Genomic DNA, 72089 nt, shown 5'->3' with positions numbered 1-72089 from the left:
TATCAGCTATAGTCTCTATGTTGCACATTGCATGCACATTATTTGTTTTATAACTGAAAGTTTGTAACTCTTAATCACCTTCACCTATTTAGCCCACTCCTCAACTTTTGGTCAGAATGTATGTTGACACAGTTACTACATAAAACAGTATGGAGGTCTCTCAAATTTTAAAAATAGAATTACCATATAATCCAGCAATTGACTTCGGGCATTGATTTGAAAATAAAAACTATCCTGGAAAATTGTATGAACTTCTATGTTCACTGCAATCTTATTTACAATAAATAACCAAAGTATGGAGGCAACCAAAGCATCCACTGATCAATGAAGGGATAAAGAACATATGGCATGTAAACACACTGAAATATTATTCAACCATAAAAAAATTACAAAATCTTGCTATTTGTGACAACCTGAATTAACCTAGAGGGTAATGTGCTAAATAAAATAAATCAGACAAAAACTATTACTATATGCTTTCACTAGTATATGGAGCCTAAAAACTAAACCAAATGACCAAACAAAACAGAAGCAGAATCACAGAAAACAAACCAATAGTTGCCAGAATATTTCTTTAAGAGTAGAATCACTTTTGAATTTGCAGTCACTTGAGAATGTTATGTACTGATAGCCACTGGTTTGGATAATACCAGCAGGGTAAATTCCAGACCTGGGTAAACACTATTTAGTCTTTTTTTGAATATTATTTCTGACCTAGTTCATTTGTAAGATGTGTTTTTAAAAACAATTAATTATTTTTAAATTATCTCTTTCTGGTTACAGCATTGTTTCTCTTATACCATTACCTTGATAGCCTATCATTATGATCTTTCAAGTTACAGACCTTCTTGGATAACATTTTATAAAATCACTCCTCTTTTCTTCAATTATATATAATTTTAATTGCATACACAATTTCTTTCAATTATATATACATATATGATAATATCATGAGAATATACATTATTTTAGGGATTATATATATATATATAAAAGAAGGAAATGGCAGCCCACTCCAGAACCATTGTCTGGAAAATTCCATGGACAGAGGAGCCTGGTGGACTCAGTCCATGGGGCCACAAAGAGTCAGACACAACTGAGTGTGCACACATGCACATACATTTACATGTTGGTAACATAAATATTTGTTAAGCAGATAAATAGAAAGATCTATTTTAAAGAGACCTTCCTCGCATTTTGTATTTCTATTGTATTTTTTCTTTATTTCTCTCATTTATTCAGAAAAAATTTATTAAGCACCTATTATATTTTAAGCTTCATGCTAGATGCTATTCTTGCTCTTACATTGTTATTAACAATGTGTTAAGAGAGGTATTGTGGTGAGATTGAAAAAAACTGAGATAAAGTTATTAGGAGTTCTGAATTCTCATTTTGTTTCTCTTATTAACTTGTTGATAATCATATCACTTGATCCATTGAGGTTTCCTCACTTTTCTTGTCTCTGAAATGAGGGCATTTAAACTAGACAATGTTTGAGTTTCCATAAAGTCATCAGTTCCATATTTATATATGAGTTTCCCTTGTGGTTCAGCTGGTAAAGAATTTGTCTGCAATGTCGGAGACCTGGGTTCAATCCCTAGGTTGGAAAGATCACCTGGACTAACCCTAACCCACTCCAGTATTCTGTCCTGGAGAATTCCATGGACTATGTATCCATAGGGTTGCAAAGAGTCAGACACGACTGAGGAACTTTCACTTTAACATATATATATATATATATACATATATATGTATAGGTAGATCTATATTGATAGATTTATACAGATATATAAACATATACATACATTGTATTTTAGAGAGACAGAGTTCTTGTAAAATAATATGCATATGGAAAGAGAGGAAAAATAGAGATTCTGACTGAAAATTTGAACTTGACCAAAAATTAAAATTTTAAAAATTAAATCTTTATAAAATTAAATAATTATAAAAATTTAATATCATAGTTTGTAGTATTTACACACTTGTCACACTTCATATATCTGAAATTATTAAAGCTTGAAATTACACTGAGAACTTGGGATGCCTTGTGTGTGTGTGTGTGTATAGGCATGTGTGTACATGGATACATGCTTGTGTTTATGTGTGTGAATCACTTTTACATGATAGACAGTGGAAGTGAGAAATAGATTTAAGGGACTAGATATGATACAGTGCCTGATGAACTATGTACACAGGTTTGTGACACTGTACAGGAGATAGGGATCAAGAACATCCCCAAGGAAAAAAAAATGCAAAAAAGAAAAATGGTTGTCTGAGGAGGCCTTACAAATAGTTGTAAAAAGAAAAGCAAAAAGCAAAGGAGAAAAGAAAAGATATACCCATTTGAATGCAGAGTTCCAAAGAATAGCAAAGAGAGATAAGAAAGCCTTCCTCAGCAATCAATGCAAAGAAATAGAGGAAAACAATAGAATAGGAAAGATTAGAGATCTTTTCAAGAAATAGAGATACCAAGGGGATATTTCATGCAGAGATGGGCTCAATAAAAGACAGAAATGGTGTGGACCTAAAAGAAGCAGAAGATATTAAGAAGAGGTGGCAAGAATACACAGAAGAACTATACATAAAAGATCTTCAAAATGCAGATAATCATGATGGTGTGGTCACTCACTTAGAGCCAGACATCCTGGAATATGAAGTCAAGTGGGCCTTAGGAAGTATCACTATGAACAAAGCTAGTGGAGGTGATGGAATTCCAGTCGAGGTATTTCAAATCCTAAAAGATGATGCTGTGGAAGTGCTACACTCAATATGTCAGCAAATTTGGAAAACTCAGCAGTGGCCACAGGACTGGGAAAACTCAGTGTTCATTCCCATCCCAAAGAAAGGCAATATCAAAGAATGATCAAACTACAGCACAGTTGCACTCTTCTCACATGCTAGTAAAGTAATGCTCAAAATTCTCCAAGCCAGGCTTCAGCAATACGTGAACCGTGAACTTCCAGATGTTCAACCTGGTAAGGCAGAGGAACCAGAGATGAAATTGCCAACATTTGCAGGATCATCGAAAAAGAGAGTTCCAGAAAAACATCTATTTCTGCTTTATTGACTATGCCAAAGCCTTTGACTGTGTGGACCACAATAAACTGTGGAAAATTCTGAAAGATATGGGCATATCAGACCAGCTGACCTGCCTCTTGAGAAGTCTGTATGCAGGTCAGGAAGCAATAGTTAGAACTGGACATGGAACGACAGACTGGTCCCAAATAGGAAAAGGAGTACAACAAGGCTGTATATTGTCACCCTGCTTATTTAACTTATATGCAGAGTACATCATGAGAAATGCTGGGCTGGGGGAAGCACAAGCTGGAATCAAGATTTGCAGGAAAAATATCAATAACCTCAGATGTGCAGACGATACCACCTTATGGCAGAAAGTGAAGAAGAACTAAAGAGCCTCTTGAAGAAAGTAAAAGAAGAGAGTGAAAAAGTTGGCTTAAAGCTCAAGATTCAGAAAACTAAGTCATGGTATCTGGTCCTATCACTTCATGGCAAATAGATGGGGAAACAGTAGAAACAGTGGCTGACTTTATTTTTGGGGACTCCAAAATCCATGCAAATGGCGACTGCAGCCATGAAATTAAAAGATGTTTACTTCTTGGAAGAAAAGTTACGACCAACCTAGACAGCATATTAAAAAGCAGAGACATTACTTTGTCAACGAAAGTCTGTCTAGTTAAGGCTATGGTTTTTCCAGTAGTCATGTATGGATGTGAGAGTTGGACTATACAGAAAGCTGAGCACAGAAAAATTGATGTTTTTGGACTGTGGTGTTTGAAAAGACTCTTGAGAGTCCTTTGGACTGCAAGAAGATCCAACCAGTCCATCCATCCTAAAGGAAATCAGTCCTGGGTGTTCATTGGAAGGACTGATGTTGAAGCTGAAACTCCAATATTTTGACCACCTGATGCAAAGAGCTGACACACTGGAAAAGATCCTGATGCTGGAAAAGATTGAAGGCAGGAGGAGAAAGGGTCAACAGGATGAGATGGTTGGATGGCATCACTGACTCAATGGACATGAGATTGGGTAAATTCCAGGAGTTGGTGATGGACAGGGAGGCCTGGTGTGCTGTGGTTCATGGGGTCACAAAGAGTCGGAGATGACTGAGTGACTGAATTGAACTGAAGTGATAGAAAAACAGATTCATACGTTTAGCAGATGGAATTTAAAGTTCCCTCATGTTTTGTGCCTCTAGATATTCACATCCTTTTACAGTTTAATTCTGCAGGGGTTGTGTGGGCCCTGTAACTTTCTGCTGCTGCTGCTGCTGCTAAGTCGCGTCAGTCCTGTCCAACTCTGCGCGACTCCATAGATGGCAGCCCGCCAGGCTCCCCCATCCCTGGGATTCTCCAGGCAAGAACAGTGGAGCCGGTTGTCATTTCCTTCTTCAATGTATGAAACTGAAAGTAAAAGTGAAGTCACTTAGTCATGTCTGACTCTTAGTGACCCCATGGACTGCAGCCTACCAGGCTCCTCCATCCATGGGGTTTCCCAGGCGAGAGTACTGGAGTGGGGTGCCATTGCCTTCTCCCTGTTACTTGCTTCTGACCTATAAACTATGGCAAAGGGCTGTCATTTTCCGATTGTGTTACATTATAAAAGACCCCATCTTACTAGCGTATGACTCTGGAGTCTCTCTCTCTCTCCCTTGCTCCTTGTGAGGAAGTAAGCTACCATGATTCGACAATTGCAAAGAAATTAGTTCTGTCAATAATATGAGCAAAGCTGGAAATAGACCCTTCCCCAATCAAGTCTCCAAATGACAGTCTACCTTTGGCCAATACTTTAATTGCAGCCTTATAGAGGAGTGAACTTCACCATGCCCCTACCCACACCCCACAGAATCTGTGAATTAAGTGTGTATTGCTTAAGCCATTTAATTTGTCACAATTTGTCAGAAAATACTAGAAATCCAGTACAGTGTATACACGATATAGTGTGCTTAGTCACTCAGTCATTTCTGACTCTTTGCAAGACCATGGACTACAGCCTGACAGGATGCTCTGTCCATGGGATTCTCCAGGCAAGAATACTGGAGTGGGTAGCCATTCCCTTCTCCAGGAAATCTTCCCGACTCAGGGATAGAACCTGGGTCTCCTGCATTGCAGGAGGATTCTTTACCAGCTGAGCCACTAGGGAAGTCCCCGTTTTTCAATAAGAGACAAATGATTTGCGAATAATGTCAAATGTCAGAAATGATGGATGGAGTACATGGACAAAGTGAAGTATTCAGAACAAAGTTCAGAATTTTAAGGCTTCCCTCATAACTCAGTTGGTAAAGAATCCACCTGCAATGCAGGGGGCCCCGGTTCAATTCCTGGGTCAGGAAGATCAGCTGGAGAAGGGATAGGCTACCCACTTCAGTGTTCTTGGGTTTCCCTTGTGTCTCAGGTGGTAAAGAATCCGCCAGCAATGCAGGAGACCTGGGTTCAATCCCTGGTTGGGAAAAGACCCTAGAGAAGGGAAAGGCTACCTACTCCAGTATTCTGGTCTGGAGAATTCCATGGAGCGTAAAGGGTTGCAAAGAGTCAGACATGACTGAGAAAATTTCACTTCTCTTCAGAATTTTAAACAGGTGATGATATCTACAAGTAATTCCAAAGATCTGACGACAAAACTGTGGCCTAGAAAAAGTTAAGAACTCTGAATATAGCAAGGGGTTGGAGGGTAATTTAGAAGTCCAGGTTACTGTTATCTAAATTCCTAGCAATTTTTTTAGTATGGGGGGAGACCAGAAAGGTCAATTAAGTCTTGTCTGTAAAGGATTCAGGAGATAATGTAAAAGAAGGAGTTGAGCTCTTTTTTCTTTAGGCAGTGAAGATGCATCAAAGATACAAATGCAGAGAAATAAAACAGCCAGATCAATGGTTTTTAAAAAAATGCAGTTTTCAAAATAAGAGTATGAATTGTGGGCAGAGTCATGGAATGTAGCAATGTAAAGGACTGGTCAGAAATACTAACCTTGTGAAATGCTTGTACTCAGGTATATTTTTCACACTTCTTAAAAATAATTATTGTGTTCTCATCTCTCTATGCCTTTTATTACCTCTTTTTAGAGTGTCTTTCCTTCTTCTTCCCTGGCAAAATACTATTAACTTCTCAACCTCAAGATAAATAATGTTTTTTAAAATATTTTCCATAGATCTTCACACTCAAAAATAGGAAATTTTTCTATATCATGTATCTATCACTCCAATCATATGATCAGATAAATCTTCCATCTCACTTCTCAAAATGACACTACATAGGTGCTTTTAATTTTAGACTGAGCAACACAACTCACACATTTGTTTAACACTAGCTGAATAATGTTATCAAGTTTTAAAACTGTTTTACAGAACATAAGGTATCTAAACAGAAAAAAGAAAAATTTGAAGCCGCGATATTTTAATTGCACTGTGGCACGGTCTCACACACACACACACACACACACACACACACACACACACGCACACACATACTACAAAGATCATTGCAATATGGTGAGTAGACTTTTTTTGTATTCATTGCAGTTTGATATTTAAAAATTTCACATAAACATATTAGAATTAAATATACCTAAAATTTAGGGCTTCCCTGGTGGCTAAGCAGTAAAGATTCTGCCTACAACGCAAGGGCTGCAGGAGTCATGCATTCAGTCCCTGAGTTGGGAAGATTCCCTGGATAACCCCAGAAACTTCTAGGCTTCCTTGAATAAGCATGACATATTTGAACAGTTTCTGTATCATTGATGATATTATACCTCGTATCATGGTACTTATAGTTATGTGTTATAATCTACTAAGTTTTTTGCTTGTTCAATCTACTATCTAGCTATCTATCAATATGTAGTTTTATATTTATATCTAACCCAAATCTCTGTCACCTAGAATAATACTTGTGATATTATTTGTCTCTTTAATGTGATTTTAAAATAAATATTGTGAAAACATGTGAAGAAAAAAGCAAATTAAAATCATTGCCATTTATTAATGGCCTAAAAATGGACACAATTCCCATTTAATTAGGAAAAAAAAACAAAAACAAACAAACAAAAAACATTATTCTAACCAACTTCTTGAGGCAAGAAAGCTCTCTTAAGCACTGCCCATGCAATCAGTCAGAACAAATGAGACCAATCTGTAGTGAAACACAACCCCATAAAGTCAGAGACTTAATGCATAAAATTCATTTCTTATTTACACAAAATCCTCTGTATCATGAGTAACTCTCCAGAGAAGTTATCACTATTGCTGTGAATCAGTCATTCAGGTTGCTTTTATTCTCATCACCAAAGGAACAAAAAATAAGGAATTGGAAAAACATGAAAAAACATGCTGAAGCTTTTCATTACCTTACTCACAATTCATTGGCCAGAATTAGACAAGTAACCTCACCAATGTTCTAAGAGGTTGGAATGCATTTTCCCATATTTTCAGGATGGAAAAAAAAAAAAAAGTATACATCATAAATAGCACCTCAATGAAAGACAAAATCACCCATTGTGTAGAACAAATCAGGTATCATGATATTTTCATCTGCTTTATCATGCATCATTCTTTAAACCATCACTAAGTTCTTTTTATATTTTTAATTTGTAACTATTTCTAAGGCACCTCTGCTTCCCTTCATTTCCACTAATGTTAATTGGGTAGAAGATAAAATACATTTTAAACTGGGCTAGTGAAACAATCTCATAACTAACCATTTCAGTTTCTATGACTGCATAACCAAACACTCTGAAACTTATAGAATAACAACAATTTTGTGATGCTTAGAAAATGTATGGGTCAGATATTCAGTTAGGGGCACAATGAAAATGGCTTCCCTCTGTTCCAAGATGTCTGAAGCCATGGCTTTCAGTCTGAAATGGTGGGGAAGAAGTGATTCAGATGACTAGGACTGACTTAAATGGCTGGAGGCCAAAACAACTAGCGCTGTGTGATCCATGTCCAAAATGGTTTCTTCATTCAGCTGTCCTGGGGTAATGTAAGGTGTATGCTTAGTTGATAGGGCATCTGTTTGTCAACTGACTCAGAAATAGTTCTAAAAAAAATAGAGAAGAGGCAGTATAGAGCAAAGAGGGTAGCATCTTAACATTTGTGGAATATTAACAGAAGGTGCATAAAAGTATTTTCTATAGTTATTGAAACTTTCGTCTCATTTTTAAAATTATTTAAAATAAAAAGTTAAAAATAAAACAATCAGGGGTGTTCATGAGTAATATTTCTTTATTTTTCCTCCACAAAGTTTATCATTACAATTATGTGCTGTAATTGAAATACAGGATAAGATATTACTATGATATCTCTGCAAGTATAGAATAAACTCCAAATGTCTAAAGGATTAACCCTCCGATGATTATCCTCACTGAAAATAGAAGGTATGGATGCACTGTCTTGTTATCTTACACCATCCAGGATTGCTCTGACATGAACTATACCTTCCTATCTCCCAAGTCCATCATTCTCTGATATCCTCGATCTGTTATTTTCATCCATGAGGTGATTTTTCTGACATGCCTAGTGTGATGAGTATGATTGAATGTCTTTATCACAGAATGAATCCTCTATCTTTTCTTACCTTTAGCAGTAAAAGAGGGCTTCATAGCCAAGGTGAGTTAGTTTTCTATGTCAGATAATTCAGATAATTTTCCATTGACTAAGAAAAGTAAAAAACAAAAATATGGAATTAAATTAGAATTCATTATTTCTCTGTCACTGGTATACATTTGGTTAGATATTTTATCATGTATGTTTGGTTGCAGTGGAGCAGAGGCCTATTGCACTGACAGAATTATTTTAAGAATTCAGATAGTTCAATACTTTTAAATTATGTTTTGAAATTAAAAAATAGTAATATAAGCACACACAGAGATTTGTAGGAGATGAGGACATTACATAGGGTAATTCTGTCTGTGTTTTATATGTTACCTGTTGAGAACGGCCAGTGACAAATTTGCTTTCAGAAAATACCTTCTTTGAGTTCTGCACAGTCTTGACATAACTTCTTGTCTATAAGACAAGAAATTTTTACATCTGCACCAAAAATAATAAACGCTGTTTTTGGCTGCCATACATCAGCATGCTCTCTCTGGATTCTATTTATTCTTTCTCCAACTCTACATACAGCAAACATTTATTTTATCAGAAAGGGGACTAGGCTCTGAGCATAACAAAATGAGCAAAATCTTGACAAGGCTCTCTAATAACAAATGATTTCTACAGGAGACACCTCTCAGCGTGTATGTACACAAACAATTACTTCCTTTCATTGTCGAAAGGGAATGTCCCATCACTGGCTTCATGATTAGATTAGGATTGAAGAAAAACTCAGGCACTGAGATTCTCTTTTCATTAAGTTAGAATTAAGAATTAAAGGATCTAGTTGCATCTGACATTTTGCTTAAAATTTAAGTGATATATTCTGGAAAGGTGGAAGGCTGTCTCTTCCCCTGTGTGTGAAGAAGGCCAAGGCCTTTAACTACCAGACCAAAGAAGGAAGTAGATTTTCAGAGATAGCGAAGTAAGACACACAGGGTAAATGATTAAGCCTCAAAGAAGAATTATTTGGCTTTCTGGTAGCTATACAATTTCTGTTACTAGACATCCATGAAACCCAGATAGACTTCCCTGGAGTTCTGTGAAATACCACTTTATTCTTAAAATTAATCCTCCTTCTTTTTTTCACCTGAGTAACCAAAATACTCTTAACAAAGGCAGTCTATGGCAACTAGTAATAGCATAACATCATTGGGGCTATATAAGGAGTAAGAGAGTATTGCGTTTATTAGGACATTAGTCTAGCTGCTTTATAAAGACCAGCTACCACTAAACTATACAAGATAGGTTTATTTTTCCCTGATATAAAAAGCTCTTAACTAATAGACAATTATGACAATTAACTATAGGGATGCTACACTCCACCAAGTGAACCACCAATTTAAATTTTATTTATCTTTTTGCCCTGTCATTCTCTAACGTACTGCTTTCAGATTTCAATGTGCAGGAAGGAAAAAGACAAAGTAGACATCAAGTAGTTCCCCTCTAAGGATGTGACCCAGAAATTGCTTGCAGATCTTCCATTCACATTCCATGGGCAGAAGCCAGTCCCAGTACCATGTGATAAACATTTAAGAGTTTTATTGTCAAAGGAATGAAGGACAAGATGCCTTTGGGGGCCTTTAATGATTTCTGCTGCAATGTCACCATTGGAGCCTAACGGTAGAACTATGTTCACTCAGTAGAGGTTATATGAAAAGACCTCCTGGAGGGAGAGTGAATCTTGGCCGAATCTTGAGTGATAAATTGGATGTAACAAGGACAAGAAGGAAAGGGATCCTTGCAGGAAGTGGAGACATAGTGTACAAAGACAAGGATTTATTATTAGAATTTCCTGTGGCTGGAACATAGTCTGTGTAATGAAAGACTGACCATGACATCAGAAGAGTTTGAAAATGAAAATCAAATTGCACATATTTTATAGTTCCTTGTAAAGAACTTGGATTTAGTGTTATGAGAACAAGAAGCATCAAATTTTTGTTAGCAAGGCAAATAAGATTTGTTATTATAAATATTTCTGGCAACCTGTGAAGAACAGATAGAAGTATGTATAATACCTGTTGTACATGGGATCAGGTCATATGATTATATAATTAATAACTGTTGTATGATTAATTGTATGATTAATATTTCTTTAGGCATTCAGTAAACCTAAAATTTAATCTTAAAGTTTCCAACTTTTCTTTTGTCAGTGCATTTCTCAAAAGAATAACTTTCTTGATTAGAGATTTCCCCCTGTTTTCCCTACTCTTCAGATTGCCTTCTCTACTGAGCAGGATTGGTTTTTCTCTCATCAGAAAATGCCTGTATTCACTCAAAGTATTACTAAGAATAATCTAGAGAAATGAATGAAGTAATCTGTAAGACATTAGCAAATCCTACATTTTAAGTGTAATAAACCCATTCTTTTACTGAACTAGCACAGCTGATTTCCTTACCTAGGTTTAAAACAAGCATTAAAAATCAACTGACCAGACAATCTACTTTCTACCAATATAACTAAAAATATAACTTCCTAACGGATAATGAGTGGAAACTAGAATTCAGTTTTTCTGATTATTTTTCCTTGATATTTTCATTCATTTATTGAGTAGTCAGTATTCCAGGCACTGGGGTTAAACCGGTGATTAAAAATGACAGAAACTCTCCAATTACAGAGCTTGCTTTTTCTTCTGTTTCTAGTATACATGGTACATATTACCTATGTGTAAGTCCAGCCTTGTGAACGTAATTGTCCCCCAGTAGTAACTGGGGATACTATACAAACAAGTGACTTCATCCCTGAATTTATTCTATTTTCTTTAACTTTTATGGGAGTATAGTTGATTTATAATGCTGTGTTACTTATGGCTGTACAGTAAAGTGAATCAGTTATGAATATATATTACATATATATGTATATATATGTGTATATACATATACATATATCCACTCTTTGTTAGATTCCTTTACCACATAGGACATTGCAGATTATTGATTGGTATTCCCTGTGCTATCAAGTAAGTCCTTATCAGTTATCTATTTTATACATTGTAGTGTTATATGTCAATCCCATTCTCCCAATTTATTCATCTCCCTCCTTACCCTCTTGCTTCCATGCCTGGCTATTGTAACTAGTGCTGCAGTGAATATTGGGGTGCATATATCTTTTGGAATTTTGGTTTTCTCTGGCATATTTTCAAGTATGATATTGCTGGGTCAAACGATGGTTCTATTTTTAGTTTTTGTCTTTTTTTTTTTGAGGAACTTCATACTGTTCTCTATAGTGGTTGTGCCAATTTACATTACCACCAACAGTGTAGGAGGGTTCCCTTTTTACCATACCCTCTCCAGCATTTAGTATGTATAGAGTTTTTGATGATGGCCATTCTGACCGGTGTGAAGTGATGTTTCATTGTAGCTTTGATTTGCATTTCTATAATAATTAGTGATGTTGAGCATCTATTCATGTGGCTTTTTGGTTATCTGTAGGTCTTTGGAGAAATGTCTACTTGGGTCAAATACCATTTTTTGATTCATTTTTTGCTTTTTTGATATTGAACAGCATGAGCTGTTTGCATATTTGCAAATACTATGCAAATGAAATATCTGCTTCATATTTGCATCTGAAACAACTCCTTGTCAGTTGTTTCATTTGCAAATATTTTCTCCCACTTTGAGGGTTGTCTTTTTGTTTTGTATATGGTTTCCTTTGCTGTGCAAAATCTTTTAAGTTTAATTAGATTCCATTTATTTATTTTTGTTTTCATTTTCCTTACTCTAGGAGGTCAATCAAAAATATCTTGCTGTGATTTATGTCAAAGAATGTTCCATCTATGTTTTCCTCTAAGAGTTTTATAGTATCCAGCCTTACATTTAGGTTCTTAATCCATTTTGAATTTATTTTTGTGTATCCTGTTAGGGAGTATTCTAATTTCACCTGTTTACATGCAGCTGTTCCATTTCCCCAGTACCACTTATTGAAGAGACTGTCTTTTCTCCATTGTAAATTTTTGCCTCCTTTAGCATAGATAAAGTGCCCATAGATGCATAGATGTATCTCTGGGCTTTCTTTCTTGTTCCATTGGTCTATATTTCTGTGTTTATGTCAGCACTATACTGTTTTAATGAATGTAGCTTTGTAGTATAGTCTAAAATCAGGGAGCCTGATTCCTCTAGCTTTGTTTCTCTTAAGATCTCTTTTGATACTCAGGATCTTTGGTGTTTCTGTACAAACTGAAAAAAAATTTTGTTCTAATTAAAATTACCAGTGGAAAATGCCACTGGTAATTTAATAGGAATAACATTGAATTTTTAGATTGGTTTGGATAGTATAGTAATTTTTACAATATTTAATCTTCTGATCTAAGAACATGGTATATCTTTCCATCTGTTTGTGTCATCTTTGATTTCTTTCATCAGTATCTAATAGTTTTTTAAGTAAAGGTCTTTTGCCTCCTTAGGTGGGGTTTGGTAGGCTTATTCCTAGTTGTTTAAAATTTTTTTGCAGTGGTGAATGAAACTGTTTTTTAAATTTCTCTTTCTATCCTTTCATTGTTAGTCTATAGGAATGCAAGAGATTTCTGAGCATCAATTTTGTATCCTGCAACTTTATTAAATCCTTTTATGATTGCTAGTGGTTTTTTGGTAGCATCATTAGGGTTTTCTATGTATGGTATTATGTCTTATGCAAACAGTGAGATGTTTACTTCTTTTTCCAATTTGAATTCCTTTTATGTTTTTTTTTTAATTCTCTGATTCTATGGCTAGAATTTCCAAAACTATGTTGAATCATAGTTGTGAGAGTGGACATCCTTGTCTTGTTCCTGAATTTAGTCTAAAGCTCTCTCTGCATTTATTGAGCTGTTCATATGGTTTTCACTTTTCATTTTGGTAATATATTGTATAACATTGATTGCTTTCTATATATTGAAGAATCCTTGCATCCCTAGGATAAATCTCACCGAACCCATTCTTTATTCATAGATTAAATGTGTGTATATATACATATATATACACACAAATGCATATATGTTTATATGTGTGTGGCAATGGGTTGAGCATGGTTCTGATGCACCAATTAAAGTATATATTTTGATTCTTTATTCACTTTTAAAGATATAATTTTCCCATTATATTGAGAACCAATAGACTCAAAATCTCTTGCGGAAAAGGATAATGTTTTGTTTATGATTATAACCCCGGAAATCAGCAGACTCTTTCATATACTATAGGCACTGAAAAGGATATATATATGTATATGCACATGCTATGTACGTATAAGTGTGTGTACATATGTGTATACACATACATAGCATGTACACACACACATATATCCGTTTTAGTGCCTATATGTACATGCTATGTGTTAGTCACTCAGTCATGTTCAACTCTTTGTGACCTCATGGACTATAGCTTGTCAGCCTCATCTATCTATGGAATTCTCTAGGTAAGAATACTGGAATAGGTTGCCATTCCCTTCTCCAGGGGATCTTCCTGACACAGGGATTGAACCCAGGTCTCCCACATTGCAGACAGATTCTTTACTGTCTGAGCCACCAGGGAAGCCCATATGTACGTGTTCTGTATGTATGCATGTGTATGTACGTGTATATATATATGTATGTATATATATATGTATATCCTCTTCAGTGTCTATAACATATGAAAGAGTCTGTTCATTTCTGGGGTTATAATCATAAACAAAACATTCTCCTTTCCCTCAAGAGACTTTGAGTTTATTGGTTCTCAATAATAATGGGAAAATAATATCTTTAAAAGTGAATCAAAATATATACTTATATCAATGCATCACAAACAGGCTCAACCCACTGCCACATCCCCTAACTTCTCCCAGTTTGAAAAGCAAAATAGATAAATGAGGGATTTTTGGTGATCACTGTTTCACTCATATATGTCTTTATTTATTTGACAACTAACTATGATGTAGAACTCTATTGTATGCCCCAAGAAATATCCTAATTAAGAATGTAAGCCAAAGACAAAGACAAATAATAATCTTTGCCTCATAGAGCTTACATGCCAGGGGATATCTGTCCTCAAAGACAGTTTTTGAAATCTTCACAGTGTTATCTTGTCCTTTGCTACAAGAATATATAGGTTTCATGTGAGTTTTGCTTTGTTTCTATACCATTAGATCTAAAAGTTTTTTTTTTCCATGTTTTTATCATACTCATTCTGTTGCTCCTTTTGTGGCTAGAGTGACTAAATAAAAAATCAGATCATCTCACTCCTCTGACCAAAATTCTAGTTGGATTCTAGTTTCATTCAGAGGAAAAACCAGTATTGAGACAATGGTCTCTAAATTTCTACGTGATCTAATTCTCTATTACTCCTTTGATTTTATTTCCAAATTTCCTCTTTGTCCACTTTACTTTGGCCACATTGTCCTTCTTGTTATTATTCAAAAATGTTGCATTTAGGGCTGAATTTACCCTTTCCATTCCCAGACTCGCTTGCCCGACATATCTGCATGACTAACTTTCTCCCCTCCTGAAATTTTTAACTTAAATATTATCTCAGCTTGGTGCTTTTCAGTCACTTTTCTAAAACTGCAACATCTCCCCACTTCCAGTTCTCCTTAACATAATTCTCATTTTGCATTTTTTGATGTCACAGAAAAAAACTTCTTTTTTTTAATTATCTGTTTCTTCCCACTAGACCTTAGGTTCCATGTGGTAGAGCTTTTTGTCTCTTATTCATATGTGTATTTGTTTTCTATTGCTATGTAACAATTTACACAATTACTGCAACTTTAGTGACTTATAACAATACCTTTCATTATCTCATAGTTCTATAGTTCAAAAGTCTAGAGGGACTTGGCAGGATTCTCTGCTTAGGGTTTTACAAAACCCAAACCAAGGTGTCAGTCAGCCAGGCTGGGCTCTTATGCAGAGGATAGGGTACGAAATGTGTTTCCAAGCTTGTTCAGATTGTTGGCAAAAATCAGTTCCTTTCAGTCATAGGAACAAAGCCCCCAATTCCTTGCTGACTGTCAGCAGAGGCCACTCTTAGCTTTTAGAAGTTGCCCTCACTCCTTGCCCTATAACTCTTTCCATTGTCAGGTCAGCAAAATTTGTCAAACTCTTCTCATGCTTAGGTTCTCTATATTTTTTGCTTCTGCTACCAGCTATATAAAACTTTGTTTTCAAGCTCTTGCGTAATTTAGGTTAAGCCCATCCATACTTTGCCTTTGCTTACGTAACATAGTCACATGAATGATATCTCATTATAGTCACAGCTTTCCCTTTCACTCAAAGGGGAGGGAATCATATAAGGTCAAATGTCATTGGGGGCCATCTTAGAATTCTGCCTATTGAAATCTACATATCCCAAGTGTCAGGAAGAGTTTCTGGAACATTTATTGAATAAATATAAAAATGAATGAATGAGTAAATAAAAAAATAAATGAGTGAATGATTATTGCTACAGTATCATATGTGTATCTAGGGGAACTCCATAAGAGTCTGCCTGCCTTGTCTGCTTAGCATAACACACAATCATTGTTTATCTGGGACCAGCACAAATGCCTAATATTATACCCGGGCAAGGTGTGCAGCAGTACAGTCTCCTTTTACTCTCAGATCTCATTAATATATCTACAGAATCTACTTGCTTATCTCTGACTCTGGTAGATCAGCTCTCCTACAGACTCAGAAGAGTACCCATTCACAATGACCAGTAACCACCTAATCTTATCATATTCTTTCCAGCTCCTTCCTTCCTCCAATACAGAAAATCCTTTCCTGGCTAGGACCTGCTCTTCTACACTGGGTGTCTACCAGTCTTTGGAAAGCCCTTGGAAAGTCCTTTTCCTTTTCTTCAGAAACTATATTTTTAAAATCAGGAAGAAGCCAATTTATAGCATGAGGGGAAGGAAATGGAGGGACCGCTGGAAGGTACCAAGAAGTTGTAAATAAGGAGAGGGAGTAACATTAGATGATATTTCCCTATTATATTTCAATTTTTATTTCATTTGTTGTGATATATTTATGTGTGTCTCTACCCTCTTACACTATGAGACTGTAAGGGCTGAAGTAAAGACCACTGATTTAGCTATTTATTTCCATTTCCTGGTATAATTCATAGCAGTTGTCCAAGTACTACTTACTAAATAATAGAAACATGAATGCATGAATTACAAAAAGATAAAATAGAATGCACATATGTTTACTATTTAATTTAATGTAAAAGTATGCAGCTCCACAAAAGATACCCAGATTTCAAATATCTAGGCAAATAGAGATATTCAGAATGGAATTTCAGATAATTTTTGCCACACAACAAAATAGAAAGCTTAAAGAAATATTGATGATAAATGTTATCATTCCTACTAATGCAGCTTTGAATATAATCAAAATATTTAAACACTGTTCTAATATACATTTTCATGTAGCATTTACCAATATGAATCAGATTATTAAATCAAACATGCTTTGTTGGATTTCAAGAGCATGTATAATACACTACAAAAGTTATGAATCTGCCTTGCTTGTTTTTTTTTAATATCTGCTAGAGGATGTTCACATTAAGATAAATGGATTGTCATGTTTTGAGAATTGTTTAGTTTCACTTTTAGGGGACCATCTGTTCTCTGATGAATGGTTCTATATATAAGAGTGGGCATGTTGATTTAGCTATTTTTTAAATAAATGCCATAGCTAATTATCTTAAGAATGCAATTCTTAACCCCTCTAAATTTCATAACCTCTTTTGAAGATAAAAGCAATAAGGGTTCATGCCCATATAAAACTTTCTCTTAGGAGGCAAATGCACTCATCATAAAATGTACAAAAAATAATTTGATAGGTTGCGCTTAATATACTCTTGACTAAATAAAGTTCTTCCCCATCTGAAAAACTCACTGTTAATGAGCACATATTTTGAAGCACAGACAATAAATAGTCAGGGAGAAGGAGAGCCAGCCCATCTTGTCTTGAGTCAACCTTACTCATCATTGAGATAATGATATACCAGTATTATCACCCACACATTTGTTTGGACACTGCTATTCTGCATCAACACAAAAAGAAAAATAATACAAGTAATAAAGTTAAAATGCACATAATTAGCATGTAATGATCCATATGATTTGTTGAATTGGTGGATACTACTTAATTTAAGGCTTTGAGCATGTATTCAAACCATCCAAATTATAGTTTATAGTTGTATAATCAGAAGCAAATTCACTAAGCACTTTCAGTTCTGATTTGCATTTTGATCAAGGAACCTACTCATACTGTAACACATTCAAAATATCACTTGTGATTTTTTTTAACATTTGGAAAGTAGATAGATGGATGATAGATAGATAAATAGATAAATTCCTTCTACTATATAGATCTGTAGTTTTCCAAATCATGTTCTCCGATATAGCACCAAGTTTATGCAGTCTATGGGTAGGATTGAGAGAGAAAGTAACCACAGTTGGATTTGTGGATACCCATTCTTAATTTGAGCAAATCTGTTCAATTTTTAACTTTACAGAATCTGTTTTTGCATGTTTGCATTCACTGAATCAGTTCCATAGCTAAATAATGGGAAAAAAGCAGTGCCCTAGAGAAATTCAATTCTTCTGACTTTTTTTACATTAAAATATCAACCTTGATCACAGAAAAATATTTTATATGCAAAATAACTTTCATTATTGTCATAAAAGAGGCTGGGAACTATTTCTTACCTATTGAAATGGAGAGAGGGAAAAGGTAATCATTCCATTGCTTAACATCTACTCACCTTACCCTGACTATCTTTACAGTTCACATCAATGATGAGCCTTCTGTAATCATGCAGTCTTTGAGACCCTGATGAATATCCTTTAGTTCTGGAATCTGTGAATCTGTTTGAGGAAGCTTGAGAAGATATTTTAGCACAAAAAATTCTACCTAATGCTTCTCAAATTTTCATGAAGACTGGTGTCTTCACATAGCACTGACATTTTATCTGTTGGAGTTTTCTTTCCAAAACAAAAGAGTTAGTTAACTAAAGAAAACTAAAATGTATTGGCAGGATATGGGGTAATACAGAGATTTAAAGTAAGAACTGAAGACCCAGGTTTCATAAAGGAAATATTAGAGCAGCTTTCTGAATCTTAGTAGCAACTATAGAAATATCTCTCTAGATCATCATTATATGGTCAAATTATTGGCAAACTAGTTCTTTCCTCTTGTTACACTGAAGTAAATGTCCTGTTTGCACCAAAGTCTATTCCCCATTTGCACTGTAGAAGTCATCTGCTATGATTGAATTCTACACTCTCCAGGATATTTCTCCCCTAACTTTTACTTTTGTTCATATTCTCTTCAACATACAAGCATTCCTTAAGACACTGATAAATTTTCTTTGCTATCATTCTGCCACCATCTACCACTTTTTCATTATCCTGCACATCATTGCTCCTTAAAAGGAGTAGTAACTTGCTATTTACACTTCTTCACATGGCATTGTCTTCCTAACCCACACCATTGTTTCATGACCAAACACTAAAAAAACTACCTATGAAAGATACCATGAGTGTCTATCCTTATGAAATTTGATGGTCACTTCTCTGATTTTACTTTACTTGGCTCCCGAATAGCTTTTAGCCTTCATAACCATTCTAGAAAAACATCTCTATCTGCCATAGGAAATGTCCTTTCTAACTCACTGGCTACTCGTTTCACGCTCATTTGCCAGCTTGTCATTTTCTGCTTGACTTCCGAGTGTTGAAGTGTCTCCTGGGTTTTTTCCCTGTCACCTTTTCACTATCTGCACACTCTCAACCTGTGACCTCATTCAACTTTCTCATCAGTTACTACACTTGTCAATGAATCCCAAATATCTCTTTCCAAATCTGTCTTCTCTTCAGCTCAAGATGTTTATACAGTGTCCAGCTGTCCACTTAGCATCTTCAGATGCATGATCAATAAGCACCTAAATCTTACCATGTGAAAAGCAGAACGCTTAAACAATTCCCACTCCCAATCTGATCTTTCTGCATTTTTTCCACCCTGGTAAACCACACCATTATGTAATTAGTTGGCCAAGCCCAAAATCTATGACGGGTTCGGTTCACTAGCAGAACCTATTTTTTTTTTTAATATTTATTTGTTTAATTAGCTGTGCCATGTCTCAGTTGCAGCATGAGGGATCTTTAGTTGAAGCATGTATATACTTAGTTGTGGCACATGGTATCTAGTTCCCTGACCAGCAATCCAACCCAAGCCTCCTGCATTAGGAGTACAGAGTAGCCCCTGAACCACCAAGGAAGTCCCAGTTAATTCTGTTGATTATACTTCTAAAGTGTATATAAAATCCATCCACTGGTTTCAGTCTCTACTAAGACCATCTAGACCAAACCATCCTTATTTCTCATTTGCACTACTACCATAGCACCCTGTATAGTTTTTCATTTTGTATCTCAACAGTTCTGTTTTCTCCACAATAGGATAAAAATGTTAGTTTAGAAATGTTGCTTGGAGTATTACCCTCTTGTTTATAATTTTTCAATGAGATTTCCTCACATTTACAATAAAATCATACTGATGCCCTGCTTCGGTCTGTAATATAATTCCACCGATTCTCCGGCCTCTTTGCATGCTAGCTTACCCTTTGCTCACCCCACCAGTCAGCCTTCCTTACATTGATTGTACATAGATTGTTCTTCTCCACCTCTGAGAAATCCCTTACCCGTGATTTGTATATGGATGGTTCCTTTATTTGACCATGAATTTAAATTCATGTCATTATATAATCATTTGCCATACCAAAACAGTCCAAAGTCTCAAGCTTACAATCCCCCGTACACACACAAACACACACATGAGGTTTATTTCTCACTTATATATTCTGTTTAATTCACCAAATCTATATGTGTGTTTATGTGTATATGTGCACATGCTAAGAATTTGATCAGTCCCATGAATTTTCCAGGTGCTTCTTCAATGTAGTGGCTCCAATATCTTATAGGGCCTACAGAAGCTTCTGCATTCCCTCCACCTTGACTCTTCTGTATCTGGCCTATATTACCATAGGGAAGAGAGTTTGTGGAGAATCGTACAGGTCCTTTTATAAACCAGATAGAGTTCATCAATTTTCTCTGATTCCATTGGCCAGAATTCAGTTATAAACCACACTAAATAAAAGAGTTTGGAAAATATAGCTTAGTGGTTTTCCCAGACTGAAGAGAAAAACAAGAATGTTGCTGATTACCAACAGTCTTTGGTAAGCCACTTAAACAAGCAGTTACCTAGTAATATTTCTTTTCCCACATTATCTAATTTTAACTATGTGCAAAGCAATTTGTATTACATTATATTTAGTGATTTACTAATTATTCCTTTAGTCATGTACTAATTAATTAATATTCTTGTTTTTTTTTTTTTTTTTTTCCTTCAGGAGAATGAAAGCTACCTAATGACAGGGACATTCCTTGGTTTGCGCCAGAATCAGAAAAATACAACTCGTTTGATAAATCATCAATACTGTGATTTTAGAAAGACAAATGCAATAGGACTTGCTTCTTTCATCCTTTCTAGTAACTTAAAAAAACATAGGCTGAAAGCTAACAAAGTACTTCTAACTGAGTCAATTGAAAGAATAGGTCAATACCAGAGTCTGCATCCTGGAGGGCTTCCTCCTTCTAACAAGGTTACTATTTCCACACAAGGAGCCTCCTTTGTTACAAAGTTACATACATCTTCTCTTGTCCCTTTTAGAAATGATCTAAAATGCTTAGATCATTTGAGAAATCTTTCTTTACCATAATCCTGTCCATGGAGTGTGTAATTCAACCAGTCTCAGTCTAGGCACAGTTCTCTTTGGGCCAGGAAAAATATGAAGAATGATGTATTTAACTCTGGTAATTACCTTTGTAAATTTTTGCTCAATAAATTCTTAGTTTTTAAATTTTTTTTTTCTGTGAAGTGTAGTGTCCGTGAAACTCATGCATGATAGTATCCACTGAAGAAAGTATGTTACCAAGCCAAATCTGAGTAAACCTATCAGAAAAAAAGAGAGGAATAAATCTGAAAAATAAACAAACAAGAAAGAGATGCAGTCTACATTTTTCTTCTCTAGAAATTAAAATCCATATAAGAAAATGTCATTATATGGGTTTAAATGAAATGCTATATATCTTACCAAATAATAGCAAAATCCTGAAACTATATAGCAACTGGAAAATTAAGTATTACCCCTTAATAAAATAAATGAAATATGCTACTTTGTGCATATAACAGAGATTAGAATTCTTTATATTGAAAAAAATTCAATGAGATACTTTTCTAGTTTCATGGTTTTTTTTTTTTAAGTGCATGCATTTTCCCTCATATATCTATTCTACAGAGTCAGTATTTTTCAATGAAGCATAAATTTTGTAAGCTTTTTAAATTGTAATTTCTCTGGGATTTGAAAAGAACTGTGTTCGTCCTAGCATCTGGTATGCATAAAAGCTTTTTGGTAGTTTCAATCTGTATTTTCCTTTATTCCATGAGACAACCTTTAAAGCAAAGTGATATAAAAAAGACTATTTTTACAATTTTCCTTAATTATTTTTCACAATTTTATAACTTTAGTAAAGACCTCAAGTTGAATCCATTACCAAATTCATATATTTGTAATTATGTGTTCATTTATATTATAAACAACATTTTAAATTTTTTCTATTCTCAAAAAGCAAACAATAAAGACAGTGGTCTACTGTGTCATAGGTAGTACTCAACTTCTTAAGTATACAGTGATTGTTGTTGTTCAGTAGCTAAATCATGTCCACTTCTTTGTGATCCAATGGACTGCAGCACACCAGGCTTCCCTGTCCTTCACTATATCACTAAACATGAATTTGCTCAAACTCATGTCCATTGAGTCAGTGATGCCGTCCAACTATTTCATCCTCTGTTTTCCTCTTCTCTTGCTCTCATTTTTCCCAGTCTCATGTTTTTTCCAATGAGTCAGATCTTTGTATCAGTTGACCAAAGTACTGGAGCTTCAGCTTCAGCACCCGTCTTTGCAATGACTATTCAGGGTTGATTTCCTGTAGGATTGATTGGTTTGCTCTCCTTGCTGCCCAAGGGACTCTCAAGAGTCTTCTCCAACACCATAGTTTGAAAGCATCAATTCTTTGGTGCTCAGCCTTGTTTACAGTCCAACTGTCACATCCATACATGACTACTGGAAAAAACTGTAGCTTTGACTAGATGGACCTTTCTCAGCAAAGTGATGTCTCTTCTTTTTAGTACACCATCTAGGTTTGTTACAGCTATTCTTCCCTAACGTTGAAACTCAACAAATATATCATTTTGTCACAAACTTAATAAAATATCAAAGTTTTCAAAAAGTATAATAGAAGTGTATGCAGGTTATTAGGAAACTCATTTCAGTTCAGTTCAGTTCATTTCAGTCACTCAGTAGTGTCTGACTCTTTGTGATCCCATGAATCACAGCACACCAGGCCTCCCTGTCCATCACCAGCTCTTGGAGTTCACTCAGACTCACGTCCATTGAGTCAGTGATGCCATCCAGCCATCTCATCCTCTGTTGTCCCCTTCTTCTCCTGCTCCTAATCCCTCCCAGCATCAGAGTCTTTTCCAATGAGTCAACTCTTCACATGAGGTGGCCAAAGTACTGGAGTTTCAGCTTCAGCATCATTCCCTCCAAAGAACACCTAGGACTGATCTCTTTTAGAATGGACTGGTTGGATCTCCTTGCAGTCCAAGGGACTCTCAAGAGTCTTCTCCAACACCACAGTTCAAAAGCATCAATTCTTCGGTGCTCAGCTTTCTTCACAGTCCAACTCCCACATCCATACATGACCACTGGAAAAACCATAGCCTTGACTAGACGGACCTTTGTTTAGTTTAGATTGAACACTCAAATCACACTATCTAAAAGAAGCAATGATTAAATTAAATTTTGCCTGAGGAGAAGGAATTTAATTGGCAAAATTTAGAAATGACTATCATCTTTGGGCAGCATCTTAATGAAGTAGTAATTTGTGAAGTAGAATAATCAGTTTAGATGTGGTGAATATTGAGTACATCAGTGGGGAAAATCAAGTTCCATGAGAACAAAGAACTAAACAAAGTCAGGTCATAAGGAGTTTTGTCCTCTTTGTTAAGGAATTTGTTTTTGTCTTCTGTGTAATGGAATTTAGAGCTTGCCAAATTCCTAAACTTCTGAAGTAATTAAAGGATAAGAATTATATAATCAGATTGAGCATTAGGAAGATCACTATTAAGAAATGACTGAAGGAGCCTAATAAATAAGTGGAATATAATTAGAATTACTTCAATGTGAAGTCAAGTGGGCCATAGAAAGCATCACTAAGAACGAAGTTAGTAAAGGTGATGGATTTCCAGTTGAGCTATTTCAAATCATGGAAGATGATGCTGTGAAAGTGCTGCATGCAATATGTCAGCAAATTTGGAAAATTCAGCAGTGGCCACAGGATTGGAAAAGCTCAGTTTTCATTCCAATTCCAAAGAAAGGCAATGCCAAAGAATGCTCAAACTACTGCACAATTGCACTCATCCCACATACTAGTAAAGTAATGCTCAAAATTCTCCAAGCCAGTCTTCAACAATATGTGAACCGTGAACTTCCAGATGTTCAAGCTGGTTTTAGAAAAAGCAAAGGAACCAGAGATAAAATTGCCAACATCCACTGGATCATGGAAAAAGCAAGAGAGTTCCAGAAAGCCAAAGCCTTTGACTGTGTGGATCACAATATACTGTGGAAAATTCTAAACGAGATGGGAATACCAGACCACCTGACCTGTTTCTTGAGAAACCTATATGCAGATCAGGAAGCAACAGTTAGAACTGCACATGGAACAACAGACTGGTTCCAAATAGGAAAAGGAGTACATCAAGGCTGTATATTGTCACCCTGCTTATTTAACTTCTATGCAGAGTACATCATGAGAAACGCTGGGCTGGAGGAAGCACAAGCTGGAATCAAGATTGCTGGGAGAAATATCAATAACTTCAGATATGCAGATAACACCACCCTTATGGCAGAAAGTGAAGAGGAACTCAAAAGCCTCTTGATGAAAGTGAAAGAGGAGAGTGAAAAAGTTGGCTTAAAGCTCAACATTCAGAAAACGAAGATCATGGCATCTGGTCCCATCGCTTCATGGGAAATAGATGGGGAAACAGTGGAAACAGGGGCAGACTTTATTTTGGGGGGCTCCAAAATCACTGCAGATGGTGATTGCAGCCATGAAACTACAAGATTCTTACTCCTTGGAAGAAAAGTTATGACCAACCTAGATAGCATATTCAAAAGCAGAGACATTACTTTGGCAACAAAGGTCCTTCTAGTCAAGGCTATGGTCAAATATCCATATTTTCCAGTGGTCATGTATGGATGTGAGAGTTGGACTGTGAAGAAAGCTGAGTGCCAAAGAATTGATGCTTTTGAAGTGCGGTGTTGTAGAAGACTCTTGAGAGTCCCTTGGACTGCAAGGAGATCCAACCAGTCAGTCCTAAAGGAGATCAGTCCTGAATGTTCATTGGAAGGAATGATGCTGAAGCTGAAACTCCAATACTTTGGCCACCTCATGTGAAGAGTTGACTCATTGGAAAAGACTCTGATGCTGGTGGGATTGGGGGCAGGAGGAGAAGGGGAGGACAGAGGATGAGATGGCTGGATGGCATCACCCACTCGATGGACATGAGTTTGAGTGAACTCTGGGTGTTGGTGATGGATGGGGAGGCCTGACGTGCTGCTATTCACGGGGTCGAAAGAGTCGGATATGACTGAGCGACTGAAGTGAGCTATACAGACCTGATAGCTATGATGACTCTGAAACATTATGGATGAAATTGCTTTTAATTTTAATACATAGAAATAATAAACACTTTCTCAAATGTCAAAGTGAAAAATGATACTCAAAATAAATATCTCAATGGATCAGAAATAAAAAAATAAAAGCCCAAGACAGTAAGTAGCAATTTTCACTGTGACTTGGACAGTAAGTTCCTAGTACAATCAATAAAAAAAAATAAAGTTCAACAGAAAAGCACATTATCACAAGTTTTCAACACATCATAGATAAATGAAAGATTCTAAAAGTTTTGAAGAGGAAAAAATAGATTGCACATATAACAAAGCATTAACTGATATGTCATTACACTTCTAAATAGCAATACTAGAAATTAAAGACAATGATGTTTGAAATACTAAAGGAAAATAATCTTCAACTCAGAAGGTTTAGTGAAACTATAAGTCAAATTTGAGTATAAAATTAAGCCATTTTCAATTATTTAACACACCTTTTATTCGAATTCTGGTGGGATATATGTACACACAAAATGAAGAAACAGAGAGAAAGATAAAAATAAAAAACACCAAAGTTTTGAAAAACAGGTGATAGACGATGAGAGAAGAGGGGAAAAAAAAAAAAAGTATGGGAAAAGGCTAAAATACAAAAATAGTTGACTAACATGCCTAGAAAGCAAAGAATGTCTAGGATGGGATATATCTATGACAAATATAGTTATGTTAGATTATCTAATGTCTTTGATTATATAAGTAGAGTTTTATAGCTCCATAGAAATACTAAGTGATAGTTAGGGACATATTTGTCATATGATTGTGCATGTGTGTTTAGTTGCTTCAGTCATCTCCAGCTCTTTGCAGCCCCATGGACTATAATCCACCAATCTCCTCTGTCCATGGAATTCTCCAGGAAAGAATATTGGAGTGGATTGCCATACCCTTCTCCAGGGGATCTTTCTGACCCAGGGACTGAACCTGCATCTTCAGCATTGCAGCTAGATTCTTAACTGTTGAACCCCCTGGGAACCTCACATCTTATTAGAGTTCATATTTAAAGAGATCATAACAGAGAATTACCTAAACCAAAGGAAGACATGAGTAATCATATGGAAATAAAACATCAAATTCTGGGCAAACTAAATAAAAACATATACACACATACCTAGACATGTCAGGGTGAAATTTAAGCACTTCAAGGATAAAGAGGGAAATCTTTAAAAAAAGAAAAAAAAAAGTAATTTACACAAGGATTTAAACTAGGCTGACTGCAAGAATAGCTGTCAGCTGTTATAAGCTGTCATTTCTTATAAGAACTGTTAAGCCCTAGATTGGGAAAGTTGAGAGGAGGGTACAACTAGAGGCCCACCTGTTAGTTTATCCAGATTCATTGCCATCATCTCTCCTAATTATCTTTTTATTTTGTTCTCCCTGGAATAAAATAAAATGATTTTATTTCTAATATATAGTCTCCATGGTGTTACTCATCTCAAAATTAACAAAATATGGATATTAAATAGTGACATTTAGGTTTAGTCTGGTACTTATAAAGGGGTAATAATGTAATTCATATACATTAACTTTTATTTGAACATGCTGCAGTCCATGGAGTCACAAAGAGTGACTGAACTGAACTGAACTGAACTGAACTCTTATAAGCTTATGGTTATTTAATTTTCTAGCTAGCTATGCAGTGATCTGTCCAGGACACTTGATGGAGTTGAGAGTCAGTGAAAGGCTATGTAGGGGAGAATTGTGGATTGAACTTGAAGAAAAAGCTTTCTGTAAACAACCCCACATCTATGACCCCTGAACATCTGCTCCAGGATAGCCTTTCTGCCACTGTTTCCTGGTACTCAAACACCCACGGTCTTCCCAAGATACCTTCAGAATTTCAGTAAGTTATTCACCATCTTGGAGAATCATAATTACCTGTAACTTGTGTTTCCTATGTTTCTTGTGTAGCATCTCAGGGTTTCTTTAGGAAGGAAGAACCAGAAACAGATATCAGCTCACTATCATATTAGGAAATGAAGTCCTCCTTAAAATTTATATACTGGCTTTTACATTTTCCTAACAAAGGCAATATCTATGCAGTGTCTTGATCCTCCATCAAGGCTCTGAATGAGCAGATTTCTCTGAGGATTCTTTCTCCTTTCTTCTCCATACCAAGAGTAAGTAAATGACCCTAAAGAGCACCTAGATATGAACGAAGGAAGCGGTTAGTCCCTGGAATAAAAATACAGTAGTTTTCTTGGAACATAAGGATACCTGGAGTATAAAACAGAAAGTGATTAATCTCAAATTGCAAACCTTCAGGCTGTCATCTCTAAGGCAAAATGCTCCCCTCCTAACACTCTTGGGAATAATAACCTGGAGAGGTTGGAAGACAGGCTCCGTCCCCTACCCTTGGGTAGCTATTACTAGGAAAACACAGATCTAAAGGAATAAAAGATGAACTCACAAAGAAAAACACAAAATGCTTTATTTCATTGATATCAGTGAAAGCCTAGAGAAGTTTTCAAAACAGAAAAATTTTGGTGTACTCAGATTGTGAGAACACATATCATGAGGAAAGAAATGATAGTGAAATTTAAAGATATCAAGTCAAAGAACAATCTAATTACTTCTGGGGTGGGGGTGGGGGGGGAACAACAAAGATAACTAGAAAGAATGAAAATCTGATTAATATCAAATTCCTTTATATAAATGAGAGATGAGAGAAGAAACAGTAAGCAATAACCTTTAATTGCAAATCCAGGAAAATCATCATATGTAGCTAAAATAAATAAGTAACAATCTTAAGTAAATAAGAAGACCTGAGATGGTTTATCGCATTTGATTCTTTTTGAAAAAAAAAGGGGGGGGGGTTAAAAACTTGTATTTTAGCATTAAAGTCAATAGATAAACAGAGGAGAAAGAAAAACATGATATGAAAAGAGTGAACAAAGATTTTGAGGAAATTTGCCATTCTCTAAAATAGCAGTGACAAATAAGACAGAGTGTTATTGATAACTATCAAAACTAAAATTCGAGACAATATGGAATTTGGCCATGGGAGGAGAAGATATCAGAGCTGGATAACTGTCTGCCAAGGTCCTATTCTTATTTACACAGAATACATAGAGAAACATTTCACACAATAAAAATAAAAATAAGTATATTCATGGCTCTTGATAAATAACTCAAACAGAAAAGAAATAGAATATGGTTCTTTAAAACTAGAAGCATAGTCTGTCTATTGAAGGAAAGATGTAAAATGAGACGGAGAAAATGCTTTATAAGTAAACAAAATTACACAGTAGGAATACTTCCTGATATAATTGCAGATATTTACAATATAACCATGTTGAAGAAATCAAAGAAAGACATCCAAATCCAATTATTATAAAATAGCCATAAGTTATATACAATAGATGGGAAAACAGTGGAAACTGTGTCAGACTTTATTTTTTGGGCCTCCAAAATCACGGCAGATGGTGATTGCAGCCATGAAATTGAAAGACCAACCTAGACAGCCTATTAAGAAGCTGAGAAATTACTTTGCCAACAAAGGTCTATCTGGTCAAGGCTATGCTTTTTCCAATAGTCAGGTATGGATGTGAGAGTTGGACTATAAAGAAAGCTGAGTGCCAAAGAATTGATGCTTTTGAACTGTGGTGTTGGAGAAGACTCTTGAGAGTCCCTTGGACTGCAAGGAGATCCAACCAGTCCATCTTAAAGGAGATCAGTCCTGGGTGTTCATTGGAAGGACTGATGTTGAAGCTGAAACTCCAATACTTTGGCCACCTGATGCAAGGAGCTGACTCATTTGAAATGACCCTGATGCTGGGAAAGATTGAAAGCGGGAGGAGAAGTGGACATTAGAGGATGACATGTTTGGATGGCATCACTGACTCAATGGACATGAGTTTGGGTCCGGGAGTTGATGATGGACAGGGAGGCCTGGCGTGCTGCAGTTCATAAAGTTCCAAAGAGTCAGACATGACTGAGCAACTAAACTGGCTGACTGACTGACTGATCTACAATAGCCATATTAAAAAGATATGAAATATTGAAAGTGAAAGATTGAGAAAATTATCTATCAATTAACATTTTTAAAAAAGACAAGGTAGCAAATTTACTACCTATTGAATTGAAATTTAAGTTATGAACCATCATAAAGAGAAGTTAGTTATTATATACTAGAAAAAGAGACAAAAACAACAGCAAAATGTAATGACCAATAACATATTTGAATTCAATAATATTGGCTCAAATATATAAAACACCTAGAAGAATTTGAGAGAATTTCAGAAATAAATTGTAATTGAATTTTAACATATCATTCTCAAAAATAATAAAATAAGTAGAAAAATAGCATTCATATGGGAAATTGAATAATACAATTACTTTGAGTAAACTAATAGTCATACAGAGAACTATAAGTCCATCTACCAAACATATAAATTATTCTTGAGCAAAAATCAGATATCCACCAAGCCAGCAAGAAGGCCTAATATACTGCTATAAGCAGACTATACGATTTAAACAAGCTCTCTAAATGATTCTATTATATCTGAAGCTTAAGAAATATAACAGTAGGGGAATCACTGAATTAGTCTACATTTATTTCTTTGAAAATGTAAAATTTTTAAAGAATAAGAGTAAGATTGTGTTAATACTGGCCTTTGCCAATCTACACAAATATTTGTGGAGTTTATAAATGAGGAGGATTTTTTTTTTCTTTTTTGTCTTGGGCTTTTATTTTAGGTGAAAATCCTATTAGCTCTTTTCAATGAAAGTTTATGGTGTCTACTGACCTTCCACTTATATATATGGCAGGTTTGAATAGACTATCACAGATGATTTGTGGAGAACTTTGGTCCAATTTTTAAATAATATTTATTAAAGAATATGTTGATTATGATTTCATCACAATACAATTTACTAATGGGAAATAATATATTTTAAGTATTAAATAAATGTTTAACAAATGTGTCCTCAGTTTTGGATTTCCTCTCTAAAATTTAATAATAGTCTTTTCTAAGATATTTTCCAGTTATAAGTACTAGAGATTGCTCATAATATTTAACATCTGGAACATACCCTAGGAGACAAGTAGCATCTTACAGTAATTCATCAATCATAGTATAAAAGGGCTTACTGCATCATTTCATGAACTCAAGTGGAGTAATTTCACTTTGATACTTATCAAAAATTGATATGGAGATAAAATAACCCAAAACATCGACTTGTATGTAAAACTGTTTTCAATGAAATATGTTTTGTTAAATAATATGATGATTAGAAAATTGTAGCTTCTATATTGGAAACAATATAAAATACAAAATTAAGCTATTGAAGACCTAGAAAAGTCTTCTCATTTTCAAGTTTTTGAAAGACATTAAAAATCAGTGCAATGTTTGCCAAGTTTCTCTACATATTATTCATTCTTTTTAATAAAACATGATTTTATAGAAATGCTTAGGGTTTAATATCTCAGTTTAGATATAGCTCAGAGATGTTACATGCAATTTAAAAGCATGGATTTTACTAATGAAGTGATAGAAATGGAATATAATTTGAAAAGATAAATGGTAGCTTAATATATCCTTATTCCTAACCTATTAGGCTGATTAGAAAAACAGATGTCTTCACATTTAAGTTGCTAAAGCTTGACTTTACCACTTTCCTTTTCTTCACCTGCTATGTTGTTCTGGGATTTAAACAGATGTACAGTCTTGATGGACCAACATTCATTTTCTTTAATCTGATTTTAAAGAATGTTTCTCTTTATAATAAGAAGGTGATTGCCATTATTCCTCATTATTGCATTTCCATGTTACAGAACATTTTGAAATTAGGGAAATATTTTATGCTATCTCATACCATAGATTTTTCTCAAATACTTTAGGGCTCATGTCTTACAAGTGTCATGATAATGTAAAAGACTGTTCTCTGTACTTTCCATTCAGAGAAATCAACAAAGTTATTACAAAACAGCTGGTTTAACTACAGGAGAGAATTACAAATTGGCCTCAGGTATGAAACTACTGAGACAGGTAACAGCAAAACAGGGTGAGCTGCTTAGGGAAAACAACGTGGCAGCTGTACTAGCAGGAAGATGCCTTAGGATATGACGATAGTAAATGTTAAGAGAAACAAAAACTGTGCCAATGGAAAACCAACGCAACACTCACTATAAAGGAGCAAACCTCAAAATGTGAGAATAAGACCTTAGTATCCTGGTAATTTATTAGGTTATAAAACTTCTCTTTTTCAGAATTATACTAACCCATTTCAGAATTATAAGTAACAAAAGACAATACTGTATAACTTTCTAAATTAATATTTTCTCAAACTTAAGCCATATCTCTTTAGCAACATATCACAGGGTATGAGCCAGTTATCCTGGTGTAGTGTTAGAAACGGAGAAGGCAATGGCACCCCACTCTAGTACTCTTGCCTGGAAAATCTCATGGATGGAGGAGCCTGGTGGGCTACAAGTCCATGGAATCGCTAAGAGTCGGACAAGACTGAGCGACTTCACTTTCACTTTTCACTTTCATGCATTGGAGAAGGAAATGGCAACCCACTCCAGTGTCCTTGCCTGGAGAATCCCAGGGACGGGGGAGTCTGGTGGGCTGCCGTCTATGGGGTCGCACAGAGTCGGACACGACTGAAGTGACTTAGCAGCAGCAGCAGCAGCAGCATTGTTAGAAAGTTTTGAACATCTTCTTTTAACATTATTTTTTCTATCCTCTATACCATTGCTCTGGAAAGAAAGGGCCTGAGGGCATACTAAAAGTAAATATGACATTGACTTCTCCATACTACAATTCTTCAGGGTGCTGGCACTTAATCTTGAATAAAATGTATAATCCTAGCATGTTCACCATCTATAATCCTATGCCCTTTACAATCTGAGTTTTGCCTAAAATCTATCATCACTGAATTTCTGAAATTTGTGTGGTCAAGTCATATTAAATTTTTAATATGTTTCTAAAATTGATTGCTGTGTCTCATGACTGCCTTAGCATTATTGCCTATCTTTCCTTCTCCATAGATAGCCCATGTGTGTGTGATCAGCCTCTTCAGACATGTCTGACTTCCATGGACTGTAGCCCACCAGCTCCTCGGTCCATGGGATTCTCCATGCAAGAATACTGAGGTGGGTTGCCATGCCCTCTTCCAGGGAATCTTCCTGACTCAGGGATCAGATCTGGATCTCAAGGTCTCCTTCATTGGCAGGCAAATTCTTTACTACTGTAGTGCTACCGGGCAAGCCCTAGAAAGCCTATACTTCTCCTCAAATTGCCTATTGAACTTCTGCTCATCTGCAAGGCCTAGTGAAATAATATTTTCACCTGTGAAGGCTTTCCTAATTCATCCAGGCACAACTGATATTTCTTCCTGTAGAATCCCAAAAGTCTGTAATAAAGAACCTCTATTATAACCCATGACATAATTATGTATTGACATTTTTGCCTTTTTTACCACATTCTTATGTACTTTAAGGAAAAGAATCTTGTCTTCTGCAGGAGCACATATTAAAATGCTCTCCTGAGAATGAGTGCTAAAAGGCATTCCAGAGAGAAAAAGCTGCACTAACAGGTGAGGCGGTCAGTCGGCACTTGCTGGCCTGGGGGCTAAGCAATTGGGACCGAGGCTTTATTTTTTTATTTATTTTTATTTTTTCTCATTCTTATTCTCTTTATTAAGAAAGATGATAAACACATATATCATTACAAATTGATAAATAATGTAAAAGAAATAAACAGGATAAAATGACAGAAAATATTCTGGTGATGGGGGAACAGGAATGAGGAGGGGTCAGAACTACAAATCTGATTGCACTGTCCCTCAGACCACCCCTGTACCCTGACAGTGAAATTCAAACAAAATTAACAAAAGAAGTATTAGTTGAATGTAAGAAGTCATATGAAGAAAGCAAACACAGAATTGCATTTAATAGTCACATAATCATCATGCAGAGGACCAAGGCTTTAAGGAGGTTTTGAGCCTCTGTCAGGAGGTGCCCATGACTCAGCCATGCACCAGGCAGGGTTCGGGGGCTGCAGCCCACCAGACTCCTCTGTGTGTGGTATTGTCCAAGCAAGAACACTAAAGTGGGTTACCATGCCCTCCTCCAGAGGATCTTCACAAACCATGGATCTCACCAGCATCTCCTGAGTCTCCTTCATTGCAGGCTGGCTGAGCCACTGGGGAGGCCTGGGGGGCATTCCTCGCAGTTGTCAAAAACCATTTGTTTTGAGGGTCCTCCCTGTTTCTCCCTTGTTTGGCACTTCCTGCCAATTTAAGCTTTTTCTTGGTGGAATGAAAACTTGCATTGGGGACAAGCTCCAAGACTGGGTAAGTTCACTGGAGTGCACACAGACAACCTTCCCATTTGTGAGTGCTAGTGCTATTTTAGATTTAAGGGCCTAGATCTGATAGATAAAGTGCCTGATGAACTATGGACAGAGCTTCATGACATTGTACAGGAGACAGGGATCAAGAGAATCCTCATGGAAAAGAAATGCAAACAAGAAAAATGGCTGTCTGAGGAGGCCTTACAAATAGCTGTGAAAAAAAGAGAAGTGAAAAGCAAAGGAGAAAAGGAAAGATATAAACATCTGAATACAGAGTTCCAAGGAATAGAAAGGAGAGATAAGAAAGCCTTCCTCAGCGATCAACGCAAAGAAATAGAGGAAAACAACAGGATGGGAAAGACTAGACATCTCTTCAAGAAAATTAGAGATACCAAGGGAACATATCATTCAAGGATAGGCTTGATAAAGGACAAAAATGGTATGGCCCTAACAGAAGCAGAAGATATTAAGAAGAGGTGGCAAGAATATACAGAAGAACTGTACAAAAAAGAGCTTCATGACCCAGATAATCATGATGGTGTGACCACTCACCTAGAGCTAGACATCCTGGAATGTGAAGTCAAGGGGCCTTAGAAAGCATCACTATGAACAAAGCTCGTGGAGGTGATGGAATTCCAGTTGAGCTATTTCAAACCCTGAAAGATGATGCTGTGAAAATGCTACACTCAATATGCCAGCAAATTTAGAAGACTCAGCAGTGGCCACAGGACTGGAAAAGGTCAGTTTTCATTCCAATTCCAAAGAAAGGCAATGCCAAAGAATGCTCAAACTACCACACAATTGCACTCATCTCACACGCCAGTAAAGTAATGCTCAAAATTCTCCAAGCCAGGCTTCAGCAATACATGAACTGTTAACTTCCAGATGTTCAAGCTGGTTTTAGAAAAGACAGAGGAACCAGAGATTAATTTGCCAACATCCACTGGATCATGGAAAAAGCAAGCGAGTTCCAGAAAAACATCTATTTCTGCTTTATTGACTATGCCAAAGCCTTTAACTTTGTGTATCACAATAAACTGTGGAAAATTCTGAAAAAGATGGGAATATCAGACCACCTGATCTGCCTCTTGAGACATGGAACAACAGACTGGTTCCAAATAGGAAAAGGAGTACATCAAGGCTATATATGGTCACCCTGCTTATTTAACTTATATGCAGAGTACATCATGAGAAACTCTGGGCTGGAGGAAGCACAAGCTGGAATCAAGATTGCTGGGAGAAGTATCAATAACCTCAGATATGCAGATGACACCACTCAATGCAGAAAGTGAAGAGGAACTAAAAAGCCTCTTGATGAAAGTGAAAGAGGAGAGTGGAAAAGTTGGCTTAAAGCTCAACATTCAGAAAACTAAGATCGTGGCCTCTGGTCCCATCACTTCATGGGAAATAGATGGGGAAACAGTGGAAACAGTGTCAGACTTTATTTTTTTGGGGTCCAAAATCACTGCAGATGGTGACTGCAGACATGAAATTGAAAGACACTTACTCCTTGGAAGTAAAGTTATGAGCAACCTAGATAGCATATTCAAAAGCAGAGACATTACTTTGCCAACAAATGTCCCTCTAGTCAAAGCTATGGTTTTTCCTGTGGTCATGTATGGATGTGAGAGTTAGACTGTGAAGAAAGCTGAGAGCCAAAGAATTGATGCTTTTGAACTGTGGTGTTGGAGAAGACTCTTGAGAGTCCCTTGGACTGCAAGGAGATCCAACTAGTTCATTCTAAACGAGATGAGTCCTGGGTATTCTTTGGAAGGAATGATGGTAAAGCTGAAACTCCAGTACTCTGGCCAACTCATGCGAATAGTTGACTCATTGGAAAAAACTCTGATGCTGGGAGGGATTGGAGGCAGGAGGAGATGGGGATGACAGGATGAGATGGCTGAACGCATCACTGACTTGATCGACGTGAGTTTGAGTGAACTCTGGGAGTTGGTGATGGCCAGGGAGGCCTCGCATGCTCCATCTCATGGGGTCACAAAGTGTTGACATGAATGAGTGACTGAAGTAAACTGAATTGAACTGAGTACTATTTGGGCATTCTTGCCAATTGGTTCGACGCGAACTACCATTGAGGACCATTTGTGAGCCCTAATGCTATTTGGGCATTCATGCCCCTTGGTTCTGAAGTGTGTCTGATGTAAGAACTATTTGGGACATGAGGTGCTATTTGAGTATTTTGCCAGTTGGTTCTGATGTGTATTTGTTGTTGAGGATTGTTCTGAGCACTGACTGCTATTTGGGCATTTTTGCCAATTGATTCTGATGTCTGTCCACCACTGAAGACCCTTTGTGAGCATGAAGTGCTCTTTGGGCATTCTTGCCAATTGGTTTTCCTGTTTGACTACCATTGAGGACCACTTGTTTTGAGGAAGTGTTTGTTTGGGACTCCATATCGGTCACCTTTTCAGAGGGCTTGTGGCAGATCTGTCATTTCATGTGTGAGTGTGTACTCCATTTGTATGATTGGTGCTCTTGCTGCCTTAATGAAATAGAAAATTCAGGTTTGATTCATTACAAAAAAATTTGGTCATAAAATCATGACTGAAAAAAAATTTTTTTTGGACAGTGTATGGCAACAGTATTCTTTAGACTCTGCAGAAAATTGGTTAAGATGAAACTCTCTTGAAATTCCAAAAACCTGTTCTTTTTGTATATGCAATTAGGGAAAGCTAGCTTAACAAAACATTTTTTTCAGACCCTGAGAAAATAAATATATGTTTAGCAGAACATTTAAAGTTAACTGTTATCATGTTCTTGAAATACAAACACAGTACATTTGCCTGGGACTTAAGCCTTCAGTTAACTGTAAAACTTCAAGTCAAAAGAAAAAGAAAAAAAGAGAGAGAGAGAGAAGCCTTTAAAAATTGAGTGTATGAATTTGGTTATTATGGAAGTTACTTAAAAACTGATGTTTAATTGCAATGACTAATTTATGAAATGTAAAAAGATGAAACAATGAGATCTCAGTCTGGATGTTTCTATGCTTAGATATATGTTTTTATCTCTGAAAAATGTTTCTGAGGTTAATTTGTAAAAGACCTCTTTAACTGGCCTTAAAAAATGTAAGCATTTACAAATCAAATAAATCTAAATTTACCTACTTTTGTCTTCTTGTAAGATAAAGAGGGAAATTAAAGATGTTTGAGTTTATTAAACATGCATGTTGTACCATTAAAGAAAAATTATGGTATGAGGAAAGTGTATATTTAGAAGTATGGAATATATTTCTTAAGTTTGCCAATCAGAAAATGCTGGTGTAACATTTGATCACATGGTTTTGTTAGGGTTTCAAGGGTTAAAAAATGCGATGTGTAAAAATGATAAGAGAAACATTTCTGTGTGTAAAATAAGTAGGATATGTGTTGGAGAAGAGAACACATAAAAAACAGAGATTTTTTGTTGAGGGAAAATGATGATAACTTTGTCCTACAATAGTTTGTTTCTGTATAGGGAAATACAGGACAAATTTATTTGGATCAAGAAACATGGTTTATTAAAAGGGAACTTTGAACAAATAATTTTTTTTATGTTGTCAGGTTTAAGATTAGACAGGAATTTAATTAGGTAAATGAATGTTGTTATTAATAGTAAACTGATGCAAGATTGAATTTGCTTTTCCTTTCTATTAAGAAGGCAAAGTTCTCCTGGAATATTGATTTGATTTTGGTAACAGAGATTTCTAATGGAAAGTAATTGTTTTGTTTCTAATCATACTTTTGATCCCAATGTTTAGGATGGAAAAATTTGTCCAATAAAGTCACAGTGTAATACTCTTGGTTTTAAGTTTACTGCTTAAAGCACATGTACAATGTTTGTGTGACAATTGGGCATAAATGACTAAGTGTATAGCCTGTAAAGCATTTCCCTATTAACATATCTCTGAACCTGTTCATGATACCTGATTAGTTTTCCCCCATTGTGGACAAGTAGATGAATATATAAACAAAAAGGAGGCCTAGCATCAAGGGACATGGATGGACTCAGAGCAGGCAAATGAAACACTCTGGCAATGCTGGAAAAATATATTGACTATCAATGCTTCCTATGGAAAGAGTTGCAACCTAATTGGGGAAAATGGTGAGGTATCGGGAAATAATTCTGTCCTATACATGATTTAATTTGAACTTTAGGCTAACCAAAACAGACTTTTCTGGCCTATTAAACATGTATTGTACATCTGCTTTAACCATTATGAAAAAAAATATATTCAGAAAAAATGCAAAGTTGTTTTTTGATTATTATCCTCATTGTGTTATATCTAGCAATTTTCAGATGTGTGTCCAGGTAATATGAATGCTTATTCCCTTTCTTGTTCTGTACCTGTCACTCCTCAGTATTGAGGATTATCAAGGAAAAGGGGGCATTGAAATGGCACAGGACACTACGGTCCTTGCTCACCGCCACCCCCCCTCCCCATCATGTCCTCTGCCTGCCTTTTATCTGTGAAGAACTTTAGTCAAAGAATAAGTTTAATCAGTGAAATGAGAATGCAGAAACAAAGGAAAATAGTCAAAAGAGACTAAATAATAATACTGTAGTCATTAAGCATAGTCAAGGACCTTTATTTCCTTCTCAAAGGCTATAGATAATATTTTGAGACAATCCTGTGAGCTGTCTTATTAGATACTAAACCACATAGGTGGAAAATTTAACTACATGATGACCAGGCTGTACCCACAGCATGGGCTACCATAATTCTGAGAATTGGCCTCAAAGAAATGAAAACAAACTGACCCTAAAACTGAATATTGGTGGTGGTGGTTTGATCACTAAGTCATGTCTGACCCTTTGAGGCCCTTGGACTATAGCCTGTGGGATTTTCCAGACAAAAATACTGGAGTGGGTTTCCATTTCCTTCTCCAGGGCATCTTTCTCACCCACGGACTGGAGGTTAGCTACCTAAAACAATCAAGATGATGCTGGTCAGACAACCAATAGTCAATCTGAAGATGACTGTCAGAGTTAACTAAGCTGTTTCTGTATGTAGCTGCCTCCTCCCTTCTGTCTATAAAAGCTCTTGCCCATTGGTCGCCAGTGGCAAGGTGGGAGGGGCAGTTGACTTTGGACAGACTTGCTGCCCTTCCCCTCCACAGTTACTGATATCTGAAATAAAGCAAAATCTCCTTTGCACCAACCTGGCCTGTTTATTGACTTTTGAGCAGTGAGCAGCCAGACTCACACCCTCTTTCAGTCATATATATGTATATGTGTGTCTGTGCATATATATAGCAAATTACATCTCTGAATATAGCAAGCAGAAATATTATTGACAAAATCAAACCTCTAAATACCAGCACCATATTGCATCTCAGAGAGCATTGGGTGAAGTGGAAAAGTTTGGACTTGTAGTACCAAATGAAGCAGGGCAAAGGCTAACAAAGTTTTGCCAAGAGAATGCACTGGTCATAGTGACACAACACAAGAGATGACTCTACAAATGGATATCACAAGATGGTCAATACTGAACTCAGATTGACTACATTCTTTGCAGTGGAAGATGGAGAAGCTCTATACAGTCAGTGAAAACAAGGCCAGGAGCTGGCTGTGGCTCAGATCATGAAATCTTTATTGCCAAATTCAGACATAAATTGAAGAAGGTAGGGAAAACCACTAGGCCATTAAGGTGTGACCTAAATCAAACCATTTACCATGATACAGTTGAAGCCACAAATAGATCCAAGGTATTAGATCTGATAGACAGAGTGCCTGAAGAACTGTGGATGGAGGTTCATGACATACAGGAGGCAGTGATCAAAACCATCCCCAAGAAAAGTAAATACAAAAAGGCAAAACAACTGTCTGAAGAGGCCTTACAAATAGCTGAGAAAAGAAGAGAAGTGAAAGGCAAGGGAGAAAAGGATAGATTCATCTATCTGAATTCAGAGTTCCAAAGAATAGCAAGGAAAGATAAGTGATCAATGCAAAGAAATAGAGGAAAACAATAGAATAGAAAAGGCTAGAGCTCTCTTCAAAAAACTAGAGCTACTAAGGGAACATTTCATGCAAAGAGGGCACAATAAAGGACAGAAATGGTATGAACCTAACAGAAGCAGAAGGTATTAAGAAGAGGTGGCAAGAATACACAGAAGAACTGTACAAAAAAGATCTTCATGGCCCAGATAATCACAGTGGTATGATCACTCACTTAGAGCCAGACATCTTGGGGTATGAATTCAAGTGGGCCTTGGGAAGAATCACTATGAACAAGACTAATGGAGGTGATGGAATTCCAAGTGAGCTATTTCAAATTCTAAAAAATGACGCTATTACAGTAGTATACTCAATATGTCAGCAAATTTGAAGAACTCAGCAGTGGCCACAGGAGTGGTAAAGATCAGTTTTTACTCCAATACCAACCAAGGGCAATACCAAAGAATGTTCCAACTACCTCACAATTGCTCTCATTTCATGCTAGCAAAGTAATGCTCAAAATTCTCCATGTGAGGCTTCAATAGTAGGTGAACCAAGAACTTCCAGATGTTCAAGCTGGATGTAGAAAAAGCAGAGAAGCCAGAAATCAAATTATCAACATCCACTGGATCACAGGAAAAACAAGAGAATTCCAGAGAAACATCTACTTCTGCTTCATTGACTATGCTAAAGCCTTTGACTGTGTGGATCACAACAAACTGTGCAAAATCCTTAAAGAGATGAGAACAACTGACCACCTTACCTGCCTCCTCTGAAACCTGTATGCAGGTCAAGAAGCAACAGTAAGAACCAGACATGGAACAACAGACTGGTTCCAAATTGGGAAAGGAGTATATCTAGGCTGTATATTGTCACCCTGCTTACATAACTTATATGCAGAGTACATCGGGTGAAATGCTGGGCTGGATGAAGGACAAGCTAGAATCAAAATTGCTGGGAGAAATATCAGTAACCTCAGATATGCAGATGAAACCACCCTTATGGCACAAAATGGAGAGGGACTAAAGAGCCTCTTTATGAATGTGAAAGAGGAGAGTGGAAAAGCTGACTTAAAACTCAACATTCAAAAAGCTAAGATTATGGCATCTGATCCCATCACTTCATGGTAAAAAATGGAGAAACAATGGAAACAGCAACAGACTTTATGTTCCTGGACTCCAAAATCACCTCAGATGGTAGCTGCAGGCACAAAATTAAAAGACTCTTGCTCACTGGAAGCAAAGCAATGGAAAACATTAAAAGGCAGAGACATTACTTTGCCGACAAAGGTCTGTCTATGGTTTTTCCTGTAGTCATGTATGAATGTGAGAGTTGGACCATAAAAAGGGCTAAACACAAAAGAATTTGTATTTTAAATGAAGTTGCATTTTAAAACTTTGATCATAAAATAATTCTATATATATATATTTTCTGCTGGGTTTCTAGCCTGATAAATAAGTGTACGCTATAGACATCTGGATTTTACTTAGGGGTAACTTGTCTGCCTTGTCCAAAAAATGAATTAGTGGATGATATTCATGGAAATCAGATGAAACAGTAGGAAACAGACAATAATACAACTGTGTAGATTTATGACAAAACTTTATATTATGCCATTCATTATTAAATGACCATTCATGAATATGCTAGATGATGAAACTTATGTCAACTGGATTGGAGTTTTCCAGAGTCACACCATTTGACTATATTCAGTGTTAGATGAAGATGGGCTTCCTGTGTGGCACAGTAGTACAGAATCTGCCTGTCAGTTCAAGAGATCTGGGTTTGATCCCTGGGAGGAGATGATTTCCTGATGCAGGACACGGCAGCCTGCTCCTGTATACATGCCTGGAAAATTCCATGGGCAGAGGAGCCGATGTGCTGCCACAGTTCACGGAGCCATAAAGAGTCAGACATGACTGAGTGACTGAGCACACACCTACACACTAGATGGAGACACCGCTGATGCACTGACCATGTCTGAATATAGACTGAATTAGCTGAATGACAGAATCAGAGTTTGGAGGAATTTTGACAGGCAGTAAAAATGAGCCAAAGACATTAAATCTGAAAACAATAAATGTCAACTTCTTCCTGTGTTCTGGGAGGGAGTATAATAATATAAGCCTCTTCATAAAAATTAAGTTTTGAAAGAAAAGGCTAAGAAGGATCCTTTTAGGTACCAACTCCCCAATACCTTTAACTCTAAACTCACCCTCTTTCAGTCTACTGGAGACTATCCTCATAATCAGAGAATATAGCACGCCTAAGGATCTAATTTGAAATAAGAATAAATCTACTCTCTCTGAATATTCTGAAGACAAGTTTTCCTTGATAATCCACAAGTAAACATTACTTAACATTAAGTGGTGGTGGTGGTTTAGTCACTAAGTCATGTCTTATCCTTGCAACCCCAGGGACTCTAGCCTGCCAGGCTTGTCTGTCCATGGGATTTCCCAGGCAAGAATAGTGGAGTGTGGGTGTGGGTTACCATTTCGCTCTCCAGGAGATCTTCCTGATGCAGGTATTGAAGCCTGGTCTCGTGCATTGCAGACAGATTCTAACTGTAAAAAGGACATACAAAATTCAAGTTTCGATCCCCGCACAGCCAATTTCACTGGGATATTGCTTTTCTCTTTATTCCCCTAGCCTCTACCTCTGACCAGAAGAGTTAGCCTCTTTGCCTTCTGCCAAAAGAGAAATACTCTGAAAATCCTTGAGACCCACACCACAACTAGAGCTTTCTGGTATTCAGTGATATCACTGATGAATAAATTCACCTATTGCAAGTAGGAGAACAAGAGACAAGTGTTGAAGAGAGCGGTTGGAGAAACAACCAATGATATGGGGTCAAATGCCAGATGTGGTAGGATGCTGTGGATTCTCAATAATGCTAATCTTTGGTGGTGTGGAAATCTAACAGATATGTGTGTAAAATAATAAACATTCTAAACTCTCCTATGAAAATACATTAGTAAGGCTACTTACTGGTCATTTTATTTCTCTAGTAGTGTTTTCTGCTATATAATTTAACCTAGCTTTATTACTAAACAAAGCTAACATATAGTTCACTCATCAACTGATAAATTGTAGCCACCAAACTTGAATAAGAACATTATTGAAATATTCTACTAAGACCGTGAGCTAAAGAAAGTATATCTCATTTCACCCAAATGGCATTAAAAATGCCACATATTTTGTTTGACCTGAAAATCTTTGCATTACTGTCTGATGCTTTAAAAATCAAAGCATTTTAGTAATGTAAAATTGGAGTGCTAAAATCTAATATGCTTAAGACAAAACCCTCTGTTTTAAAAAATATAAAAATCTTTCAGATAAGAACATCAAATTGATTTAATCATGAACAAAACTGAACTTTCTAATGGATATATTTAGAAGATTATTAGGTTGGAATTGATTTTAAGATGGAAATCATCAGTAAAATATTATCCTTAAAGAAAAGTTATGACCAACCTAGATAGCATATTCAAAAGCAGAGACATTACTTTGCCGACTAACGTCTGTCTAGTCAAGGCTATGGTTTTTCCTGTGGTCATGTATGGATGTGAGAGTTGGACTGTAAAGAGGCTGAGCACCGGAGAATTGATGCTTTTGAACTGTGATGTTGGATAAGACTCTTGAGAGTCCCTTGGACTGCAAGGAGATCCAACCAGTCCATTCTGAAGGAGATCAGCCCTAGGATTTCTTTGGAAGGAATGATGCTAAAACTGAAACTCCAGTACTTTGGCCACCTCATGTGAGAGTTGACTCATTGGAAAAGTCTCTGATGCTGGGAGGAAATGGGGGCAGGAGAAGAAGGGGACGACAGAGGATGAGATGGCTGGATGGCATCAGTGACTCGATGGACATGAGTCTGAGTGAACTCCGGGATATGGTGATGGACAGGGAGGCCTGGCGTGCTTCCATTCATGGGGTCACAAAGAGTCGGACACAACTGAGTGACTGAACTGAACTGAAGGTTAAAAAGAACACATTTTAAACTGCATTCAAAAATTAACACAGTGGAATATATGCAGGGCCATATGGTAATAATGAAAATTAAAGAGGAAAACACAATATGTGTTTTTAACTGAAACTATCATTTCTTTCACTTAAGGAAAGAAAGAAAGAAATGTGTTCTATGGAGATATCAGCCATTTGAAAAATGTGTGCTCAATTTTCTCAACCATTCAAACAAAACTTCTTAAAAGGTGAATAGAGAATTCTTTGTTCTTTAGATTGAGGGACTTCTTGACCCAGATTGCAGTTCTTTGTCTTCTAATCTGGGCCAGATATACATGAAATACCTGAGTATTATGATGTTGGAATAAAGTCTGTACTAGAGCTTTGAATGGAGAAGGCAATGGCACCCCACTCCAGTGCTCTTGCCTGGAAAATCCCATGGGCGGCAGAGCCCGGTAGGCTGCAGTCCATGGGGTCTCTAAGAGTCGGACATGGCTGAGGGACTTCTCTTTCACTTTTCACTTTCATGCATTGGAGAAGGAAATGGCAACCCACTCCAGTGTTCTTGCCTGGAGAATCCCAGGGACGGGGGAGCCTCGTTGGCTTCCATCTACGGGATTGCACAAAGTCAGACATGACTGAAGCAACTTAGCAGCAGCAGCAGCAGCAGCAGAGCTTTGAAATTATTTACATTCTGTTCCCGAACTTGACTACCTCCTTCAAGAAAGAACATAATCTTTTTGAGGGCAGGTATTTAAATTTTGTGTAACAACACACTAGAAAGTTACCTGAATAGTAGGTGTTCAATAAATATTCATTGAATGAATAAAGATACATATGAAGGATAGAGTGCAAATATATAAGAACAAACTAAAGAACTATAGATTAGAGATTATGGAAAGTTTTCAGAAAAATGAAAGTTGTTAGATTCTAAAATTTCTAACTAGGGTTTTAGAAGTCTTCACTGCTGTAGATCTTGGAGAATGAAATCATGTAGCTTGGAAGAGCAATCTGAGTCCAGAAAGTACAGAGTAATAAACTGTTGTGCTTTAGAGGCCCTAGCGTTCTGCAGTTCTCTCATACACTTAACCTTTATCCAATCCACAGCCTTCCAACTTCAAATCCTATATTGAAATTTTCCCCTGGATTTCCAATATTCTTGATTCAGCTAGATAATATTACGTTCAATACAGTTAAACTATAACTATACTAAAATGTGGGCTCCCCTAGTGGCTCAGATGGTAAATAAACTGCCTATAATGCAGAAGACCTGGGTTTGATCCCTTGGTTGGGAAGTTCCCCTGGAGAAGGGCAAGGCAACCCACTCCAGCATTCTTGCCTGGAGAATCCTATGGACAGAAGAGCCTAGAAGGCTGCAGTCCATAGAATCACAAATAACTGGACATGACTCAAGTGACTTAGCACGCACACACAAATGCTTTAAATGTAATAAACAACACAGGAATCTCCAAACATGTCATACTCTATTTTTTTTTTCTTTTACCTTCCAAGACCTGTTTTGCAATATGTGCCTCTTAATTTGCTATGGTGGTGGTTTAGTCGCTAAATCGTGTCCGACTCTTGCGACTCAATGGACTGTGGCCCACCAGGCTCCTCTGTCCATGGGACTTCCAGGCAAGAATACTAGAGTGGATTGCCATTTCCTTCTCCAGGGGATCTTCCCAACCCAGGAATCGAACCCAGGCCTCCTGCATTCAAGCAGATTCTTTACCAACTGAGCTATGAGGGAAGTCTATACCTATTCTCAAATACCAGCAGCAATGTCACTTTTCAGTAAGCAAGTATACTCATTGTTTTTGAAAGTGTATTGTAAGTAATTCTGTTATAGCATTTATCAGACTCTATCCATTATTTGTTGATGTACTTCTCTTTCCTTCAAGAATGTGTGTTCCTTTCATACTGGGAGCCTTTGTAATTCAGACTTGTACCCTCTGTCCCCTGTGTAACCCTAGTTTATTCAGTCAATTTTTATAAATAGATGAATAATTGATGGTAAGTGCTATGGACTGAATTGTGTTCCCTTAAAATTCATATGTTGAAGTCTTAGCTTTGAATGCAACTGTATATGGAGATAGGGCCTTCAGGAGGTAATTAAAATTAAATGAGGACATAGGGTAAAGCCATAATCAGATAGGATTGGTGCCCTAAACAGAAGAGGAAGAGAACCAGAGCTCTATCTTCACCATGTGAGCACACAACAAAAAGCAGACTTCTGCAAGGCAGGAATAGAGGCCCCACCAGGTACTAAATTATCTGGCACCTTGATTTTGGACTCCTTAACCTCTAGAACTGTGAGAAATAGATTTGTGCTATTTAAGCAACTCAGTCTCTGACATTTTGTATTCAAACTTGAGTAGACTAGAACAATAAATGTAGATAAGAAAAATAGTTCCAGGTATAGCATGCATGTAATACTAGAATTTACCCTACTTAAGACTACCTGGTAACAAGGTACTGTGCATCCTAAGAAAATGAAGCTGAATATGAATTTCAAAAAATATATATCTAAACACCTTCAGTACAGTATTCTATAAATCACATGAGATATTTAGTACTTTAAAGCAAAGTTAGTGTTATATGATTTTGCCCAATTATAGGCTAATATAAGTGTTCTGAGCATGTTTAAGGTAGGTTAGGCTAAGCTATGATGTTCAGTAGATACATGTACTATATGCATTTTCAATTTAAGATAATGTCAAAATATTAATGCTGTATCGGGGTGTAACCCCCTCCTAAGTCAAAAATATCTGTAAGTATGTTCTTGGTAATTTTCAGGATGATTTGATGAAAGAAAGTCTTTAATATATACAGATTCCTAATTTAAAAAAATTGGAAACAATATTAACAAAGATAAATGTATTCACAGATGTTGGTGAAGTAAGTCTTTACATACTAGTAGTCATTGATAAAATTGGTATCACATACCGTATAGAGTGTTATACACTAATGTATTTGACAACCATCATTATTCAATAATCATTTGCAATGTCATTGATTTAATATTTATTGAGTTATTTTACTGGTACAGTAATTTCTTAATTTTTAATAATCTTCTTAGTCTATGATCATTACTTTTTAAAAATGTTTAAATATCGTTTAAAAAAAAAAAACACTTTTCTGTATATTCAAGTGCTATTCTCAACTCTTCAATTCTGGTCACCAAATATGTGGGATTTTTTTTTTCCCCCTACATCAAAAAATTCTGTGACATCAGCTGGGTATTCCACAATACATTCAGTTCTGATGCTATCTGGAGTTAACTTCAGATCCTACAGGTTAATGATTCAGTATCACAAAACTGTCTTCTCCTTCATTTCAGATACTAACTGCAAGTCCAAGTTATTGCCTATGCTTCTGACTGACCAGTTATAAATCAGATTTCACCCACACTTCCTTGGGCCCAGTATAAACTATCCTGAACCTGGGTCCAATTAATTAGGTCGAGCTGTTCACAGAAGTCAGGAAAACAGTTTGCTGACTAGATTACTACTTTGTTACAAAGGATATTAAGAGATACAAATGAATAGCTAGGTGAAGAAATATATAAGGCAGAGTTTGACAGGGTCCCAACCGCAGGAACTTCTGTCCTTATGGAGTGTGACACTTTCCACTCTCCCAGCACATGAATCCATTCTGGCTCATCAACCTGGAGCTCTCCAAACCTAATCCTTTTAGATTTTCTTATGAAATCTACATTACCTAGGCATGACTGATTCAATCATTTGCCTTTAGTGATTAATTCAAACATTACCTTTCCCTTCCCCAGAAGTTGTGAGGGAGTGGTGAAAATTCCAAACTTTAATCACTTGGTTGATTCCCCTGGAAAATCCTCTAAGACTCTCCAAAAGTAACCCATTAACATGGCTAATAAGTTTAAAGTAGCTAGTTTTAGTAATACAAAGACACAGATCTTATCATTCAGAAATTCCAAGAATTTTCAGAATTCTGTGCCAGAATGGAGAACACATATAAGTCACAAAATTACCATTATAAGGTAGATCAGTGAATAAAAATTAGGTATTGTAACTAGGACCAATTTTTAGAAATGTAATGATCAGATTTAAGAATATGATCATATTTCAGTCTTTTGCTATATTGTTAAAAGAAAATTTTACACAGATAATATACTAGTCACTAGTTCTGTTTACGGAAGCCAAAAAAAAGAGGATGGTTAAATGAAGATCCCTTTCAAGAGGTACTGGATTAGCATAGAGGAGCAAAATTTGCCATCCCAAAATGTATCTTTTTGGCATGAGGATTGTTTTAGATTGAATATTTTTAAGAAACAAGTCAGGAAGCTTTTTCTTTTTCACCTCTCCATTAACTACCTAAAATATTTAGATCAAAAATCCGTCCCAGAAAAAGAACACCATAGATATCACTACAGATAAGGGCAGCACAGTATGAACTAGGGGTAGTGGACCTGGAAAAACCTAGCAAAGTTTGTTTATCGAAATTCTTTTCTGTCTCCCATTGTTTCTGTATGTTGTGCATGCATGCCCAGTAGCGTCTGACTCTTTGCAACCCCATGAACTGTAACCCATCAGGCTCCTCTGTCCTGCAATCTTCCCAGCCAGAATACTGGAGTGTGTTACAATTTTCTACTTCATGGATCTTCCTGACCCAGTGATTGAATCCATGTCTCTTGTGTCTCCTGCTTTGACAGGTGGATTCTTTACCCCTTGGGCCATCTGGGAAGCCAGTTTTTCTGTATGGCCCTGCAAATATTTGTTTACCAAATATTTGTGCTTTTTCTTTTTTAATCTCCCTGTGAATTGTCTTCATTCCCTTTGAAGTCCCAGACCCCTCCTCTTCTCTTTGGTCCAGGATGGCATATTACCTTACTTTAACTAATTGTCCTTTAGGTTCAAACTCTTATGAGATCCCTGTATACATAACATTAAATTTGATTATCTCCTGTTACTCTGTCTTGTGTCATTTTAATATTTTGATCAGCTAAAAGAACCAAGAGAGAAAAGGAAAAAAAAATCCCCTCCCTAAAGTTAGCAAATTATTGAAGCATGTATAGAATATGATATACCAGGTCTGCTGAGTGTGGAAGGAAGAAACTGGAGCCTTGATGTGTCTTGTAGTCTGGAATGGCAGGTACTTATTGGAAATCAAAGACAGGGTACAAAGTCTCTTTTACCAGACTAAAGAAGTGAAGTTTATAATGTTAGAAAACATTAGGAGATGTTGAAATAACCAAAAGTATATTTTAGAAAGATTGCTAACAGAAATGTGGATGGAAGAGGTATAAGAAGGTAACCTCAAAGTTCAGAAATGCAAGCTGCTATAAAAATGCCATGTAGTAATAATGAGACTCCAAGCACCAGAGTTGTAGAGATAATCAGAGCAAAGATAGACCTAGTTCAAAGAGACATAAGATGACTCCTGCTTTTCTCACTTGGTTGAATAAATGTATGACAGTGCCAATTTCTCAAGAACATTTTTTAAAAGAGCTGTGGAGGTGATATAGATTATTAACAAATACAAGGTATTTTGACTTAGGTCTCCCACTGTATTGTTTTGGTTATTACATTTCCCCCACTTTTCCCAATTTATTCTGGTTCTCAAAAGGCTATTGAAGTGTTCTGTGTGAGACAAGTGTGCATTTTTAATATCACTATCAGTGCTAGAGTTTGTGAAATGCTTCCCCATGTACTGGAACCACCTTATCTGTTGTTTTTTGCTGCCCCCACTTGCTGTTACCAGCATAAGACTATTCCTTTTTCTCAACTCTTCTACCAAGTTGGTTTTATGGTGGCACAAATCACAACAAATCAGAAAAAAGTCTCCACATCTAAAATGATACTTGACTAGCTCACATTTGGAACACTGGAGAGAATATTTGGAAAGTCTAATGCACTTCTGCATCTGTCTCTAACAGTTATTAGAGGAAATGTTCTGCTTTTTATTGTATCCTTGGTTCTGTCAGTGCAACAGGGGAAAGCCAAGCCCAGGGTATTGGTTTTACCTAAGACTGCTGTGGGGAAGCCCTTACGGAACACTGGCATGCTTCAACACTCTGCTTAGAACAATTCTGGAATCTCTTCTCTGCTATAGAAAAGATTGTTCCATACATCCCAGAAATTCTGTGCAAGCTTTTACCTTCTCCCACTATTCTTTGTTTCTTCTGCAGTAGCTGAAGACCTTTAGGGCTAGAAATTCTGATGTAGTCTTTTCCTCTCCTACAGAGATAAAATTTTGGAAAAGGACAGTAAAGAGCCAGATTTGATATATAGATGTTCTTTGTTGTGTCAAAGAATAAATTTTTACTAGTGTTGCATATCATTCTGCACTTTGAAATAAATGTTGATTGGAATTATGGACATCAAAGTTGCTTCCAGAGTTGATAGTTGAAACTATGGGAACAGATAATATTCCTTAAGATAAGAATATAAAAGTTGAAGAGTGATCGGAGAATAAACAGAATGCAAGATACCACCAAGAACAATTGAGTGAACAAGTTCTGGTAAAGAAGAAAAATAAGGAGTGATTTACAGTTTAACAACTGACAGGAAAACTTGAAAAGAGTAATATGGCAGAAACCAACCAAGCAAACACACAAAAATGGAAACACAATAGGACATGTTCAATGTTGTCTAACTCTAAAATAAAAGCTGCAGGCTTAGTATTAGACTGACTATATCTCAGGTTAATTTCTCATTCCTCTGCTTCTAAAATTTCTTTTTCAATTCATTTGGAGCTTTTGAGCCCAGATTAGTTCAATAAAGCACAAAGACGAAATGAAAAATGATTACAAAGAAAAAGCATTGTAGTGGTTCTTTATTGTTTTCATATTTAATGTCGATCTATGGTGTTTCAATAACAGATTTCCTTAGCCCAGGGAGCTCACTATTGTTTTAGTATTAGGATTGATGTCAACAAAACTTCCCTGCTATTATAATAATTTCCTTTATGTATTATCAGAAACATAGAAAGTTAATACTTACACATGAATAGAGTAGATTAATGATATCCCCATCAATGTGTCTACTTATAAATATACAACCTTCTGACATTAGTCAATCATCTGAAGAGTTAAGTAAAAAGAAATTGGAAGTAATTTTAATACTGCAAACCTCTGTAAATATTTTCCTATGGCAATCAAGGTGCATATTTTATTAAATCAAATTTCCCTCCATTAGCTAAGAGTTTAAAGGCTGGCTTTATGAAAGAGCATTAAGGACACACGTCAGGTATGCAGGATTGTGATATAAAATTGATTTATTAAAAAAAAAAACTCTGCATTTTAAACAAAAAGGAAAACATATCTTCATATAAATGTTGTTATGGTATGTCTATTATATTACAGAAATGCAAATAATAACAGATTTTATGAGTTGCCATGAAATATTTATCATAATATTCTTTATGCATCATAATAAAATGTGTATTCCAAATACAACATGTGAGATTCATGCAGTGTGATTCAAGTAACTTACATCCCACATTTAACTTTTTAAACATTTCATTTAATTCTTTATTTGTAAGTTCCTTCAAAAACTACAATACTTTTGGGGGCACCAAAAATGACAAGAATAACAAGATTTTGTGTGTGTGTGTGTGTGTGTGTGTCTATATACTTGGATTAGTTTGCTGAAGCCAGATCATATGCTGCACAAGAAAAATTTTTGAAAATCTATATATTCAAAATCTCATTGGAGACATTGTCACTCTCAAACAATATTGTCTTTTGAATTTTGATAAAACAAATGTTGTTTTCATAAACTATGTAATTTCTTATCAACTATAGCTCCTATATATTACATAAATGTCAATTGAAAAGAAATCACTAAAAGTTGTACATGTTACCCCTTCCTTTTCCCTTTCTCTTCATTCAAGAAAAAAAGCTGCAAAGAGTAGGCTGATAGTTATGTTAAGAAGTGTTGTTGTCTCTATAACTGGATTTAATCATGTCAAGTGAGAGCCCTGCAACTGAGATAGCAAAAATAAATTTTCATAGAAGCTGCATTGGGGAATCATTGTAATACATTAACTATTTTGATCTGTGCTCACTGGAGAGCACATTTCCCAGATGTTTTCAGAATGGTGGAATCAATATCCAAGTTTAAAACCATCATATCAATTTTAGTTGAAATCAATTAAATGTTCAAATAAAAAAAGTGTTGGATGTAACATAGTCCGAATTTTACATGAGAGTATAAAAGTAGAATAGATTAAAATCACCATTTCCACCATTTCTGTTGGAGTAAGTTTCTCTAAAGCTTTCTTGCAAAACTAGCTTCAATCTCCAGTATAAAAACAAATATGCAACTCCAATCAAGACCTCTAGGTATGCATACCAAATTACTTCTGTTATTCTTTTATAATTCTTCTTCAGTTCAGTTCAGGGCAGTCGTTCAGTCATGTCCAACTCTTTGCAACCCCATGAATTGCAGCACACCAGGCTTCCCTATCCATCACCAACTCCCGGAGTTCACCCAAACTCATGTTCATCCAGTCGGTGATGCCATCCAGCCATCTCATCCTCTGTCGTCCCCTTCTCCTCCTGCCCCCAATCCCTCCCAGCATCAGAGTCTTTTCCAATGAGTCAACTCTTCGCATGAGGTGGCCAAAATACTGGAGTTTCAGCTTTAGCATCAGTCCTTCCAAAGAACACCCAGGACTGATATCCTTTAGGATGGACTGGTTGGATCTCCTTGCAGCCCAAGGGACTCTCAAGAGTCTTCTCCAATACCACAGATCAAAAGCATCAATTCTTCGGCACTCAGCTTTCTTCACAGTCCAACTCTCGCATCCATACATGACCACTGGAAAAAACATAGCCTTGACTAGACGGACCTTAGTCGGCAAAGTAACGTCTCTGCTTTTGAATATGCTATCTAGGTTGGTCATAACTTTCCTTCCAAGGAGTAAGCATCTTTTAATTTCATGGCTGCAGTCACCATCTGCAGTGATTTTGGACCCCCAAAAAATAAAGTCTGCCACTGTTTCCACTGTTTCCCCATCTATTTCCCATGAAGTGATGGGACCAGAGGCCATGATCTTCGTTTTCTGAATGTTGAGCTTTAAGCCAACTTTTCCACTCTCCTCTTTCACTTTCATCAAGAGGCTTTTTAGTTCCTCTTCACTTTCTGCATTAAGAGTGATGTCATCTGCATATCTGAGGTTATTGATACTTCTCCCAGCAATCTTGATTCCAGCTTGTGTTTCTTCCAGCCCAGTGTTTCTCATGATATACTCTGCATATAAGTTAAATAAGCAGGGTGAAAATATACAGCCTTGATATACTCCTTTTCCTATTTGGAACCAGTCTGTTGTTCCATGTCCAGTTCTAACTGTGGCTTCCTGACCTGCATACAGATTTCTCAAGAGGCAGATCAGGTGGTCTGGTATTCCCATCTCTTTGAGAATTTTCCACAGTTTATTGTGATCCACACAGTCCAAGGCTTTGGAATAGTCAATGAAGCAGAAATAGATGTTTTCCTGGAACTCTCTTGCTTTTTCCATGGTCCAATGGATATTGGCAGTTTGATCTCTGGTTCCTCTGCCTTTTCTAAAACTAGCTTGAACATCTGAAATTTCACGATTCACGTTTTGTTGAAGCCTGGCTTGGAGAATTTTGAGCATTACTTTACTAGTATGTGAGATGAGTACAATTGTGCAGTAGTTTGAGCGTTCTTTGGCATTGCCTTTCTTTGGGATTGGAATGAAAACTGACCTTTTCCAGTCCTGTGGCCACTGCTAAGTTTGCTGGCATATTGAGTGCAGTACTTTCACAGCATCATCTTCCAGGATTTGAAATAGCTCCACTGGAATTCCATCACCTCCACTAGCTTTGTTTGTAGTGATGCTTTCTAAGGCCCACTTGACTTCATATTCCAAGATGTCTGGCCCTAGGTGAGTGATCACACCATCGTGATTGCCTGGGGCATGAAGCTCTTTTGTACAGTTCTTCTGTGTATTCTTGCCACCTCTTGCTAATATCTTCTGCTTCTGGTCCATGCCATTTCTTTCCTTTATCGAGCCCATCTTTCCATGAAATGTTCCCTTGGTATCTTTAATTTTCTTGAAGAGATCTCTAGTCTTTCTCATTTTGTTATTTTCTTCTATTTCTTTGCATTGATCGCTGAGGAAGTCTTTCTTATCTCTTCTTGCTATTCTTTGGAACTCTGCATTCAGATGCTTATATCTTTCCTTTTCTCTTTTGCTTTTCACTTCTCTTTTCTTCACAGCTATTTGTAAGGCCTCCCCAGTCAGCCATTTTGCTTTTTTGCATTTCTTTTTCATCAGGATGGTCTTGATCCCTGTCTCCTGTACAATGTCATGAACTTCTGTCCATACTTCATCAGGTACTCTATCTATCAGATCTAGTCCCTTAAATCTATTTCTCACTTCCACTGGATAATCATAAGGAATTTGATTTAGGTCATACTTGAATGGTCTAGTGGTTTTCCATACTTTCTTCAATTTAAGTCTCCATTTGGCACTAATGAGTTCATGATCTGAGCCACAGTCAGCTCCCAGTCTTGTTTTTGCTGACTGTATAGAGCTTCTCCTTTTTTGGCTGCAAAGAATATAGTCAATCTGATTTCGGTGTTGACCATCTGGTGATGTCCATGTGTAGGGTCTTCTCTTGTGTTGTTGGAAGAGGGTGTTTGCTATGACCAGTGTGTTCTCTTGGCAAAACTCTATTAGCCTTTGTCTTGCTTCATTGCATACTCCAAGGCCAAATGTGTCTGCTACCCCAGGTGTTTCTTGACTTCCTACTTTTGCATTCCAGTCCCCTATAATGAATAGGACATCTTTCTTAGACCTTTAGTTAGTTCTAAATTTTATGAAATATCCTAATTTCTTTTTTTTTCCTAGAACCGAAGCTAACAAGTGAGCGTGGAATTAAATAATACTATTTATGTTGTTATATGCAAACATTATCAATGTTTTACCTTTTAACATACTTTTATACCTTTTCTTATCTAGTTATTATATCTAATAAGAGAAAACTATAGAACCATTTGTGGTGGTTTAGTCACCAAGTGGTGTCTGACTCTTGTGACACTGTGGACTGTAGCCTGCCAGGTTCCTTTGTCCATGGGATTTTCCAGGCAAGAATACTGGAGTGGGTTGCCATTTCCTTCTCCAATAGGGCCATTTACTTATTCATTTATATGATTATTTTACCAATGTTTTTTGAGATCCTAATACTACATGTCAGGCATTATATAAGGCCCTGGGGTATAAAATGGTACACAGCTTGCTTTCAAAAAGATTTTAGTCTAATGAAGAACACAACCAATTGTTTGATAAATATTCATTTAATTCCTGTTAAGAGCAAGGACTAGTGTAGGTTTGGAATCATGTCAATGAGTAATGACCCTGCTGTCATGGAAGCTACATTCTACATTGATCGTAGAAAATGTAATTATAAAATAATTATTTTTAAAAAAATCACAAAAATGTAATTACATCTAACAATAGATGCTATGAAGCCAAAGAAAGGACTGAGTTGAGTAATTAAAATAAGGTGTTCTTAATCTAAACCTGAAAGAAGAGTCATGGTAATAAGGAGAGAGAGCTTTTTTCTTTCCCTTAAAACTAACTTTAAGCATAAACTTAGGGGATAGGTATCAATTAGCTAAATTAAAGATTGAAAGGGACAATATCATACCCAGGAACAGCATTTGGAAGTGCCCTGAGGTAGACAGTTTGCTGCATTCAAGAAACCAAAATGAAGCCAGTGTGTCTGGAACTGAGTAAAAATGGCAAAGTTAAATCAGAGGATTAGGCAACAATGTCCATGTCACATAGGGCCCATTTTAATTAATGTGTATATATAATTATATAGAGTATATTATAACATTATAATGTTATAATGTAATTACATTATAATGTTAATTACACATTATAATGTAAATTACAATATCAAGGCCTTTCTAAGTAAGAAATCAAGCCAGGGAAGAAGGCAATTGCAGAGAGAGAGAGACAGAAAAAAATTCATTCAGAGGAAAATCACCACATTCCTATAAATGGTTAAAGATTTGTCAATTATTTGCAAGTAGCAAGAATAACAGAGTTGAAGAAAGCTCAGCCCAGACCCTTGAGAATAAGTGAGTTTGATGATCAACTTCTGAGATTTAGTTTGGGTCCTCCAGGAAGGAGGCTAAGGCACTCCTTTATGACGATCATAACCTGCGGAAGGGAGTGAAAGGAGTAAAATTGGGCAGAGAGTGAGGTTGAGCTACAATGCATGTCAGACAGTCTCAATATCCACAGTCCTGGGAATCAGGGCAAGAAATCACAGGGGCCCATTTAGGATTCTGTCTACCACACAGGTCATGTGGTGGCTGTCACAATAGCAAATCTTCATGCTATAGTGTGAAAACAGCCAGAGAAAAATCATATAAGTGAATGGAAAAGCCCACTTTCCAACAAAACTTTATTTAGAAAAATACATGTGAATTGGATTTTGTCCCTGGATCATAGTCTGCAGTCTTCAATCTAGCTAAACGATGAACTCAGAATTGTTAGATACAGATTCACAATAAATGCATGCTACATAGAATTCAGCCGAACAAACCCTAGGCTAGAGCATAATAGTCACCATATCAGGTATCTATAATATTCAAATGGTTCACTTGAGAGGAAATACTAGAAATGTGACTGACTCTGTAGCCAGCAAGATGCCCTTCAATGCTGAAATGCTGAGTTCTAGAATACGTTTTAGGGCTTCCTGGGTGGCTCAGTTGTAAAAAATCTGTCTGCAGTGCAGGAGACACAGGAGATGTGGGTCCAATCCCTAGGCCAGGATGATCCCCTAGTGGAGGAAATAGTAACCCTCTCCAGTATTCTCTACTGAAAAATCCTATGGACAGAGGAGCCTGGCAGGCTACAGTTCATGGGGTCACAAAGAAGTGGACATGACTAAGTACAAGAAGACATTTTAGTTCTTTTCTGTTGTAAGATAAACCAGTTTTACAAAAGGTGATAACCAGAGGATATTTATTTATAAGGATACTCCCTAGGTTCTGGGTGACTAAGGATCAAGAACCTTTGACAGTTAAAGGCATTCCATAAAATAAAATGAGAATCTAGATCTTATATAGTTAAAAATGAAAAAAATATAAATCAATTAATTCATCAAAAATTATTTCTGTATAATTAAGCATCAACTTTTATGAAAATTCTAGGAAACATTAGAGACATATAGCTTTCACTATTGTGTTATGTCATATTATATGAGACTCATATTTCTACTTATGGTTCCTAAGAATCTCTTCAATGGTCTAAATTCATGATTATTTCATTTACTTACTAAAATCTAGGTTTTTTCAAAACAAAGTCTGTGCTATTCCTATCACTTTCTTACTAATAGATCACATACACATAAAATAAATGACCAATTAGTTAATTAATTAAATATAAATATAAGATTTTCTGAACTTTTGAGTAAAAACTAGAGTTTTAGATTATACTTTGCTTAAAATAAAAGTCCATGCTTTTTGTTTGTTTTTAATTTTAAATTTATTTTTTAATTGAACAATAATTGCTTTACAGAATTGTGTTGTTTCCTGCCCAACATCAACATGAGTCAGCCATAGGAAAATCCATGTTTTTAATCTTTATTTTCCCCATGGTACTTAAAATAATACCCAGCCAATGCATTTTTTAATTATTCTATCCTAAGTAGGTACAACATCAACAATAACAATAACACAGTCCAGATCACTCTACTTGATATCTGTGTTGATTGTTAGGGATCCCAGGGGTTCCTGGCACATTGGTGGGTATTATATACACAGATCTTCTATGAAAATTATAAAAATATCAAATACATTATATTGTTTAAATAAACAGCACATTTCCTAATACAAGGATCACATACTTTAAGAAAAATAAATATTGATATGGTTTTCTACCTCTGTTCCTCATTTGTCCTTCAACAATAGATCTTTCTAGTAAGGAGAAACCAAAAACAAATTATCCTAATTCAGAAGGTTTTCTTTATTATAGCCTGTGAATTCTCTCTTGGGACAAACAGGATGACTATCATTGACCTAAATTCTCATATGAAAAACACACATTGGTTGATTAGCAAATGATTACCTATAGAAAAATACCATAACTACAATCATATTACAACTACCATATTATATATTAGATCTTTCCACAATGCTGATGTAAGGAATATCAAGGCATTAATGTTATGGAGATTTTGTCTCAGTCTATTGTCAACACATTTACTCAGTTTTTCAGTATAAAACTATAATTTTTTCCATTTCATTTTACTTCAGGTGAACTGACTATAAAACCAAGTGAATACTTGTTCAAAATGTTCATACTTACATTCTCACAGACATTCAGTACAAAACAAAATTTATTATACAAATTAATTTTCTTCATGCTTGTACTTTACAGTAGCAATTTTCACATATACATATATAGAATGCAGTTATTTTAACAGCAATCTCTGGTAATTGCACTAGTTTCAATAAAATTTTTTGGCAGCATGTCAGTCAGGGCTCAACCAGGGAAACAAAACAAATAGGATAATATGTAGAGATGTATGTCTAGGAATTGGCTCATGCAATTGTGGGGGCATGGCTGACCAAATACATAGTCTATAGAGCAGGCAGTTAAGAAGCTATAATGATGATCATCAAGGCAAATTGGAAGTGGTCAAAAGGAGATGGCAAGAGTAACATCAACATTTTAGGAATCAGTGAACTAAAGTGGACTAGAATGGGTGAATTTAACTCGGATGAGTTTATATCTCCTACTGTGGGCAAGAAGTCTTTGCCCCAACCAGTAATGATGTGAAGGTGAAGTTGAAAGGTTCTATGAAGACATACAAGACTTTCTAGAACTAACACCCAAAACAGATGTCTTTTTCATTATAGGGGATGGAAATGCAAAAGTGGGAAGTCAAGAAATACCTGAAGCCACAGGCAAATTTGGCCATGAGTATAGAACGAAGCAGGGCAACAGCTAATAGAGTTTTGCCAAGAGAATGGACTGGTCATAGCAGACACCCTCTTCCAACAATACATGAGAAGACTACACATGGACATCACCAGATAGTCAATACCAAAATCAGATTGATCATATTCTTTACAGCCAAAGATGGAGAAATTCTATACAGTCAGCAAAAATAAGACCAAGAGCTGATTGTGGTTCAGATCATGAAACTCTTATTGCCAAACACAGACTTAAATTGAAGAAAATAGGAAAAACTACTAGAATATTCAGGTATGACCTAAATCAAATCCTTTATGATTGATTATACAGTGGAAGTGAGAAATAGATCCAAGGGATTAGATCTTATAGACAGAATGCCTGATCAACTATGGACAGAGGTTCATGACATTGTATAGGAGGCAGGGATCAAGAGCACACTCAAGAAAAAGAAGTGCAAAAAGACAAAATGGTTGTCTGAGAAGGCCTTACAAATAGTTTAGAAAAGCAAACAAACAAACAAAAGAAGCTAAAGGCAAAGGAGAAAAAGAAAGATATACCCATTTGAATGCAGAGTTCCAAAGAATAGCAAGGAAAGATAAGAAAGTCTTCCTCAGTGATCAATGCAAAGAAATAGAGGAAAACAATAGAATAGGAAAGACTAGAGATCTCTTCAAGAAAATTAGAGATACCAAGGGAACATTTCATGCAAAGATGGCAACAATAAAGGACAGATATTGTATGGACCTAACAGAAGCAGAAGATATTAAGAAGATATAACAAGAACACACAGAAGAGCTATACAAAGAAGGTCTTCATGAACGAGATAATCACAACGGTGTAATCACTCACCTAGAGCCAGACATCATGGAATGCGAAGTCAAGAGGGCCTTAGGAAGGATCACTGCAAGCAAAGCTAGTGGAGGTGATGGAACTCCAGTGAGCTATTTCAGATCCTAAAAGATGATGCTGTGAAAGTGCTGCACTCAATATGACAGCAAATTTGGAAAACTCAGTAGTGTCCATAGGACTAGAAAATGTTAGTTTTCACTCCAATCCCAAAGAAAGGTAATGCCAAAGAATGTTCAAACTATCACACAATTGCACTCACTTCACATGCTAGCAAAGCAGTGCTCAAAGTTCTTCAAGGCAGGCTTCAACAGTACATGATCTGTGAACTTCCAAATGTTCAGGCTATATTTAGAAAAGGCAGAGGAAACAGAGATCAAATTGCCAACATTTGCTAGATCATTGAAAAAGTGAGAGACTTCCAGAAAAAGTCTATTTCTGCTTTATTGATTATGCCAAAGCCTTTGACTGTGTGGATCACAACTAACTGTGGAAAATTCTGAAAGAAACAGGAATCCAGACCACCTGAACTGCCTCCTGAGAAATCCGTATGAAAGCCAAGACGCAACAATTAGAACTGACCATGGAACAACAGACTGGTTCCAAATAGGGAAAGGAGTATATCAAGGCTATATATCATCACCCTGCTTATTTAACTTATATGCAGCGTACATCGTGAGAAATGCTGGGCTGGATGAAGTGCAAGCTGGAATCAAGTTTGTCAAGAGAAATATCAATAATCTCAGATACACAGATGACACTACCCTTCTGGCAGAAAGTGAAGAAGAACTAAAGAGCCTCTTGATGAAAGTGAAAAAGGAGAGTCAAAAAGTGGCTTAAAACTCAACATTCAGGAAACTAAGATCATGGCATCTGGTCCCATCACTTCATGGCAAATAGATGGGGAAATGATGAAAACAGTGAGAGACTATTTTTTTGGGTTCCAAAATCACTGAAGATGGTGACTGTAGCCATGAAATTAGAGGACATCTCTTAGAAGAAAAGCTATGACCAACCTAGACAGCATATTAAAAAGCAGAGACATTACTTTGCCAACAAGGTCCATCTAGTCAAAGCTATGTTTTTTCCAGTAGCCATGTATGGATGTGAGAGTTCTATACAGTTTCTATAAAGAAAGCTGAGCACCAAAGAATTGATTCTTTTGAACTTTGGTGTTGGAGGAGACTCTAGAGAGTCCACTGGACTGCAAGGAGATCCAACTTGTTCATCCTAAAGGAAATCAGCCCTCAATATTCACTGGAAGAACTCATGCTGAAGCTGAAACTCCAATACTTTGGCCATCTGATGAGAAGAACTGATTCATTGGAAAAGACCCTAATGCTGGGAAAGATTGAAGGTGGTAGGAGAAGGGGACGACAGAAGATGAGAAGGTTAGAATGCATCACCAACTCAATGGACATGAATTTGAGTAAACTCCAGGATTTGGTGAGGAACAGGGAGGCCTGGCATGCTGCAGTCAATGGGGTCCCAAAGACTTGGACATGACTGAGCAGCTGTACTGAATTGAACAGTGATGATAAGACTGTGACCCTGTGGACATGATCTGAACTTTGTTGTCTACAAACTGTCAGGAAGGAAGATCCAGGCAAGATTGGAGTGGGATTGCTGACTCTTTTACTCTTTGGACTCTCTGAGCTTAGGGAAAAATTCAGCTTACTTTTAAAAGACTTTCACCTGGTTAATCAGATTAACACAGAATAATCATCCCTTTGATTAATATAAAGTCAACTGATTAGAGACTTTAATTAGTTCTGCAAAATCTCTTCACTGGAGCATCTAGATTATTGCTGGATTGACTGTGAGAAGGTATTCAGTTCAGTTCAGTTCAGTTGCTCAGTCGTGTCCTACTCTTCGCAACCCCATGAACCACAGCACGCCAGGCCTCCCTGTCCATCACCTACTCCCGGAGTCCACCCAAACCCATGTTCATCGAGTCGGTGATGCCATCCAACCATCTCATCCTCTGTCGTCCCCTTCTCCTCCTGCCCTCAATCTTTCCCAGCACCAGGGTCTTTTCAAATGAGTCAGCTCTTTGCATCAGGTGGCCAAAGTATTGGAGTTTCAACTTCAACATTAGTCCTTCCAATGAACACCCAGGACTGATTTCCTTTAGGGTGGACTGGTTGGTATATACTTGGTTAAAAATGACCGCAGCCTGTTTTCTTTGCTCCAACTCCCAACAAGAGATTATCTTTTTTAGCACATTTTCACATCCTAGAATCATCCTAGATACATCCTAAAAAGAGGGTTCTGAGGATTATAGTTAAGCTTCACCACATTTACACATCAAAACACCATCACAGAAATTACCTCCTTTGGTGTTTTAAATCTCAGGGTATCTAGCATTTGGCCTATGTTCAAATAAAATTTTTTTAAACATGTATTTGGTAGAACCAGAGCCATCTTTTAGGCTAATTTCCTCCATTTATTTAAATATCTTAACTTTCTCATTAAAAGATATGAACAAAAGCATCTAAGACATGAAAATCAGAAGCATAATGAGTATAGGGAATAAAGTATTGACAAAATAGTGTATGTGGATCTTTATATTTTTATGTAAATATATTTTGAAGTTAAGTAGTTTAAATCATAAAATGTTTAACTATTTGGCTCAATGCTCTGCATTTTTTAAAGGATTTTGAAAGGTAGGGTAAGCGCGTTTTCTTAAAATACCGTCAACTTGGTTTATTTTGTTAGGTCTACTTGAAGGACTGCATCAAGCCATGAAATTAACCAACCTACCTTGGGAAGTCACTCTACATGAAACTTATGGTTTGGCTGATTTTGTAGCAAAGTACTTTTGAGTGACTGTGCTGGCTAGTCAGATCAAAGAAACACTTGTTCCTAACATGACAGACCTATAATCACCCTTTGTTTATATACACAATTATATCAACATTAATTATTGATTCAATTCTGCACAAAGCCCTATTTCTGGTTAGATAGACAGATGTGAAATTGAAAGTGTTAGTCACTCAGTCGTGCCTGACTCTTTGCTCCCCCATGGTAGCACACCAGGTTCCTCTGTCCATGGAATTCTCTAGGCAAGAATGCTAGATTGCATAGCAGTTCCTTTCTCCAGGGGATCTTCCTGACCCAGGGATAAACCTGGGTCTTCCACATTGCAAGCAGATTCTTTACCATCTGAGCCACCAGAGAATATATATATATACATATATATATGAAATACTAGAAAGAAAGAAATGATAGAAGACCAAAATGAACCAGGAAGGAGTGCAGAAGGAGTGAAGGAAGGAAAAAGAGAAAGAGAAAGAGGACAAAAAAAAAGAGGGAATAGATGATAGAAGAGAAGAACATTGAAATCAAGTATTCTTTCTCTCTTAGCTATTGCTCCACTTCTACCATAGATGAGACAGCTTCAAAGATCTGCCTAGAATAAGAAGATTTACAGTGAATTTTATTTTTACTCTGGGTAACAGTGTTTTTAGCGAAAGTACCAACCTCTAAGAAAAGGTCAGAGCTTTGGATGTCTCTACAAGAAATTACCAAGTTACTCTCAGTATTTAAAGAGACAGTAGAGGATCAATTACCTTTGAGGATATTTTAAGACACAGTTTTGAAGCAGATATGATGATGTCACAGGTTAAAACATATCACTCACAGAAGACAAGGTTTTCCTGACATTATAATATTCTAGTTATACTAGTAGTACCACCTGACCTACTAAAGAGGACTTTGCAAAACACCATACTAACTTGAAAAGTCAAGATGCCAAGTCATATTTTTTCTGGATCTCACCCTTATTGAGCTATACTGGAAGGCAAAGATGTGAATCAATCAGTAGTGGGCTGGAGACACTTGCACCTGCTACTGAGAGCCAACTGTGCTCACCTAGTAGTTAGTAAAATGGAAAAGTCCCCACCCCCAATCAAAATTATTATACAAGATTTTCTCCATGTAAGGAATATTTCTGTTAATTTGCTTTTTAATTTCAATTCCAAAACTGAAGCCTAAGGAAAGACTATAAAAGTTTTGTTTTTTTGTTTTTTTCCAAGAATGAAGGATACAAATAACTGCTCTTATGAAATACCAGGACAAAGAAGATAATATCGGACTGTCTCAAATTTCTTAGAAACTTACAAAGATGAAACTAGAGGAGTTCATCTTCTGATAACACTCATTCCTTCATTCTCCATACTGATATTCTAAAAGAAGAAAGGCCCTGTAGATGTTAATTTCTTTGTGAGGCAGTGATGCCTCTGTGCTTACCTGAATGAATGCACATGTTAGTTCATTATGCATGTGGGCAATCATGAATGAATATATGTGGGGTGATAAATGGTAAGAGACACTATCTAGAAACCCTGAGATAAGATGTTTTATACCTCACACTGGTTAGAATGATCATCATTAAAAAGTCTACAAATAACAAATCCTGGAGAGAGTATGAAGGAAATGGAACCCTCCTACACTGCTTGTGGGAATATAACTTATTTCAGCCTTTGTGGAAAACAGCATGGCAATTTCTCAGAAAACTAAAAGTAGAATTACCATATAATTTAGCATCCCCACTCCTGGACATATACCTGGAAAAAACTATAATTCAAAAAGATACCTGCTTTGATGCATAAGACAAGGTGCTTAGGGCTGGTGCACTGGGATGACCCTGAGGGATGGGATGAGGAGGGAGGTGGAAGAGGGGTTCAAGATGGGGAACACATGTACACCCATGGCTGATTCATGTCAATGTATGGCAAAACCCACTACAATATTGTAAAGTAATTAGCATTGAATTAAAATAAATTAATTTTAAAAAGATACCTGCACCCCTATGTTCATAGAAGCACTAATAGAAGCACTATTCACGATAGCCAAAATATGGAAACAAATGTCCACTGACAGATGAATGGATAAAGATGTGGTTCATATATACAATGGAATACTACTCAGCCATAGAGAGGACAAAATAATGCCATTTGCAACAGCATAGATATAACTGGAGATTATTATACTAAGTGAAGTAAATCAGAAAAAGAATGATAAGTACCATATGATATTACTTACATATGAGATCTAAAATATGGCATGAATGAATCTATCTACAATATAGAAATAGACTCACAGATATGGAGATCAGACATGTGTTTGCCAAGGGGAGAAGAGGACTGGGAATTTGGAGTTTGTAGATGCAAACTATTATGTTTAGAATGTAAAAACAACAAGGTCCTATTGAATAGCACAGGGGACTATATTTATTCTCCTGAAATATGGAGATATATGTATAATATGAATATATGTAACTGAGTCACTTTGCTATATAGCAGATTGGCAAAACACTGTAAATCAATTATACTCCAGTTTAAAAAAATGTGTGTATTTTAGATATAGTTTTTGACTTAAATCCTAATGTCATTTGACTGTTGAGAAATCATACTTGTAACACTAAATTAGAACTCAAATCTATTATTTGAATCAACAGCCATAACGTTTTCCTCAAAGTGACACGGTAGAGTAAGTGTATTCTGTATATGTTCTATATATGAAGTATACCACAAATTCTTATATTATGTATTACAAAACATGAGATATATGTAAGAGTCTCACACTTTTCCATCATAAGTTACAACCTGGGTCTGAAAGTAAGGAAGGATGTGGGAAAACTGTTCTTTAGCAATTGTTTTCTATTTACGTTAAAATTATCTACAACGTTTATAAAAATGTAGGTTACTGAGGCTTAGTTCAAGAGATATTTCTTTCATAGAATTGAAGACATAGTCAACATATATAAATTAACAAGCATATGAAGGTGTCATTCTGACAGAAATAATTCCCATTCATATTTTGAAACACTCTGGTGAGAGATGATTAGTGCTTTCTGGTAGGCAAAATTCTAGCTAACTATTGAGGCAGAGTGTTTCCTCTCCATTCAAAGTCACAATGGTCCTGGGGTCACTTTCCATGTTTCACAGATGAACATCACTTAGTACTGTTTCTTGCCAAATGGTTACACAATCAGTAAAAGTTTCCTTTTCTTCTAGTTCAGGGTGAGAGTGAAGTGGTAAAAATGGGGTAATACTGACTGGGACTAACTTGGGGCCAGAGAGGAATCTTGGTATCAGTCCAGTCTAGAAATTTCAGTATACCCAAATCTTCATTTCCCAATCATGTCTCAGGCCCATAGGTGCACATTATTTCCTTTTAATATGTCATCCCTTCTTGAAAAATGCCATATTTTGAGAATCCCTTTATGAAAAATACCATGGCCAGAGCTCTAATAGGTTGTAGAAAGGATTTATTCAATCTTATGACAAAAAGCAAGAGGTCATATACTAACAGATATCTTCTCTAAAATATCCGGTAATAGCCCTTCATTCTCACAACTAACAAACTAACCAATAATGATAACACTTTAAAATGGTAATACAATTACTCCTAAAAACATTTATTTCTAATTTCTTAATTAAAAGATTTGATAATATGAAAGAATACATAACTTATAAGTTTACATATCATCATAAGAAGAAATGGGTAAACAAAGAGAAGAAATCTTCCTGTCTATCTGATACAGTTTGCCTGAAAAAAAATACTAGTTAACATTTGTTGCAGAGTGTTAAAATGTACACCATCTTCCCAACAATTTTTTGTATAAAATAATTAATGTATGATATCTGGGTCATTGAAAAAGCAAGAAAGTTCCAGAAAAGCATCTATTTCTGCTTTATTGACTATGCCAAAGCCTTTGACTGTATGGACTACAATAAACTGTGGAAAATTCTGAAAGAGATGGGAATACCAGACCAGCTGAACTGCCTCTTGAGGAAGCTGTATGCAGGTCAGAAAGCAACAGTTAGAACTGGACATGGAACAGCAGACTGGTTCCAAATAGGAAAAGGAGTACGTCAAGGCTATATATTATCACCCTGCTTATTAAACTTATATGCAGAGTACATCATGAGAAACGCTGGGCTGGATGAAGCACAAGCTGGAATCAAGATTGCTGGGAGAAATATCAATAACCTCATATTAGGCCACCTGATGCAAACAGCTGACTCATTTGAAAAGACTCTGATGTTGGGAAAGATTGAAGGCAGGAGGAAAAGGAGATGACATAGGATGAGATGGTTAGATGCCATCACCGACTCAATGGATGTGAGTTTGGGTAAACTCTGGGTGTTGGTGATGGACAGGGAGGCCTGGCATGCTGCAGTTCATGGGGTCGCAAAGAGTCAGACACGACCGAGAACTTAACTGAACTGGATAGTTATTATGGGAATTGTAAGAAAAATGTAGTTTCCCATTTTTGGCTTTTTCATTCCCCATTAAATAAAGTTGTCCTATGTGTAATTATATATTCTTAAACCTTAGTAGGATAGCATTTGATAATCTAAATATAGAAAAAATCATAGGTATCTCTTTTCTATAGAAAATGAGATACACATTATTGGAAAGAACACACAAGCCTAGAATTTTTGTTCTGATGATTTAGTATGACAAAACTAATGATGAAGGGTGAAGATCTTGGAGGCAGAAGAGAAACTTTGATGTGTTTACTGATATACCCGGGGATCTTCATGTGCACACACAGTAGAAGGGTGATACTCAGACCGCTTCACTTTTCTCATGATGATCCCTTTCCTGCTGTCAAATACATTAAGCATCACCTTACATTACATGTATTTCCTGGGCACCCCCAGGGAACACACACCTGAATGGAGGGTCGAAAACAAGATGATATTGAGATTTGAAAATTATGATATAAAAATCAAAATAACTCTTATAGAAAGTAAAAGTCATTCTTAACATGAATAAATTATCATGTTTTTTAAAAATTCACTAGGGGGCAGATTGAACTGCTGTATAAGTTTCAAGGTGAAATATTAAATCTTGATAAATGTGGTTTGAGGTGGGTACTTATACAATATTGCAACAAAATTCAGAACTTCAGAAAGAAAGTTTATAATGTCTTAAATATTATGAAATTATGCATATAACTAGATCAAGAAAATTTATGTGTAGGATTTAACCTAAGATAGAAGTCAGCAATCTTTTTCCATAAAAGTTTAGGCTTTTGGAGCCATATGGTCTCTGGTGCAACTTTTCAACTCTGCTGTTGTAGCACACAAGTCACCATACCAAACATAAACAATTGAGTGTGCTGGGTTCACTGATCAAATGTTGTTTACAAACACAGGCAGCAAGCCATAGTCGCCTAAACTCTGTCCTAAGGAATTAAGTAGAATTAGCAGGATTTATCATAGAGATTCAGTCGTGTCCAACTCTATGCAACCACAGAGACGGCAGCACACCAGGCTCCCATGTCCCTGGGATTCTCCAGGCAAGAACACTGGAGTGGGTTGCCATTTCCTTCTCCAGTGCATGAACATGAAAAGTGAAAGTGAAGTTGCTCAGTCGTGTCCGACTCCTAGTGACCCCATGGACTGCAGCCCACCAGCCTCCTCCATCCATGGGATTTTTCAAGCAAGAGTACTGGAGTGGGGTGCCATTGCCTTCTCGGCCACTCCATTTCTTCTAAGGGATTCCTACCTGCAGTAGTAGATATAATGGTCATCTGAGTTAAATTCACCCATTCCAGTCCATTTTAGTTCGCTGATTCCTGGAATGTCAACATTCACTCTTGCCATCTCCTGTTGACCACTTCCAATTTGCCTTGATTCATGGACCTGACATTCCAGATTCCCATGCAATATTGCTCTTTACAGCATCGGACCTTGCTTCTATCACCAGTCACATCCACAGCTGGGTATTGTTTTTGCTTTGGCTCCATCCCTTCATTCTTTCTGGAGTTATTTCTCCACTGATCTCCAGTAGCATATTGGGCACCTAATGACCTGTGGAGTTCCTCTTTCAGTATCCTATCATTTTGCCTTTTCCTACTGTTCATGGGGTTCTCAAGGCAAGAATACTGAAGTGGCTTGCCATTCCTTTCTCTAGTGGACCACATTCTGTCAGACCTCTCCACCATGACCCTCCTGTCTTGGGTGTCCCCACAGGGCATGGCTTAGTTTCATTGAGTTAGAGAAGGCTGTGGTCCTAGTGTGATTAGATTGACAAGTTTTCTGTGATTATGGTTTCAGTGTGTCTGCCCTCGGATGAATACCAGACCATCTGACCTGCCTCTTGAGAACCTATATGCAGGTCAGGAAGCAACAGTTAGAACTGGACATGAAACAACAGACTGGTTCCAAATAGGAAAAGGAGTACGTCAAGGCTGTATGTTGTGTTCCTGCTTATTTAACCTATATGCAGAGTACATCATGAGAAACCCTGCGCTGGAAGAAAAACAAGTTGGAATCAAGATTGCTGGGAGAAATATCAATAACCTCAGATATGCAGATGACACCACCCTTATGGCAGAAAGTGAAGAGGAACTCAAAAGCCTCTTGAGGAAAGTGAAAGTGGAGAGTGAAAAAGCTGGCTTAAAGCTCAACATTCAGAAAATGAAGATCATAGTATCTGGTCCCATCACCTCATGGGAAATAGATGGGGAAACAGTGGAAACAGTGTCAGACTTTATTTTTGTGGGCTCCAAAATCACTGCAGATGGTGACTGCAGCCATGAAATTAAAAGACGCTTACTCCTTGGAAGGAAAGTTATGACCAACCTAGATAGCACATTCAAAAGCAGAGACACTTTGCCAACAAAGGTCTGTCTAGTCAAGGCTATGGTTTTTCCTGTGGTCATGTATGGATGTGAGAGTTGGACTGTGAAGAAAGCTGAGCACCGAAGAATTGATGCTTTTGAACTGTGGTGTTGGAGAAGACTCTTGAGGGTCCCTTGGACTGCAAGGAGATCCAACCAGTCCATTCTGAAGGAGATCAGCCCTGGGATTTCTTTAGAAGGAATGATGCTAGAGCTGAAACTCCAGTACTTTGCCCACCTCATGTGAAAAGTTGACTCATTGGAAAAGACTCTGATGCTGGGAGGGATTGGGGGCAGGAGGAGAAGGGGACGACCGAGGGTGAGATGGCTGGAGGGCATCACCGACTCAGTGGACGTGAGTCTAGTTAAGTCCGGGAGTTGGTGATGGACAGAGAGGCCTGGGATGCTGCAGTTCATGGGGTCGCAAAGAGTCGGACACGACTGAGCGACTGAACCAAACCGATCATAGAGATATTTGGAAAATGATTATTTATTAAAAAAAAAAAAAAACAAGAAATACACACTACCAAAATACCCAATATAATGGAAATGAATAAACTAATTATTGCAAACCCATATGATGGTATATGTTTAAACTTTGTAATATTAGATGAGTAAAGTAGAATATAAAATCACACAAATAACTATGATTCTAATGTCAATATATGTAGAAATATTCAATATGAAACTTTAAGAATACACAAAATGTTGATAGTGGATATATTCTTCATCATTTTGGCTTTTATCCAGAATTACTACAATTAGTTAATATCACCTTTGGGCCAGAAATGTATTAGATGGTGCTAGTGATGAAGAATCCACCTGTCAATGCAAGAGGTGCAAGATACTCAGATTTAACCCGTGGATCAGGAAGACTTCCTGGAGTAGGAAATGGCAACCCATGCAAGTATTCTTGCCTTAAAAATTCCAAAGACAGAGGAGCCTGGCAGAGTACAGTCCATGGGGTTTCAAAATATCAGAACTGATTGAGCGTGCACACACACACACACACACACACACACACAAAGATAAATCTACCACAATCTAAATTTGTAAAAAGTAACTAATTAAAATACCTATTTTGCTGATTACTGAATTGCATTTAAAATGAGAAAAAAGTTGAAATGCCAACTTAGTTGAATATATGGTGGAAAACATGAGTGAATAGGAAAACACACCAATTCAGTTGCTTAGTCGTGTCTGACTGTATGACCCCATGGACTGCAGCCAGGCCTTCCTGTCCATCATTAACTCCCAGAGCTTACTCAAGCTCATGTCCGTTGAGTTGGTGATGCCATCTAACCATCTCATCCTCTGTCATCCCCTTCTCATCCTGCCTTCAATTTTCTCAGCATCTGGGTCTTTTCCAGTGATTCAGTTGTTCTCATCAGGTGGCCAAAGTACTGGAGTTTCAGCTTTAGCATCAGCCCTTCCAATAAATATTCAGGACTAATTTCCTTTAGGATGGACTGGCTGGATCTCCTTGCAGCCCAAGGGACTCTCAAGAGTCTTCTCCAGCCCCACAGTTCTAAAGCATCTATTCTTCAGTGCTCAGCTTTCTTTATAGACCAACTGTCACATCCTGGAAAAACCATAGCTTTGACTAGATGGACCTTTGTTGGTAAAGTAATGTCTCTGTTTTTAAATATACTGCCTAGGTTGGTCATAGTTTTTCTTCCGAAGTGTCTTTTAATTTCATGGCTGCACTCACCATCAGCAGTGACTTTAGAGCCCCCGAAAAATAAAGTCTCTCACTGTTTCCATTGTTTCCCCATCTATTTGCCATGAAGTGATGGGACCAGATGCCATGATCTTAGTTTTCTGAATGTTGAGTTTTAAGCCAACCTTTTGACTTTCCTCTTTCACTTTTGTCAAGCAGCTCTTTAGTTCTTCTTTGCTTTCTGCCATACAGGTAGTGTCATCTGCGTATCTGAGGTTATTGATATTTCTCCTGCCAATCTTGATTCCAGCTTGTACTTCATCCAGCCCAGCATTTCTCATGATGTACCCTGCATATAAGTTAAATAAGCAGGGTGACAACATACACCCTTGACGTACTCCTTTCCAGAACTGGAACCAGTCTGTTCTTTCATGACCAATTCTGTTGCTTCTTGACCTGCATACAGATTTCTCAGGAGGCAGGTCAGGTTATCTGGTATTCCCACCTCTAAGAATTTTCCACAGCTGGTTGTGATATACACAGTCAAAGGCTCTGGCATAGTCAATAAAGCAGAAATAGATGTCTTTCTGGAATTCTCTCACTTTTTCAATGATCCAGCAGATACTGGCAATTTGATCTGTGGATCCTCTGCCTTTTCTATATACAGCTTGAACACTGGAAGTCAGTTCATGTACTGTTGAAGCCTAGCTTGGAGAATTTTGAGCATTACTTTGCTAGTGTGTGAGATGAGTGCAATTGTACAATAGTTTGAACATTCTTTGGAATTCCCTTTCTTTGGGATTGGAGTGAAAACTAACATTTCTAGTCCTGTGGCCACTGCTGAGTTTTCCAGATTTGTTGGCATACTGAGTGCAGCACTTTCACAGCATCATCTTTTAGGATCTGAAAGAGCTCAACTGGAATTCCATCACCTCCACTAGCTTTGCTTGCAGTGATGCTTCCTAAGGCCAAGATGACTTCACATTCCAGGATGTCTGGGTCTAGGTGAATGATCACACTGTCGTGGTTATCTGGATCATGGAGGTCTATTTTTATAGGGCTTCTGTGTATTCTTGCCACTTCTCAATATCTTCTGCTTCTGTTAGGTCCATACCTTTTCTGTCCTTTATTTCTGCCATCTTTGTATGAAATATTCCCTTGGTATCTCTAATTTTCTTGAACAGATTTCTAGTCTTTCCTATCCTATTGTTTTCCTCTTTTTCTTTGCATTGATCCCTAAGGAAGGCTTTCTTATCTCTCCTTACTATTCTTTGGAACTCTGAATTCAAATGGGTATATCTTTTCTTTTCTCCTCTGCCTTTAGCTTCTCTTTTTCTCAGCTATTTATAAGGCCGTCTCAGATCACCATTTTGCCTTTTGCACTTTTTCTTGTGGATGGTCTTGATTCTTGCCTCTTGTACAATGTCACAAAC

This window comes from Budorcas taxicolor, chromosome 3 (genome assembly GCF_023091745.1).
Source record: "Budorcas taxicolor isolate Tak-1 chromosome 3, Takin1.1, whole genome shotgun sequence".
Lineage (NCBI taxonomy): Eukaryota > Metazoa > Chordata > Mammalia > Artiodactyla > Bovidae > Budorcas > Budorcas taxicolor.
The sequence above is the reverse complement of the archived record's forward strand: the minus strand, read 5'-3'. Positions refer to the sequence as shown.